We start from the raw sequence: 72,089 nt of genomic DNA, 5'->3' as shown, positions 1-72,089 counted from the left end.
CTGGGAAACCTGCATATGCCACCAGCCTCCTGGGGTGAGATCGTACCTGAAGATCGAAGCCAGGAAAGTCTGCCTCCTCTAAACCCTGATTGGAGAAGGCAGGCAGAGCTGGGGGAAGTGATGGATCACCTTCCTGGGAGGGAGGTTCCTCCCACCGGCCTTGCCTGCTCAGGTCTCCTCTCACCACCTCCCCATCTGCATGTGTAGGCCACAGCCAAATATGTGACGTTACAACGCATGCTATTATATCGCATGCCTTTGCAACGCAAACCTTTACTCCGACTTTCTGTCGTTGGGCGCTGGAAGTTGGAATAGAATAATTTTCTATTCCAACTCCAATGTGTGCAACAGTAGGGAAGGTGTTGGAGTTAAATCCAACACCTTGTACCCACTGCTGCACACCTTTTGTGTTGCAACAACATGCGATGTAAAGGCATGCGTTGTAAAAGTTGCATTGTGAAGGTTGTTTCCCCTGCAACAACCTCCCTCACTGCACCCTCCACAGTGGTTGAATGAGAACCCTGCATGTGCCACCAGCCTCCCTGAGTGATCGGAGGAGAAGACCGAGCCCAGACACAGCTGCCTCCTCTTACCTCCACTGGCAGAGGCAGGCAGAGCTGGGGGAAGTGATGAGAGATGGATGCTCTCACAGAGCTGAACACTCCCAAGTACTGACCCAACACGGACATGCTCTTCACCCGGTGGAAAGGTGCTGTGATGAAACTGGAAATGAAAGGTGTCTGTAAGCCTTAAATGCACACTAACCTCTGTATTTATCAATTTAGGGGTAAAGGTTTAGTAAACACACTTGTAAACTCTGCTCCTCTGGAACTCCGTTCCACGTTGTTGAATTCCACAATAGAAAAGTAGTGCGGAGTTGCAAAATATCTGCGGCCAGAGATATCACTATAATTTGAAAGTTACATTACTCAACAACTACTGAACGGATTTACACCAAATAAGCAAAAGTACTTCCTTGAACCAACATCTACCTCTCTGCCAAATTTAGTGTAAGTCTGTTCAGCCATTTGGGCTGTAGGTGTGGCTAAATGTTCCTATGGGAATTAACATTACAAATGCAACCTTCTTTTGCCCCCCAATTTCTCAGTCCCCACTGCACGGATCACCCCCAAACTTTCCATGACAATAGAACCCATGATGATATTTTTGGGGGAACATTTCATAAAAATTGGTCAAATGACGCCAAAATTATAGCCAAGTCTGCTTTTAGATCCGGAAGCTCAAGATGCAACTGACATCCGTTTGGACCTTATGACTTTGCACAATAGTTCTTTAATGAATCATAACTGTAATGATGTTCCCCTTTATAGTATGTTTTTCTCTTTTATGGATGTGACTACCTCCGAATAATGATGTATTTATTTAGTTATTACTATATCCAAGTCCAAAAATGGTTTTTCTCAAGAAACATGGTCCTTACTATACCTACCTACTCGTGACCACCAGTAGGTGATATATATATATACATATTCACTGAAAAAACCATAGGTTTCACACACGTTATAGTTAGGAATTAGCATTTAAAAAACCTTGCAAATTCACTGAAAAAACCATAGGTTTCACTCATGTTATAGTTAGCTGTACATTTCACTCGTAAAAAACCAATGAAATTCCACGTTATAGTTAGTGCAGGCAACTATAACTCACGCGACCGCAATCCTCTGCTGATGATGTCAGATATTACATCACTGATGACATATGTGTCTTTATGAAAAATAAATATTTGTAATATATGTATAGCTAAAGATACAGTATTAGCATCAACAGAGGATTGCGGTCGCGTGAGTTATAGTTGCCTGCACTAACTATAACGTGGAATTTCATTGGTTTTTTACGAGTGAAATGTACAGCTAACTATAACATGTGTGAAACCTATGGTTTTTTCAGTGAATTTGCAAGGTTTTTTAAATGCTAATTCCTAACTATAATGTGTGTGAAACCTATGGTTTTTTAAGTGAATTTGTACGGTTTTTTAAATGCTAAGTTATGTATTTATTTTTACTTTTTGCGCACAGGGTGCGCTTTGCGCACCGTGCGCGCGCTGTGGGCGCTCGGTGCGCTTCACGCACCGAGCGCCCACATTGCGCATTTCGTACCGTGCACGCCTCGCCATTTTTTTCAAAATATCAATTGTTTTTTTCTCCCTTGGGGGTCCTTAGATTTATATATTAAATGTGATTGTTATTTTTTATTTGTTTTTTTTTTTTTTTACCGTACGCGTACGGTAAGCTTACCGTACGCGCACCGCGCGATTTTTTAAAAAAATTATTACATTTATTTTTCATACTTTTTGGTCCTTCGTGAACCCCCTGACGAACGCTAGGGGGTCTGCAACTCTCTTCGTTGCCCCCTTTTCATGTTATCAACCTTTTTTTTCCTGTGCGACAGACAGAAAATGGCGGCCGATACTTCCTGGTTTCGACCGATTAGAATGTTTACTTTGATCTAACAACCAATCAGAAACGCGCTCGCGCACGGCACCGTACGCGTACGGTAAGCTTACCGTAAGCGCACGGTAAGCGCACGGAGCGCTGCCACAGATATATATATTGATTTAAATGCTATTTTCTCAGGAACTACTGAACAGATTTCCACCAGACCTACAAAAGGCACTTCCTTGACCTGTAGACTACCTCTCTGCCAAATTTCAAGTAACTCTGTTCAGCCGTTCGGGCTGTAGCTGTGTCTAAAGGTCCTATGGAAAAATGCATGGGGAAAACGCGTTTTGGGACCCCCCTTTTTTCTCAGCCCCCGCTTGACGAATCCCCCCGAGACTTTCAGGGTAGGAGCGGAGCGTAGCGCCCCATTAGTTTTGAAAATTTTGCGAGGATTCGTCAACCGGCGCCAAAGTTATTCAAAATAGAATGTTGCGGTTTTCCTATGGAAACAGGGTCCTAACTATAACTACCTACTGGCGACCGCCAGTAGGTAATATATATATATATATATATATATATATATATATATATATATATATATATATATATATCACCTACAGGCGGTCGCCAGTAGATAGTTATAGTTAGGACCACGTTTCCATAGGAAATCCGCAACATTCTATTTTGAATAACTTTGGCGCCGGTTGACGAATCCTCGCGAATTTTTCAAAATAGGTAGGGCGCTACGCTGTGCTCCTACCCGGAAAGTCTCGGGGGGATTCGTCAAGCGGGGGCTGAGATAAAAGGGGTGTCCCAAAACGCATTTTTCCCATGCATTTTTCCATAGGACCATTAGACACAGCTACAGCCCGAACGGCTGAACAGAATTACTTGAAATTTGGCAGAGAGGTAGTCCTCAGGTCATGGAAGTGCCTTTTGTAGGTTTGGTGTAAATCTGTTCAGTAGATCCTGAGAAAATAGCCTTTAAATCAATATATATATCTGTGGCAGCTTACGGTGCGCTTACCGTGCGCTTACGGTAAGCTTACCGTACGCGTACGGTGCCGTGCGCGAGCACGATTCTGATTGGCTGTTAGATCTTAGTAAACATTCGAATCGGTCGAAACCAGGAAATGGCAGCCGCCATTTTCTCTCTCGCACTCTGACAGGGGGTTGAAAAACAAAGTCCAAAAACATGTAAAGGGGCTGTTTAGACAGCTCCCAAGCACCTAGCCATGTTGAGGGAGTCCCCAACGATCCCCCAAGTGAAAAAAGGCAAATTTTATTTTTTCGAAAATTACGCCGATTACGCTTACCGTACGCGTACGGTAAGAAATATTAAAAAAAATAAAAAATATCCACATTCTTCCCTACCCCGTGTACAAAAGGTGCCCGCAGGGCACCTTTTGTGCATGGCTTATACGAGCTCAATCAAACATATATTTTACCTGTCACAACAATGCTCATCATATGTCCTCCATGTGCGCACGGTGCGCGAAGCGCATCGTGCGTTCATGGCCCATGTAGCGTAACGTGGGCACGTGGTGCGCGAAGCGTACCGCGTACTCACTGTGCGAGCACGGTGCGCGAAGCGCACCGTGCGCGCACGGAACTAACTGCGTTAAGTGGGCGCGCACGCCACAAATGGCGTAAAGTAACTTAGCATTTAAAAAACCGTACAAATTCACTGAAAAAACCATAGGTTTCACACACGTTATAGTTAGGAATTAGCATTTAAAAAACCTTGCAAATTCACTGAAAAAACCATAGGTTTCACACATGTTATAGTTAGCTGGACATTTTACTGATAAAAAACCAATGAAATTCCCCCGTTATAGTTACTGTAGGCAACTATAACTCACGCGACCGTAATCCTCTGCTGATGACATATGTGTCTTTATGAAAAAAAAATATTTGTAATATATGTATAGCTAAAATTTAATGGAAGAAGACATGGGCAAATAAGTGTCTAAATACAGTATTAGCATCAGCAGAGGATTACGGTCGCGTGAGTTATAGTTGCCTACAGTAACTATAACGGGGGAATTTCATTGGTTTTTTATCAGTAAAATGTCCAGCTAACTATAACATGTGTGAAACCTATGGTTTTTTCAGTGAATTATATATATATATAGTCAACAGTAGGTAGTTATAATTAGGACCTAGTTTCCTTAGGGATAGTGTTTTTTAACTTGCCAATATCTTTGATGCTATTTGCGAAATCTTCACAATATTTTACAAAAAAGTTTGCCACTGGGTCTTATAGCGCATGGAAACTAGGCGATCTGTTAAGCAGGGGCTGAGAAAAGGGGGGTCAATAAAAGTGTGTTTCCCCTGTTAATTCCCATATGGATTTTAGACATGACTACAGCCTGAACCGCTGGACAGAATTACACCTAATTTGACAGAAATGTAGCTCTTGGTCCAGAACGATCCCATTTCATGTTTTGGTGTAACTATGTTCAGTAGTGTAGTTTTTGAGAAATCTACAGAAAAACAAATTTCCACTTCTAGAAGTGCGAAGACTTAGTAAATACTCCAAATCTCGTGCGAGATCTGATTGGCTGCCAACATTTTAACCAGGAAGTCTTGGCAGCCATTTTGGGGCTCAGCCTCAGATGAGTCCCAAAACAAAACATAAAGAGGTACACTGCACTTCAGGCACTTTGTTTTTTCAATGAATCTTTGTTTTTCCAGACACTTGGAATGACTAGTTTTGATCCAACTAGTCTTTGTCATGGTTGGTGAGTCTCTCATCAGTTTCAGTTTAAATAATACAAAGAAAAAAATGCTTTATATAATTAAGAGGAAATACTCTTCTTTGGTGGAGATTTACCTTTATCTATTCTTGCTGTAGTCCCTATATGAGGATTCATGTTATCACATATTTCTGTATGCAGTCACATGAGGAACAATTCCATTGTCGAAATGCGCACAAGGTCACTGGAGACATTTCCTCATTATCTATCCATTTTTTAGCTGTAGTGTAGTGTGGAAGTACAACTGATTCTGAGAAGTCTACAGATTTTCATAATTCTGATGTTGGTGAATACTGATCCATTCCTATTAAGTGAATCAACAAATAGTTCACCACGTTCTCAATAAATGCTTAAAATTTTGATCAAACAAGCATTGGAGCACTGGAAGGAACTCATGATTTAAATACAAAAATTGCTAGAGGAATTCAAATTAAAGGCAGACACTGATCAAGAACGGGTCACTAACTTACTGAAGATTGTAGTGGAACAAATCCAGGTCTATGAAAAGGAACTCATATGACAGAAGCAAAGTAAGATTCAACAGCATAAGAATGATTACGAATCGGGAAGGATATTGATCTTCGCAAAACAAATTGACAAGGCAAGAGCCCAGTTGTCAAAAAATAATGCTTTAGAACCATGGATAATAGAGCTGAGGAAAGTGCTACAGATGCAAGCTCAAATGATTAAAGGAATACTGATACAAATAAGAACGGCATCTTTTTCCAAAGAATACAGACATTGAAAAGAGGATCATGAACAGTTTTTCCCAAATGCTCAACAGAGAGGAAGGGAGACAAAGGAGACAAAGGCAACATGAACGCTGTGAACAAGAGGGCAAGTTCGAAAGAGGCAGTAATGGAGAACAACCTATCTCCCTGTGAACTTACTATCATTGAATTAGAGGTCCTACTGGTTGGGACTCTCCTTTTATCCTATTTTCTTGAGAGACTATGCCGAAATGAGGGTAGATCCATTCAAATTTGACCACAAATTAAAGCTGCATAAAATGTTCACTTTAAAAAATACACAAGTTTGGGCTAGGGCTCTCCCCAGGGAAGAAACATCTAATTTGATTATCGATGACATTGAAACTTTAAAAATGTTATTTGAGCTGAGTAATAAAACTCCTCGTGAGACTGGCAGTGAGGGAAAGTGTGACTCTTTTGGGATCACTGTAATTGACGATCTCTCGAGGGGTTTAGTATTAGGACTGACTGCACAACACTAACTGGTTTCAAACCAGCTTCTAAGTTCACATTGCAAACAGTTAGAGACAATGTTAATACATTTTGTGATTTACTGTAACATGACATCTTACACCTGTGCAATAGGAAGTTCAAGACACACAATCTGAGCAAAAAACAATGGGATGCAATGTTTGCACTACAGAAGGATGCACATTTGGTTATTAAACCATCTGAGACAGGAGGCAATGTTGTTCTAATCTTGAGGTCTAACTATGAAAAGGAGGAATATAGCAAAGTAAATGATTCATCCTGTTATGTCAACGTGGATAAAGCCTACTATAACGATTTGCAAACAAGATACCTGACCATCTGAAGGATGGCACAATAATTTGCTGCTGTATTGAGATGAAATGTGATATTTAAAGAACAAAAACCCATTGCTCCCACTTTGTACCTATTGTCTAAGATTCACAAGAACAGAACAGACCCCCCCCAAGAGGGCCAATAGTTTAATCTAAATATAGTCTGCTGGAACACACATCGATCTATGTTGATCACATGCTCTCCCCATTTGTAAAAGAGTTGACCTCCTATGTAAGAGGTTTTATAGCTTAGATTTAGAACATTCATTGTGAAAAATCATACATTGTGGTTTGTCTTGATGTTGAAAGTCTGTACATGAGCATTCACCATACTGATGGCTAGAAAACTTGTGAGCACTTTTTGAAAACCAGGAGCCTATACTTACTGGAACATACCTATATGCTACTCCAAATTATCAACATATGTCTAACTGAGAACATTTTTTTATGTGACTACTCAATAGTTCAAACAAGTCCAGTGAATGGTGGAGAACAGGGTCGAGGGAGGTCCTGCCACACTCCTCGACTAGGCGACTAGGGGGTCACTTGCAAGTCTGGCTGAGGTCACTGTGCAGTGCAATGGAGAAATGTGCCTTAGAGTTCCACTCCTGCTTGTAGCTGTCGCGGTTTACGCAGTAGAAGGCCACGGCGAGGCGCGCACCATACATCATCCCCCCGGCGCTTCTCGGATTCAGCGAGCGGTCCGGTATGCAGGGCGCGTAAGGGGAGGCCGTAGTATTCACAAGCACCGGGCACTTCAAATCCCAGCATGCCCACAGACGACGACCCGGAAGTAGTTCCCGGCTGTTCTGCCGGACTACGATAAAGCCCTTCCCTTTTCCAGGGAACAGGGCTTGACAACCTTTTTTTGCACGCACTTGTAGCGGATGGTATTCCCCGCTGGATACGCGCATACAACGAAGCCTAGAGGCGGAAGACCTGTAGCGACCAAACACGGAACGCAGACCGCACCGTTGTGGACGGAGACATCGCTGCATAGAGACCAGGAAGTAAGCAACCTCCGACGCGTCCACGCCGAGACTCCCCTCCGGATTAAGATTTGTGAGTAGTGCACTACCAAGCGATTCCCTGAATCACCCCTGTTCGCTTTGCCATGCGCTAGAACTCTGGTTGGTGCACGGACAAGTGTTGGATTGCTTCACCCCTGTTCATTTTGCCCTGCGCTAGAACACTGGTTAGTACACAGACAAGCGCTGACTTGCTTCACCCCGTTCGCTTCGCTCCTCGAAGACTCCATGCACTTGAGACACTCACCTATGCCCGGAAGCGTGCTGCCCCATGTATTACCAAGTCCTTGTACCCGTTAACAGCTCTGTGCGCCCTGAAGAGGTATAATCAACCCTAACTGTGACGTAACAGTGTGGGGGAGATTGACTACCTCTATTTCTGCCAATTTCTAAAGTGCATTCTCGCGCTCAACCCTTGCGCCATCATTGAAGAACCCTTTTGTTTGACTTTACCGAAGTGCCTTAGTTTGCTGCTACTGTTTCTAGTAAGTATTGTTTGCTGTTGGGGTAAGAAACGTAACCTTGAGAACTTGAGTAGAGAGGGGGTGGGAAGCGCGTATTCACCTCTCTGTCGCTTGTCTCCCCTCTGTAGTTCTTCCCTGGGAGGTTCCTCTGCCGGGCCACAGATCCCATCGTAGACGCAGGACCAGAGATACCTCACCGCCCAGCAGCATTTTATTATTTTCTCCACTTCCCTTTCCCCGGGGGGCTTTCCCGCGCAGCAGTGTGGTTATTGCTCTGTGAGGGTCTGCGCCTCAGGGTCGTGGGAGGATAAGCCACGCTCCATCGCTCCCGACGGCTTCCTTCCGAGGTTAGTGGCAATTTTGTGTTCTTAAGCCACTAACTCCACGACAGTAGCATAGGAACGGGGGCTCCATCCACAGCGTTCGCCAATATTTTTCCAGCAAAGGAGGGCACAAGGGCTGCCATCTCCCCGCTGTAACTGTGGCTTTTTATCTTCAGTCATAGAGCTATGACAAATGTGTGGGCAGACATAGCTGCAGTTGCCGCAGCCATGAGATGCTGGTTGAGATGCACTGAGAGAGACACCATAAGAGACGCATGAAGCTAATATGAACACTCTAAAAATAGCTTAATGATTAATTGAGCTACCGAGCCTATGCCAAAATGGACGGTAGGAGAGGCATCATGGGCAGGGGATCAAGGGGGTAAGGGAGTAAATCATGAGGAAAGCATTAGGCAGCCCTTGAGGGGGCAAAGTGCTCAGGCAGAAGCAGCCTCCCAGGTGTAGGGTGTGGCTTGCTGCTGCCTGTCCTGTCTTGTTCCCCTTCATACCACAAAACACATTAAAAACTGAGAAAGGACTCCAATTTACAGCATTTAGGAGAAAACAAGTTACCTTAAAAAGGTTAAAAAATAATTTTCCAGGCTAGATGAAGCATCTACCAGCAAGAGATGAGACAGTAACGTCCTGCACTTTGCAAAGTTTTACAGAGCTGCTAAAGTGGCTAAAGCTCGTAAAAATCAGGCTCTGCAGGGTGGTCTAGGAAATCAAGAGGAAGATATTGAAGGAAGCAGTTCAAGCAGAAATCTAAGTGGAACCCAAGATAGTTCAACAGATTCGGAGAGAAGCTGTTTTTGTGGAGAGACAACTGAAAATACAAAATGAAATAAATTGACCCTGCCACAGAAGAAGAAAAAAAATCCAGCAGATCAGGTTGAGCGCCCCTCTTTAGAAACAGAATTGCAACAACATTGAATGCTGAACAAACCACAAGATGCCATGCCAGGAGCACAAAAAGATAATTTTCCTGGGTAAAAACCCCCAATCCCACTCTTTGGGAGCAACAACTGGGGAAGATACCAAGGGGCCGATTAGGATCCTGGAAAACATTTCCCCGTACGACTCGTATCTGGTCTTTTTACCGTACGAATCGTACAAGTGCCGTACAAACTGCCAAGTACGATTTGCATGGGAAAAAGTCCATACGAATCGCATTGGGAATAATTCCCCACACGTCCTCGGGTCGGAAAATGTGTCCGACACGTCCCCGGACGATTTACCGTACAAATGTGAAAAGTGAAGTCCGACCGCGCAAGTACGATCCATCCCGTGCGTCCGATGTTACAACCATATGGAAAAAACACCGTCCGCACCGAACTCCCATTGCAACCATGGAGACATGTGCATACATACGCGCCGAACCACCCCCCCAGCCCCCGTATGTACGCGCCGAAACACCCCCCTAGCCCCCGTATGTACGCGCCGACCCCCTTGTGTATGTACACCCGTGTACGTACGCGCCGTACCCCCGTGTATGTACACCCGTGTACGTACGTGCCGTACCCCCGTGTATGTACACCTGTGTACGTACGCGCCGTACCCCCACCCGTGTATGTACACCCGTGTACATATGCGCCGTACCCCCACCTGTGTATGTACACCCATGTACGTACGCGCCGTACCCCCACCCGTGTATGTACACCCGTGTACGTACGAGTCGTACCCCCACCCGTGTATGTATGGTGCGTACCCCCACTTGTGTATGTACACCCGTGTACGTACGCGCCGTACCCCCACCCGTGTACGTGCGAGTCGTACCCCCACCCGTGTATGTACACCCGTGTATGTACGCGCCGTACCCCCACCCGTGTATGTACACCCGTGTACGTACACGCCGTACCCCCGTGTATGTACGCGCCATACCCCCACCCGTGTATGTACACCCGTGTACGTACGCGCTGTACCCCCACCCGTGTATGTACACCCGTGTATGTATGAGTCGTACCCCCACCTGTGTATGTACGGTGCGTACCCCCAGTGCTACGCTCTGGGGTACGCACCATACATACACGGGTGGGGGTACGGCTCGTACGTACACGGGTGTACATACATGGGTGGGGGTACGGCGCGTATGTACACGGGCGTACATACACGGGTGGGGGTACGACTCGTACATACACGGGTGTAAATACACGGGTGGGGGTACGGCACGTACGTACACAGGTGTACATACACGGGGGGGTCGGCGTGTACATACGGGGGCTGGGGGGGGTACGGCGCATACCGGGCACCCTAATCTGGTCGTTTCGTGGCGTACTTCGCTTTTCCGGCACTTTTTGGGTGCCATAAAAATATTGCCGTCCGGACTGCTGTCGGTTCGATTCGTACTTCCTGGTTCGTGACACGCTGCCTGAACGCGTCCCGACGTCACGTCGGCGCTTTCCCGGATCACATTTGTCTGTATATTTTCGTCGGTCGGTGTTTTGTACGACTCTTACGGAAATGGTGTTTCCGTGCGAATCGTACTTGCATGTTTGTAAAGTTTTACAACCGGGTACGAGTCGGACGGAGAAAACGCTCCGACCGACGGTTCGTACCCGGATTTTCCAGGATCGGAATCGGCACCCAAGTGTCCATCAGAGAAGATATCAGAGCCGAGATATGAGGGGCAATCGACAACAGAAATTCCAGCTTCCTTGAAAGATATAAATCCCATCTCTGTACCAGTAGTGATGAACATCTTTAATGGGTTGATAACATCTCAGTTTGCCCTAAGACATTGAAACCTTCAATCGCAAGCGATCACTCGAACTGAGCCAGAATCAGACATTAGGGGAGATATGTTGCAAGTAATTCTGGGTGAAATTAGGGAGCTAAGAAAACGCCCAAGGAAAGGCCTACAGGGAAGTAAAATGCTAGTGTGACACTATCAATGGCACCATCTTACAATTAAATCAAGGGCTAATACTTGCACAGCAGCAAATCTCCGAACTCGAAGATGCTCGGAAAAATTATGAGTTATTTCAAATTAAGTATAGACAGGAGCTGGAAGACACCCGGAGGAAGCTTGACGAGTTTTAGAATCGATCCAGGAGGTGAAATGTATTGTGGGTATCCCGGAAGGGCAGAAAGCGGGTCACGACACCATTCAATTTATCTCGAATCACATTCAGAAATATGTCATCCTGGGGAAGGAGCCCAGTAAAGACTGGCATTTGATTATTAGGGCCCATTGAGTCCCATTCCATCAACAGCCTAACGCAAAAAATCCATGTGCATTTCTTGTAAACTTTGGGGACTTTCAAATCAAGAAATCAATCATTACAGTGGCCATTAAGTCAAGAGGCTTTCAGACATCTGATACATTTCGGTTTAAGATTTGTTCGGACATTTCAGCCATGGCTGCAAGATGGTGTCAAGAGTTGAAGTCAATGTTAGATCAGTTTATGAGTCAGAGAATATAGGAGGCCATAGTACAACAATCTAAACCAGAAGTTTTGGTATAATGAAAGAGATTCTACAGCAGTTGAATAATGGGATCCCAGGTTAAGGAGTGGTATAGTGAATTAGAGGGGACCCAGAAAGGGTAGAGAACCAATCCCCAAGGAAAAGACTTGGGTCTAGTGGTCTCATGGTGGCCAACACTGGAGAGGAGACCTCTAGTGCCATACCAAGGCATCAAAGGGGCAAAAGGGAACAACAATAGGTAAGGGTGTTCCCTTTCCCAGTGGAGGCTTTTTTAGGGGACACAAGGGTTTTTGAGGGAGGGCACTTTTGCAAAATGAAATTAGAGCAGAGCCATGGTGAACAGAAATCAGCATTCAATGTAATTATATGATCATCAACGGTTGGTGTAGGGTGCAAAGAGGGATTCTAAAAAGTACCTCATTTTGTAATTTCCTGTGAAATACAATGTTCAGATCCTTTCGCGTAAAGTTAATGGGCTTACTAACAAAGGTAAATGCAGCAGTTTGCCAGAGGTCATCTTTTTACAAGAAACCCATCTAAAGAGTAATAACCCTACAGCTGTCAGTTCCATGCAGGCACTCCCATGCATTTTTTGCATCAGCACAGACCACTGTAATAACTGTCACAATATTACTAGGTAATAGTTTTGATTGGGAGGTTGGGATGTGACCAGTGATCCACAAGGCAAGTGGATTTGGGTAACAGTAGCAATCAATGGATGAAGTCTAAATTTAATCGATTGTTATGGCCCATAAATGATGATATTGACTCTCTCACCCAGCTTTATGAAATACCCTGGGGGCAGAAGGTCCTTTGAATTTTGGAGGGTATTTTAATTGTTCTCAAGATTTAGTCAAATATACATCAAATCGGAAAATAAAACAGTTAAAACCGAAGACAAAAATAATTTTATAAGCTTTAAAGTCCAGTTATCAGTTGCTAGACCTTGGAGAGAAGATTACCTAAATGTCAAACAATAGACATGTTTCTAACAGAGGTTTGAAATGGCCTCACGTATAGATTTCTTTTAAGTTTCGAAGTCATTGATCAGAGGGCAATCGGATATTTGGGCCAATGCGTTTTTGGACAATTCCTTGGTCACTGTAGTCGTGGATCTAGGTATATATAAAAGGGAAAGACCCAGATTGCACATATATAGATCTTTGCTTTTACATCTTCAATGGGTCACAGAAATGAGCAGTTCATCCCAAAATTCTTTGCCACCAAAAGTACAACGGTCTCTCTGTTCACCATCTGGGAGGTTTTTAATGCAACATTAAGAGGAAAGATTATTGCCTTTAAAGCAACCCGGAATAAGGAACGTTCCCAGCGGGTAGCAAGTCTGCAGGCAGCACTAGATAGTGTGACTGATGTAAGGGAGTGGAATTCTGGAATAGAGGCAGAGGCAGGCTTATTTGCAACAGCAAAACAAAATCTTAGTGATTATTTCATTATGGAAGAGATTAAAAAATGTAACACCTATCAACAAAAAATATATGAAGAAAACCAACTGATTGGCAAGTTTTTGGCCTGGTCTAGCAAAACTAAAAGTGAGGATCTATTTCAAATTCCGTGCCAATTTGTACGGCATTATGATAGTGAGGAATCATGCATTCTTTGTTAGGGTTATAGAATTATTACCACTACATAGGATTGTTGGTGGTCTCTTCGATCTTCCTCATGCTAATTGTTTAACTTCAAATTCGGTATGACTGTGATGATTTGTACGTTTATAGTTCTGATCATTATGGATCTTTTATACATAATCTGATCAATTAGATGTATAGAATGATATATTTTGATTTTGACTAAAAAATAATTTCCTAAATAGTTTTTCTACATTTATATTTATCACATTTCTCTCTTTTGTGTTTCCCTTTTATCTTTTCTCTTTCCCCATTCCTTCACTTCATCACTTCTGTTATTAAGATAATATTTCTGTTTTTACCTGTCTCTTTCTGTGCTTTTCCCTTCTGTCTTCTCATGCCCCTCGCATTGTTACCCCTCTGATTTCAAACATCTAAACCTATTTTATCATACCACATGAACATGAATGTGTGTGGATCCTGAATGTATATGATTATCCTTTCTTTTGCTTTTTTCTTTCGCTTCTATTATATAATTGTATGTCTATATTTAAAAGATGAGCCTTGAAAAAGCCCTTGGCTCATTACCCAACTTATCAGTATAAGTATATACTGTGGACAAACCTGTCTCAAGCCTAGAATTCTTCTTCTTAACTCAGTGGCTCTTGGGTGTAGCCATTTGACGAGTACGTGCCAAACAAAAAATTGGGTCCTGTCTCGAGTGCGTGAGAACCCTGGCATCATCTACCCACCATCTTCGGCCTGATCTGGTTAAGATTAGCCAAGTTACGCAGATGATCGCAGATTTTACCAAAATAGGAGGATATAAGATAAACCACAGCAAAACAGAACCATTGCTTTTTAATCTGACTTTCTGATGTCAGTGCAGCCTCATGCAAGGGCGTAGTCCCCAAAAGAAATCTGGGGGCTAACAATTTCTCTAGTCTGTTCCATCTGAACTATGAAAAAATGCTACGAAAGATAAATAATACAGTAATAGGGCATATTTTAATTATTCAAATGTTGCTGGCACCACTGATAATATTTCTTTTTTCCAGTATTCTAATAAAAATTAAGAACAGTTTTTTGCAGGAACTAAACATGGTATTCAGAATATTTATCTGGAATAAAAATTCATCTTGGGTGAAGATGGGAGTTTGACAACTACAGAAATCGAAAGGAGGACTGGCAGTGCAATATGCAAAGCTAATATTGCGCTGCCTTGAAGTAAATTCTCTCTAGCAATTTAAATGGGTGCAGAGCATTAGATACTTTATTTATCAACCAGATGATTCAGGAATCAGAAATCAGTCTACCAGCTTTTAAAACACGTAGATTACCAAAAAACAGAACAGATATAAGTTTCTACGGGATACTTGACCTCAAAGCAATTTTTGAGGCACCTTTTGATGGTTAATTTTTGCTGTAGTTTCCTGAGGCTCTGTTAAGCAGATGCTAAGGTGAGATTCTAAACTGCAAAGGTTTTAAGACCTATGGTGACTTTATTATTCAAGGTAAATATATCTCCTGGGTAGAACTGATAGCTAGTAGTGGTCCAGAAAGTATGCAACATCTTTTAGGCGTCAGCAAGATCAAGCATTTTCTGCAAGCTACATCAAAAAGTGAAACTCATGAGCCCAATTCAATTAGTAGTGATTTGGTTAAGAGTAGATTGCTAGGAATATGAAATTGGCACAGATTGCTGAAAGATCTCTCCTTGCAGCTTGATCTCACTACTTTTCTTTCTAGGGTTGTAAAAAAAACACACTGTCCTCTATCTGAGAGAGATTGGCACTTTATTGCAGAGATAAGAAATAAATCTCTTCGGGCGGTTAATTTTAAAAGAATGTCATTTTTGTCCAGATGGATGGCATACTCTATCCTGGAAACTACATAAAATGTATTAAACAGTATTAAATAATTGTTTTCGCTGTCAACAACAAGGCAAAGGAGGATGACTCCACATGTTTTATTCATGCCCGCATCTTTTTAATTTCTGGCAGGAGCTGTTTACGGCCATTGTTCAGGCTATAGAGGTAACAGTAGTTCCAGATGCCACCCTTGTACTATTTGGTGTCTCAAAAAAAAGCCTACAACTAGTGAAAGGCCAACAGTACTTTATATCAATAGCTTTGACAAATGCACACTTATTTGTCCTCCAAAACTGGATGACTGCTAAGATCCTGACAGTCCAGGGTTGGAAGAATAAAATGTTTCATACTATGAAGTTTGAAGAGGAATATGCAGAGAGTGTGAGGTCTCAAAAGGTTTAATTCTATTTTGCAATACTTGAAATAAGGTGTAAAGTTATTTTAAAGCTCTGTACCTTACTATGAAGGAATAGTCCACCAGTACCCTCCACCACTACAATAAATTTAGTTCCTAGTGTAGACCATCACTGAACATACAACCGGTGATAGTTTATGGAAATTGGGATATTGTTTGCTCGAAAATGTCCCGAATCAGATGTTATCTTTCTCCGCTCTACAGTCTAGGGTGCACTTTTTCTGCACTAAGACACTTTCCGTTTAGGATAATGTACTCAATGGAGAATGCATTTGGGAATGCAAAATACATTTGAGTAATATTGCTGCAACTCAATATTCGTTGTACTTTTTATACACCTAAGCACTTTCTTTCTTTAGGACAGTGCATTGTATTGAAAATGGGGTTAGTAATTTATAATATCTCCGAGTAGCCCTGTTACACTTTATTTGCTTATTGTACATGTTATGGATGATGAATCATGGCTTTTGCAAAGATTAGATAGTGCTTTACTTCTGAACAGATGCTCTAAATCAGGCCTAAATGAATTTACTACAAACTGCAAAGGTACAAGAGCACTTTTCCAATCAAATGAATGTGGGTTGTGTCAGGCATGTAAGAACCTGTTTAGAGCATCAGAAATGTCTGTTGCACTTTGAATTTATTAAAATTGATAACGTCTATTTTCTATATGTATTACGGCTAATGATCAAGAGCAGATTGATATTCTCTGTTATATATATATTATCTATAAAATGTTTTTGTTTTATTTCAAGCAACTACTCAATGTATTTATTACCTCTGCTCGATTAAAATAAAAAATTGGAAAAAAAAGTCCAGGGAATGGAAATGGGCACCTGCTTCACCTGCGCTATGCCAATCTGCTGATGAGCTGGTGTGGAGAACAGGTCCTCTGGACTGCCGACATGGAACATTGGACAGAGAGAGAAGTCATATGGATATGTTATATAGATTATATTTTTTGTATATGGAATGGCCAAGAAATATTTAGAAATATTTTAGAAGCGAGTGAATTAAGTGCATTTGGGACAGCTTTGAATCACAAGAACCTTAAATTATGGTTAAGGATTAACCATAGTACAGAGATGGTTAAGTTCCTGGATCTTAAATTGATTAAAAAAATCAGTTTTAAGAAACTAAGGGGCTTATTTACAAGTCCTTTCCACTGCTGGTACATCACTTTTACCTATGTATTGAACTGACGCACTGGCGGAGCAAGGGGCTTGTAAATAACTCCCTAAGCTGGTTAGAAAAGCAACTGCAGGAAACTCAACTTTACACTCACGTAGGAATCGCTTTCACTTAAGTACACCATATACCAAATATCTCTGTGCTTAGCGCAACTGTAGTTCTTACGCTAGCTATCAGATGACCAAGAGGAAGATGAAACTGAGATTTAGAAACAGAGGATACTCTGACAAAACTCTTAGGCTGGCAAAGGAGAGAGCAGCCGGGATTGATAGGGTAGGTGCCCTATATAGGCCACCAAAACCAAGATGGTCACTGGCAAAGAACCAGTTAGATTTATTACCTAATAAACACAAAATCCATGTGCTTTTAGATTGATTCTTAAGAAAAGATGGGATATCCTTACACATGACCCACTCCTAAAGGAAAAATTGGCACTAACCTGCCATTGAGCTATCAGAGAAACATATAATTAAAGGACCTTTTACTACACATTTTCCTTCCTCCTCAGCAAAGAAACTGGCTTCAATCAGTCAAAGATTGTATACATTGTAGACAGTGCAAGGCTTGTAAATATAGCACTAACACACTAGGAATGACAACACCACATGCAAGCAAGAAATTGCCCATTAAGAAATGTATTATGTGTAAGACTGAGATTGTGGTCTAGGTTATTGTTTACGCAAGTGGGGAATGGTATAATGGTTCCAACCATTTTCCCTGTAAAAAAACAAAAATTGGTACAATGCAGGCAATACCCCATAATGACACGAGCTACAGCACTGTCCATTATTTTAGTGAGAAACATGAGGGTGACTGGAGGAAGATACAATTGTTTGGCATAGATTCAGTTACTAAGCATCCTAGGTGTGGGAACAGGACACTAACCCTCAGATGATTGGAATCCAGATTCATACTGCAGGCCGGTTGCATTGCACCAACCGGAATGAACATAGATGAGGAACTTTTTGTACATTTGTAAACAGATAATTTTGAGCGCAATGAGGCACCAATGTGTTGACAATTGTAGTATAGCTGTACAGTATTTTAAGGTGGGAAAACTGTGTTACACTCATGTTTGATTTGTAGGAATAAGGAAGAGATTGGTTGAGAACCCTTTTCTTTGTTTTGGATTAATTTTAAGGTTTTTGTTTTAATTTTATCTTTCTAGGTGAGAGCCCCTTGCAAACGAGGGGCATTTCTCATGTCATTACAGAGGGTGGAAAATTAATAGAAGATGATACAGTAGGCTACTACAGCTAGATATAATGCAAATAATTTAGTGAGCCACTAGTGTGGTATGGCACCCCTCCCCAGGCCCAATTTGACCAAAGGGGCCGCATCTCTGAGGCCTGCCTATTTGTTGTGGGTGCCCTCAGGACACCAGCTCTCCACTGGGACCATGGGGTAGCCTGAAGGCCCCGCAGTCTCTATCCTCTTGTTGCCTTCTGTGGGAGCGAGAATAGTTTTCACAGAGATGGACCTGCTGATCATGCAGCTCTCTCTTTGAAAGCAATTCTGCTCCACCTCCAGCAAGTGAGAGCATTCAATGCTCTTGCTTGCTGGAAGAAGATTGTTTCCTTTGGCATGTTGAGAGCGGCAAAGCTCCTGCCAAAACCACAGCAAACAGCTATGTCTTGTGGTGGGCACCCTGGAACCTAGCAAGAGCTGACCATGAGGTGTGGAGGTAGCCAGAGCCATCTATGGGCAGCCTCCTACTTTCTTGATGATGTGCCTGCCCCGGTGAGATGGTGGTCTGTGAGGGGGGCCCCAGGGACTCCATCCCCTGGGGCCTGGCCTTTAAAAAAAAATCAAATTATTACCAGGGGAGGGGGCATACGATTTCAGCCCTGGGAACACCATCTCCCAGGGACTGGCCATTTACAGGTGAGGAGGAGTGGGCAGTGCAGCCCCCCCTCCCCAAGGCCCAATTTGACCCTGGGGATCCTATCCCGGGGCCTGCCCATTTGTTGTAGGTACCCTCAGGACCTGTTGAGTGGTTGTACGCATCAGTGAGTGGGTGTGTGAGTGGCTGTAAGGAGGAATGAGTGGGTGTGTGAGTACTGGTAGGGGTCTGTGAATGAGAATGTGAGTGGTTGAGTGGATGTGTGAGTAGGTATACATGAGGTTGTATCTGGGTATGCATAGGTGTGTGAGTGGTTCTGTGGATGATGTCATTTTAGATGTCATAAGGGATGTAATCAGTGAGGTCACTGACCATGTCACAAGTGAAATAATATGTGAGGTCTTAAGGAGTATATTGCAGGGGGTAAGTTATAGTTAGCTCAGGTAAATATAACTGTTGAATTTCCATGGTGTAGTGCAAGTGAAATCTGAGCCTAACTATAATGTGCCTGAAACCTTTGTTTTTTTCAATGAATTTTTAAGGTTTCTTTTAATTCTATTTCCTAACTATAACGCCCCCTAAATCTTTGTTTTTCAGTGAATGTCTATGTTTTTTACTATTATTTCCTAACTGTAACCTGTAACCTTTGGGAGTGAGTGTGAGTGAGTGCATGAGTGTCTTACTGATGTGTGAGTGGGTGTGTAAGTGGGTATGTGAGTGGGTGCACGAATGTCTGAGTGAGTGTGTTAGTGCCTGAGTTATCTGTGATCAGGGACATGAGTGCCTGAGTGAGTTCTGCTCTTCTACTGATTTTATACCTTTTTCTGTTCACTTATGACATTTATTGTGGCTCTTTCTTTTTTTTGCTGACCTTTATTTTACTTCTTTCTGTTAGGCCTGAGCGGTGCTCCAGAGTTCTGCAAAGTTATTGGAAAACTCCACCAAGTTCCATGGAACTGGCTTATTGCTCTTCCCCCTAATTAAGCCCCTTGGATGCTAAGAGTAGTTATTGGCCATGAATCCGTCCTGCTACCACCAGGAATACCCCCACAGTGATATTGCTAAGACCTCATTGGAGACCTTGCTCCTTTCTGAACAACTCTGCAAACACGCCTCCTGGCACTCTACTGGTTTGGGGATAAAGTTCCTCTCTCTCATGCTGAGGGTCCTTGGAGGACAATAACTTCTACTGTTGCCACCATAGCAGGATTGCTGAGGCCTCAACAGGGGCCCGCTACCTTTCTCAACCATTTTGTAAAGTGTCTCCTGGTGAGCTACTGGTTGGAGGATGAAGTCCCCTTGACTGCTAAGGGTCGTTAGGGGCCTCTTTCTACTTTTTTTCTGATCTCTATTCTGCTGCTTTCTGATCATTTCTGAACTTTTGTGCCTCCTTCTGCTCATGTTCGATATTTATTCTGCCTCTTTCTATGCGTCTCTCATCTTTTTTATTTTGCCTCTTTCTGCTCATTTCTGCTCTTTATTTTGCCTCTTTCGGCTCATTTGTGACCTTTATTTTGCCTCTTACCGCTTGTTTCTGATCTGTATGTTGGCTCCTTCTGCTCATTTATGATCTCTATCTTGCTCTTTCAACTAATTCTCAGTGTTATCAAGCCTCTTTCTGACCTTCATTCTGCATCTTTCTGCTTGTTTCTCACCTTTATTTTGCCTCTTTCTTCTAATTGCTGACCTTTTTTTGCCTCTTTCTGCTAATTGCTGACCTTTATTTTGCCTCTTTCTGCTCATTTCTGACTTATAGTCTGCCTCTTTCTGCTCATTGCTAACCTATATTATGCCTATTTCTGACCTTTATTCTGCCTCTTTCTGCTCGTTTCTGACCTTTATCTTGCCTCTTTCTGAACTTTATTTTGCCTCGTTCTGCTAATTTCCGATCTTTATTCCTGCTCATTCTCTTCTTTTCCCTGGGGACCACAGGGGGAGCCTGAAGGCCCCTGCAGTCTCGGCCAGCTCCCTGCCTTCTGCGGGAGCCAGCTTTGCACTCACAGCCAGGGAACTGCTAAATATGTAGTTCATTGTCTTTGAGATCAATCCTTTCATCTCTTGCCCTGCCCTCTTGAGAGTTGGCAGAGAAATAGATGAAACTCTGATCTCAGCAAGTTGGAGTGGTTTCACAGCTCCGGCTTGATGAGTGCGGAGTTTGTGTTTGCTCTGGCTTGGTGGGAGCTGTCAAAGCTCCCACAAAGTCAAAGCAAACAGCTATGTCCCAGGGGTGGGTACCCCGGGTTATATGAGGAGCAGGCCCTGGAGCTCCCTCCTCTGACCTGCACGGGCCAGCCACTGGAACCACCCCATATGGTGCAGGAGAGGTGCTGCGTGGCCCCCTTCCTAGTTTTAATTATATTATAGTTTTGGGACCGGGGGGCACATGGCCCCCTCTATTACTTCTAGCCCTTTTTGCCCTGCGAAGGTGATGGCCCCTGGGGATTGGACCCACCCAATTAAAAATAAAGCCCCTGGAAGAGGTGGTCCCCAGGCCTCAAAAAAGGAAAAAGATCATGAAGGGGGGTCAGTGTCCCCCCCTCCATTATACTATAAAAGCCCCAGGGAGGTAGTGGTCTGATGGGGTTAAAAGAGCCTCAGGAGAGGTGGCTCATGTGCCCCTCCTTTTGTTTTTAAATCCCACATGTCCTAGGGACCTGACCCACCTGGATGCTAAGTAGTAGACAAACAATGTACCCCATGCCTCTTTTTTGTTGTTATTTATTGGCAGGAGTCAAAGATCTAGTGCAACTCCTGCCAAATATTCAAAATGAGAAATGCTTTTTTGCCCTGCAGGGTCCCTCTTGGACCCCAGTCCCAGAGCTAAGGAATCAGGGTATTTCCACCCTGCCCCTATTTCTTTTCTTTTTTACCTTTTTTTAGGGACTCAGTTGAAGCCTGTTTAAAGTGTTGGCAGCCAATCAGATCTCAGAACAAGATTGGGAGGGTTTGCGGAGCCTTTGAGTCCCTATAAATACACAAATTTGTTTTTTCTTTAATATCTCCCAAACTACTTAACAGAGTTACAACAATTTACAAAAAGGCCAATTTCTGTTCCAGCAGCTACCTTTCTGCCAAATCTGGTGTAATTCAGTTCACAGGTTTGGGCTGTAACTGTACTTAAAACTCCTATGGGAAATTGTATGGGGGAAATGCATTTAGGACCCCCTTTTTCTCAGCACCTACTTGACAGATTACAACAAAACTTTCAAGACAGCAGCTGAAGTGAATGGAAAACTAGTTTTTTAAAACTTCACAAGGAATTGCCAATGGCGTCAAAGTTATTGGCAAAAGAGATCTCTTTCCCTATTTTAACAAGGTACTAACTATAACTACCTACTGGTAACTGCTGTTGGTAGTTTTTAGTAATGCCCACATGGGCTGCTATTCCATAGCATGTCCAAAAGTGCTTCTTTATTATTATGCAAATCTCACCCAAAAGCACGCTCCTTCACTTAGTCTTTCAAACAACAAAATCCTGAACCGATAAGTCAGCTGAGGCCCGCTGTGATCCTGAGGCGGTGTACTCCACTGCCAGGCCAGCCATATTAATGCCCATGTGAGCTACTAAAAACTAGCAATCCCATAAATCTTTGTACTGGCTTGATACTCACCTGAGGACTATGATGTTTTAGAAGGGTATTTATTGGTGGCTAATTGTGTGCATTTTCTTGTGTTAGCCTTTGTAGAAGGAAGATTTTCCGGAAGCGTCAGGCGATGTCATGTTGTGCAACCAACTGAAGCGGCACCTATGGAATAAATGTTTGTTTTAAAGAGTGCACTTTGGGGGCAATTTCTTGGTGTTTCAATAATACGGCTGACCCAGCCTTGGAGTGTACTCCTGCGGGATCACAGCGGGCCGCAGCTGACTAATTGGGGCAGCATTTTGTGGTTTGAAATACTAAGTGAAGGAGCACTTTTTTGGGTAAGATTTGCATAACAATAAAGAAACACTTTTGGGCACGCAATGGAATGGAAGCCCATATAGGCATTACTAAAAACTACGTATCCCACAAAACTTTGCACTGACTTGATACTCGCCTGAGGACTATGATGTTTTACAGGGGTATTTATTGGTGGCTAATTGTGTGCATTTTCTGGGGTGCAGCCTTTAAAGAAGGAGGTTTTTCGGAAATGCTTCAGGCAATATGTTGTGCAACATACCAAAATGGCTCCACTTATCCTGATGGACCAGAGGCCTTCTGTTGGTCATGTATGGAGGGGAGCACAAGGCTCCTCTGGTTCCCCTTCTGGTTGCTCTGTTGTTGGCACACCCTTAGAAAGTGTGGGCATCAACATTGTTGTTCCCCTAGACCCCAGGATAGCACTAGAAATGAGGTTCACCTGTTGAACAAAGGCTTTACCTCTGAGGACTGTGACTGCACCCACAGTGGCACAAGCACAGATATTTACCCAAGTGGGATTCCCCAAGAAGGTAGTATTTTTCGGAAGTACCAACTTCATGGCATGAAGTTCATGTGGGACAAGTATGGGATAACATACAAGTTACTCCACACCCTATCATCTCAGACCAATGGGCCTGTGAAAGATTCAACGAGCCCATGAAATGGATAATAATAGGCACATCAGAGCCCTTGAGGTGGAAATGCGACAACCTCTTGTCATGCCTTTTGTCTGCTTACAGGCTAGTACTGCAGAACGGGGTTGGATTCAGACTCCTTGATCTTCTGTGATGTCACTCTGTCAATTAGCCTCTCAACCTGGTATAGGAGAGTTGAGAGTAAGCTCTCAAGAAAGCCTCTCAGGATGTGGTCAGCTATATGCTGGGCCATCACACCCAAATTAAGTGCTTCTGGAAGAAGGAAAAGGAGAATCTAAAAGCCAGCCAAGAGGTTATTAATCCATTAACGAGCTATTACTGAGTTCAAAATGTCCCCAAAATGTGAGTGATGTGACCCTTGGAGCCCCAGACCCTACCAAACTGATGGTATGGGCCCTATGAGGTGATGAAGCACAAGAGAAAGGTCACCTACCTGCTAGCCCTAAAGAGCCCCAGGAACCCCTTGCCAGTCCGGCTGTCAATTACCTTAAACCTCAATTTGAGAGGTCTGATGTTACCATGCTCCTGGTAACAGATGAAGGAGTGGAATCCTCCACTTCTTTTCTTCCAAGGAGAAGTATGGGTCACTGGAGGGCATCAGCCTCTTCCCCTACCCTGAACATAGAGCAACAAAGAGACTGTTGCCAATTAGATGACAGTTTGTTTCTCTCTTTCACCTAACCCCAGGGCTAACTACGTGGTGTACTTATGATGATATCAACACTAGGGGCAATACACTTAATAACATACTTTTGCCTACTACCCCTCTTGGGATATAGACCCTCAACCAGGAGTCTCCATCCCTCTCTGTCCTTGACTTTTCTTTCAATCTGACTCTAGGTATAACCCTTCTTCATGCAGCCAGCATCAGACGTTAGTGTCAGGTGTTTTTTTTTCCCTTGAGGGTTGCAGGACAGGGTTTGCCTGGTGGTGTTTGATGTGGGCTTGCAGTGGGTGTGACCTGTCCAGCCACAGCATCTTTCAGGATTTCTTCCTGAGCAGGAAGTTGGAAAGTCTGCTTCCATAGGTCATGTTGCTGATGGTCTTTCTCAGACAGTGTCTGGATTTTGTTGGTGGTGGTCACTTTTTTCCTTCAAGTTTCTGCTCCATACCGAAGAACTGATTTTGGGTTGGTATTAAAAAGCCTGATATTGGCTTGCAGTGTTAGGACGTTGGAGCTCCAGATTTTCTTTAGCTGAATGAAGGCACCTCTTGCTATGCCAATTCTTATCTTGGCATCGGCATCTGTGCCACCCTGCTATGACACTACCCATGTAGGTGAAGGCCTCAACCTCTTCCAGTGCATCACCTGCAAGAGTGACTACAGTTGTACTGACATTGTTAGCCTTCAGATGATGAGGCCAAAATGGGCTGATGTGACAACCACTTTTCAGTCTTCTCTTTCATCTGCAGATGGGTATGTGAGAGAAGGGCCAGGTCATCCGCAAAGTCTAGGTATTTGAACTGTATCCAAGGTGTCCATTGGATATCATTTGTTCTCCTTGTTGTGGATTTCTTCATGATCAAGTCTATGGCTAACAGGAAAAGAAAAGGCAAGCACATAACCCTGGTGGACTCAGGTTCTCACTTGGAATGCTTCAGTGAATTGTCCTCTATGGACTATCTAGCATGTCATTCCCTCGTGAGAGTTCTTGATAACTCTTATGAGTTTATCTGCCAAAACCATATTGGCAGAGGAGTTTCTAAATGGTCTATCTGTCCACACATTTCATAGTCAATGAAGTTAACTAGAGAGGGGCAGTATATCTGTGAAGAATTAGATCTATAGGCTGTCTGACAAGGATGAAAACTAGGTAACATGAAAAAGGAAGTCTCTAAAATGCTGGCACTGGGGATAAATTAGTCCTAAAGCAGCCCTAGGTCCAGCCCTGTGAATCTGGTCCCCAAAGCTACTCTTCCAGGTACTACCCCAGAACTCTGGTTCTGTGAGGATTAGCAGGGTCTAATTTCAGTCACTAAGACTGACTCTCACCCCATTCCCTGAGCTGATGAGCTCATTGATTGGTTGGGGACTGCAATCTTCCTCGGCAAGTTTGATATATTGTCTGGTTCCTGGCACTGTGGCTGACCGAGGCAGGTCTGGTTCTCTACCACTGAGGGCCACGTCTAGTTTTAGGTGATGCCTTTCGGTTTTGTAGAATGCCTCTGCCACCTTCCGTACGTTGGACAACCAGGTCTTGGCAGGGTTGGAGAACTTCATTGCTGCTACCTAGGCGACATTGCAGTCTTCAGATCCAGCTGTGAGGACCACTCGTGCCAACTTAGAAAAATGCTTAAGACTCTGCAAAGGGCAGGCCTTACTATCAATGCCAGTAAGTTTCAGATAGGGAAGGGCTCAATGGTCAACTTGGGTCACAAAGTTGAGGAGGCAAGGCACAGCACCCCATGTCAAAATTCAGACAATTGGGGGCGTGGCTGGCTGCCGACGGGAATGGCCGCTCAGTAGCGAAGCTCTGTAGCGCCACTCCCGTATTATCCTGACTATCTGTGCCCTGAGGCCCTGACCCGTGCTGCAAGCGGTCCCGAGTGGTGCTGGGGCTCCCGCCAACCGGACAGTGAAGTTTGGGGCTGATCGGAGGTGGGGCTGAGCCGAGGCTCCACTCTCCGGGTGCTGGACGAGTGCCGGGCGGAGAAAGGTACTACCCTGAAGGGCACGCCGCCTACGAGAGGCTGCGGCTGTGGCATGGAAGGTCCGGAGAAAAGCGAGCTGATCCTCGGAGCCTCTGGCCCTACGGAAGCGTGTCCTGCGGGATCCTCTGACCTCCCCGACGCCTCGGAGACTCCAGTGGCGACAGGAGGTGATTTGTGGCGAAAGTAAGGGACGGCGTGGCGGAGCCCGGGGCCTGGTGGTGTGGCCGAAACACAATCTGTGGTGGAAGCGTCCCACCAGGGGTTCGGAAGGAGTGAAGCTGTGGTGGTTGGACGCCCGTTTCTAGAGGCGGATACGGGGGGCTGGGTGACCCTAATCCCCACATGCTGGACACTTGCTGGGCAAAGAGAAGCACGGCCTGGGAGGGCACAGGACCACGTGCGTCCGCGGCGGCAGCCGGGACTCTCTGGAAGGTGCCGAGCTGAGGCACGTGGCCTCCAACGGTACGGAAGCTCACTTGGCGGGACCCTGGGGCCTCCCCTGTACTGCTGCGATCCTGACGGTGCCGGGGAGTGCTTTGGGGCGCAACCAGACGACAGAGGCGCCAGAGCTCCGGACCGGGCGATCTAGAAGGTACATTGTCGGTGCTGGATACGCCCCAACGGGGGTGTGAAAGAAGTGAGGCAGTAGAAGAGATCGGCCGCATCTTAGAGGTGGAGTCGGGGGGCTCGGTGCGTTCATTGATACCGTGGGGTGGACCGGTGAGTGCGATTGGGTGCTCCACTAGCCCAAAGCTTATAAGTGTGGTGACAGAACCTAGGGCCCAGCGGGGAGTGACAAGGCAGGACTGTGGCCTTATAGCGGCGCGGCCGCTGCGTGGTAGAGGTCCCCCCTCTGGCGGCCCCACGAAAAACGTTGACGACAGCGGTGCCGACGGGGTCGGCGCGCTTGCCCCGAGAGGTTAGGGCTACCGGCTAGGGAGCGACAGCGCCACAGAGGGGACTCGGGTGCACGGAGGATGGAGGCCCAGCATCGCAGTGTTCCATTGCAGGATATAGAGACCTAGTGGGGCGTCCCGGTGGCTGGGGTGTAGCCATTGAAAGCCGACAGGCCAGGTGGCGTTTTTCCACCGCAGGCGGCGGGGATTAGCGGCTGCACCTTATAGCTGGGGAGTACCCCCTGACAAGTGCTCATGCCACCCGGACGGAACAGCAAAACGGCGACACAGACCAAACTAGAGATATTCGCGTGGCACCAACCGCCGGGCGGTGATCGGGCTGAGATGCCGGCCCCGGACAGTAAGGCAGGCCCGACAAACAAGGACCTCCTGGACACCATCACTGCAGTCAAGACGTCCCTTGAAAATCGGATCGACACAGTGGCCACCGAGGTGGGTCTGATTCGGGAGGATGTGAGAAAGATCGCGTGGGGGCTGTGGAAAGTGTCACAAAGGAGCTGTCAGGTGACACCGGCCTACTAAAACGCGAAGTTGCTGACCTGCGTGCTTCCCATGAGGCACTCGCCCGGCAACTGGATGACTATGAAGGCAGGATGCGTCGGAATAATGTTCGAATTATTGACGTTCTGGAGCGGGCGGAGGGACAGGCAGTGGACCTCTTTGTCGAAGATTTGGTCCTCACACACCTACAGCCCCGGGGGCTCTCCAAGTGTTTCTCCATTGAAAGAGCCCATCGGGTGCCGGGGGGGTCGTCCCAGGCCGGGGGCTCCTCCTCGTCCAATTCTTGCCCGAGTGTTTAATTTCCGGGACCGAGACATTATACTTCAAACGGCGAGAGCGGCTCCGCCCGTCACTGTTGAGAACAACAAAATCACGTTCTTCCCGGACTTTACCCTCAGAGTTCAGAAACAAAGATGTAGCTTCCTGGAGGTGAAAAAAGCTCTCCGTGACCAGGATGTCAAGTACGCAATGATGTTCCCGGCCAAGCTGCGGGTGGAGGCAGATGGCAAAACGTGGTTCTTTATGCGCCCGGAGGAGGCCTGGGACTGGTTGGAGGGCTGGCGCACTGTTGACAAACGAAGGAAAAAGGGACCATCGGCGGCGGATGCGGCTGATGATTGGCACCAACACAGGCACTCTCCCTCATGTTCGGACTCTGGGGCCCAGGACCCTTCGGGGGAACCCTAACTTTGGATGCTGGTAAGATGGTATAGGGGCCGGCGTGCCCACGCCGGAACTCACCAGCTGAAGTCAGGAGGTGGATTACTACCCTCAAGCTGGTATACTGCTTAGAATGGGAGAGACATGTGAGGGGGGCAAATTTATCCATGTGTTACGCTGCCAACAGGGTCCTCCACTGTAGATATCTGAGGGCAATAGCCAGGCCTCCATGCAAATAGACAAACTTTCCTCAAATATATGCTTGTCCGGTTGAACTGTTTTCTAACTCGTTTCGAGGGGGTCTCATTCCGGCAAGTTGGGACTGGCTTGGTGGGGCTCCGGCAATCCAGCAGTGCTAAATCAGACTCCTCGGCCCTGGTGGGAATAGGGTTGGGGGAGGGGGACTGATCTTATGAGCTGTCAGTTGCTATGATGGGAGTGGGGCGGCGCACGTTCCCTCAAAGTGGTTAGGGGGGGCGACAGGCACTCTGCATGTTGGGGGAGGCGGGCGGTTCTAGTTCCGTTTCAGAGGGAGGCAGGGAGGGGGGGTATTTTCATGGGTATTGCATGATTTGGTTCAGTTTGTTGGGGGGTGGTTTCTTATTGTTTTTTGGCAGCAGTCCAGCAGGGCATTCTTTGTCGATATGTGACACAAACTATTCACTTCCAGGCTCCTGGTCTCCTCTCCTTAGTCTTCAGAAAGGGCATGGTGGCGGCTGATGCTGTTTTCGGGGGTGAAGGCTGCAGAACCTCTCTGCAACGGTTACTCCGACCATTTATACATGTTGCTATTGTGATCTGGTGGCTATGGCTCAAAGACTTAGCCTCATGACGTGGAACGTCAATGGGCTGGGCGACAAAATTAAACGGGGTATAGTACAACAATATATTCATCGGTACCGCGTAGATGCGGTGTTGCTACAAGAAATGCATCTAATAGGCAACTCCTGTCAGGCCCTAAACCGGAAGGGGTATCGTATGGTAGCGCACTCGGGCTTTACCTCGGGATCCAGGGGGGTGGGGATCCTCATGCAGAAGGGCTGCCCCTATGTGATTCATTCCACTCATACTGAGCCCCAGGGTAGGTTTGTTGCTTGCTCCGGTAGCTGGGAGGGGAAGATCCTCAGTCTGCTCTCAGTAAATGCACCGCTGGACCTTCAGCGACAGACTCTAGCAGATGTAGGGACACTCTTAATGACCTTGCCGGAGGGAGCCATCGTTCTAGGTGGTGACTTTAACCTGACGATGGACGGGACCGTAGATCGCTCTCCTCCCCGACGGGACGATCCGCGGGGCTCGCAACTGCGCAATTTTGCAGATGCATTCGGCCTGGTTGATGTCTGGAGATGGTCACACCCCGGAGATATGTGCTATACTTTTCAATCTGGGGTGCACGGCAGTCACTCGTGGCTTGACTACCTGTTCACGCAGGCGCAACATATCCAACACTTCAATGATTCCTCGACCTTAGCGTGGGGGATTTCTGACCACTCCCCGGTAAGATCTTTCTTTGGCGCCAGTACAACACGCCAACCTGGTCCCATCCTGATTCAGCCATGGTTGCTGAAAATCCCGCACATTAGGGACTCCCTGAGGCAAGATACGGATTACTATTGCTTACAGGGCAGTTATTAAGGGACGGGCGCTGTCCCTGCTTGTGGGACACAGGACTGAATGTAGGCGGCGGGTTAGTGAGTTGGAGGCGGAGATATTACAGCTCGAGCAGGGGACCTCACACGCCCCTACCAATGAGACCCAGCACCGGCTTGAGGTTAAGAGACAGGATTATAAGCAACTGCTCTTTGAAGAGGCCAATCGACGCGCTCTCGCTACTCGGCATAGAATTTATGAGCTAGGGGAGCGCACTGGTAAGTTGCTGGCATGGCTGGAACGTAAGGAATTGGTTGCGCGGTGGGTGGGTGCGGTCAAAGGGCCAGACGGAGTGCTGATTACTGACCCTCAAAACATTGCCGAAACGTTTGCACAGTACTATGAGCAGATATATACTCCGCCGCAGGACTCCCCGGAGCGTTGGGCAGCAGACCTCCTTGCCACAATTGAAATGCCATCCGTCTCCCAGCAAGATAAGGAGGCTTTGGAGGCAGATATCTCAATTGAGGAGATTCAAAAAGCCATCAGAGATATCCGTTCCGGAAAGGCCATGGGCCCCAACGGAATACCGATAGAATTCATGAAATCTATGGCTCTGACACTGGCACCACACCTATTAAACTTATATAAGGAGTGCTATGAGACTGGGGTCCTCCCAGCCGATATACGCACCGCTACCATCATGGTCATCCGTAAGCCCGGCAAACCGGCGGATGAGTGTGCATCGTACCGACCCATTTCCCTGATCACAGTAGAAGCCAAAATCCTGGCAAAGCTACTGGCCAATCGGTTACTTCCCTATCTCACGGCCTTAATCCACCCGGACCAGTCGGGTTTCATGCCAGGCCGCAATCCGGCACGTAATTTGCGCCGAGTCCACGGGGCACTGGGCCGTGCTGCCACACTCCAAGAGGAAGTGCTACTACTCGCGCTTGATGCCAAAATGGCATTCGATACGGTGGCATGGGAGTATCTCTTTGCGGTCTTGGTCCGGGTGGGGCTGGGTCCTCGACTGATGGGGTGGATCCGACTGCTATACAGCTTGCCCACGGCTCATGTATCAGTCAACAACCACCGCTCGAATTCCTTCTCCCTTGGCCGTGGCACGCGACAGGGCTGTCCGTTGTCGCCGCTCCATTTTGCCCTGGCACTTGAGCCACTTGCGGTCTGGATTCGAGGTGACCCAGAAATCAGGGGCCTTAAATGGACAGCAGTTCATGAAGACCGTATCTCTCTATATGCGGATGATATTTTGTTGTATCTGGCCTCCCCGGCGCGCTCGGTCCGTCGGGTATTGCATATTTTTCATATCTTTGGGGCCCACTCTGGGTACCAGATCAACTGGTCCAAATCCCAGATGTATCCCCTTTGGGCCGATCTGCCGCATAGCCCTAGGGGATATGATATCCCGGTGACATTACAGGGCTTGCAATATCTCTGCATCTTCATAACATCGGACGCATCCCTGTTCTATGAGCGTAACCTAGTGTGCCCGCTGCAGCGGTTCAGCGCCGATGTGGTCCATTGGAAGACATTGCCCCTTACACTCCTGGGCCGGGCGGCACTTTTTAAGATGCTAGCTCTCCCCCGTTTTCTCTATGCCCTTCAGAATACGCCCATTCCGATTCCAGAAGCCTATTTTATGAAGATTGAGGCGACGCTGCGTGGACTGTTATGGGATACCGGGCCGCCGCGTATCGCGATGCAAAAACTGACTATGGGCTGGTACGACAGTGGGATAGGGCTACCAGACCTACGCCTCTACTACCAGGCAAAATACAATCTATGTAATGGATAACCCAATATACCCTTGAGGGCTTGGGCAGATAGTATGTATGGGTAGGGTGTGCCTTCAAGGGGTTTATTAAAGACTTAGTTGTGTAACTTGTTTATAGGATAAATATATACCTATAACTGAGATCAATCTTATCTTTTGGTTTCCAGAAGGTTATACACCATGCAATAGTCAAATGTGTATACGGATCTCAATTTACATTAATTTCGGAATATTTATACAGTCAGAATACAGAGAAATGAAAAATAGACAAAAGGTGTGTGAGGAACAAAATTCATTTATATCAGTGAATGGTAGTAAGGGTACATAAAAATAAGACAGTTGTATATCACAAGGGAGGCATGATTATACATCCAGTTATTACTCCACTGTACAATATATCAAACACTTTTTCAAAGATATATGATCAATTATCTAGAAAGAAGTGTGACAGTCGACGTTTCGGTCTTCATACGTGAATTTGTGAGACCATCTTCAGGACAAGAAGTTTAAAAGTTGACCCCTATAAGTTAAAAAGTATATAATGAATATATAAACTATACAAAACACACACCTAAGACAAAAAATAATAACAATTTGAATAATCATTGAATAAAGGAAAGTCAATTCTGACATTTCAGAAATGTTGTATCAGTCAATTAAACATCCAATGATTGTTGAACAAGCTAAAATGATGAAACACTTTAGTCAAAGTCAAATGGTCACTTGTATTAGGGCTCCATCTTACTAAATTATACTGTACTTTAACAATAATCGTTTAAACCATCTCGTTTCATTTCATGGTTAGACAAGGCTAACTGTTTATTCTATGTCATCACTCATAATGACACATTCAAATGACATAATCAACGAATAAAGGAAAATCAATTCTGACATTTCGCAAATGTTGTATCAGTCAATTAAGCATCTAATGATTGTTAAACAAGCTAAAATGATGAAACACTTTAGTCAAAGTCAGATGGTCACTTGTATTAGGGCTCCATCTTACTAAATAATACTGCACTTTAACAATGATCGTTTAAGCCATAAATTCATCTCGTTTCATTTCGTGGTTGGACAAAACTAACTATTTATTCTGTATCTTCACTCATAATGACAAATTCAGATGACATATTTCTAGGGAGAGAATTTGATTCGTCCTTTCCTCAAAACTTAATAGATTGTGGGTTGTTGTGAATGCCTGAGGCCCTGTTTGGATCGAATCGCGACAAAGTTTTGTAATAAGGGGGAAGTTAGTCATGGTTGCACTTAAAGCTATGAAATTGAACACATAATAATGTGAAAGACTGTTATTGAATCACCGTGATAATCCAAAAAGGTTCAATATGTATTTTAAACAAGAGAAACATCATTTAACTAATGCAAGTAATTTTACCTCGTAGTGTTTTGAATTGATTATGGAATTCGTGGATATCTTCCTTTCTTTGTATCGAGATTTAAATTAAAACCTCTCGCTTAACGCTATGTAAAGAGAAATCATATCGTAAGTCTTAAATGCTTTAGAGCGACTGAAAATGTATCTAAGCCAAAAAGGTAAAAGTATATCGAGGTACCTTTTAAATTTGGCGGTTTTTGAGAGGCAAACTGTCGAAGTCTTAAGGGTACTGTGTAGTTACACCGGCAGAAAACGTCATTCGTGTATTTAAAAACTGCAAGAGGAAAATGAGAGCATTTAGTGTGTTGTGGTTACAGTTGTTAATAACCTCACACATAGTAAGTGAAAGAAATATCAACCAACCTCGTAGTGGTCTTACTGTTGGTTCAGACAGAGTTAAGCCCAATATGAATGGCGCTGTGATCGCTTGCTGCGTAAATCGAGCAATGGGAATTGTTGTCACCGTTACGGGGCGTTTTACTTAAATCCCACGAAAATTACTGCAAAAGGAAATTGGGTAGTATTAGGTTAAGTTGTACTACTTTAGGGGCATTGAAAGCAAAGGCCAGGCGAAAACTAACAACTAACCTGGCGTGAGCACAGCAGTCATCTACGTTGAATCGCGGCATCGAGCATTGGAACTGCCGAGATCGGTTGGTCTTAAATATACATATTGTGGCGGTATAGAGATAGGACTTGTAAGTAGGTCACATGGTATGTCGGTACAGAAATCCGTGTCGGCCATGTTGGAATGGGATATTTGCATCAACAACGCTAGAATATAGTATGTTTGTCAAATTCTTTTAGTGTATCGATGATATATTGATTATATTCTGTTTTAAACTAATTGATCCCTATAGTCGAAGTATGTAGGATAAATTATTGAGATAAACTCTTAATAGTTCTTAGACGTACTTATATCACGGAACACACACTCCAACAGTGTACCTCCAGTTAAACCTATGTGACCAAAAGTTGAAGGTAGGACAGTCATTGTATGCACAAGACGAGGTTGATTTAACCCTTAGTGACAAGGGTTGTGTATATATAAACACATATTTTATATACTATGTCACATCTTTATGATTACTGCGTCATCAAGAATTGAAATTAGGGTATTCATTATGCATACAGGACGGAGTTGGTTCGTCACATGGTAGCAAAGATTGTGTATACAGATACCTATTTGGTTCTCTATGTCCCACCTTTATGACTACTATGCCATCAATAGAATCAAAGATCGGATATTATACATTTTAGTTACAGGGTGATTGCAAGTATTTAAATTACATATATTGAAGGGCTGTTACAAGCAGAGTGTCCTTATTATCATCAGTGGTATTTAGGTTAGCAGCTGTAACATCAACAGTTTAATACACATAGATATAGATCTCAACATCGTATAAACCTGTATAGTGTTCAAAAATAGCTCACAGGTAGTTTGATCAAGTATAAAACAGTAATTATACATAAGACTAGAGCTATTTATAGATTATACGTTATAGACCAGTATCTATTACAGATAAAAGATTACATGTCGTTGGATTGTAGCTGAAGTCTAGAGACAAGCTAAAGTGTGCCATTCGGATGTTGAATTGAGACCACGGTTGATCAAATCTGTCATGCAGATCAATTTACCTTCCTTTAAGGTCAAAAGTCGGTCTACATTACTTTGTCTCTTTGAGGGTTTGATCACATCTAGTACCCACCATTTCATATCTTTATCTGAATGACCCTGTCTCTGATAATGCTCCACGAGTGGTGCATTTTCTGTGTGACATCTTATCCGAGATTGATGTTGTAGAATCCTTTTTTTGATTGGTTGAACTGTTTTGCCAATATAATGTAATTTACACGGACATTGTATGCAATAAATTACATTACAAGTATTACAATTGGAGAATGATTTAAGGGTGAGTGTAATACCGTTGATGGTACATTTTTTGATTGTTTGCGAGGTGTTACATGCTAAGCACATATTACACTTAAAATGTCCAACAATGGGGACCAGCTGTCTCATGTTGTCTACTGTGTTGTTAGGACGGTCTTCATATGCTCTAACCAGACGGTCTCTAAGGTTGGTTCCCCTTTTGAAAGAGAATAGGGGTTTTGACTGGAATTCAGGGAGATTTTTTAATAAATTCCAGTGTCGATTAATAATCTTCTTTATAGCATTAGCATGAGTTCCGAAAGTCGAGACACAAACCAGATGAGGTTGTTGTGGACGATCTTTCACAGTCAACAACATTTCTCTGTTGTTATACCATGCACGTTTCATGGATTTTTTTAAAAGTTTGGATGGGTAACCCCTGGCTTTTAATTTTTCTGTAAGTTTTTTAGCCTCAATGAAGTAGTCATTTTTAAAGGTACAGTTTCTGCGTAAACGCAAGAACTGCCCAAAAGGGAGGCCATCTTTAAGGGCTTGAGGGTGGTGACTTTGATATTCAAGCAGGGTATTTCTGGACGTTGGTTTTGTAAACAAGGTGGTATATAAATGGTTAGAAATATCATTCTTGATAGTTATATCCAGAAAGTTAATCTCCGCATTGTCAAATTCCATGGTGAATTTCAAGTGTGCATTTCTATGGTTAAGCCAGACATGGAAGGTGTTGAGTTCTTCCTTTGTGCCATGCCAAACTAAGAAGACATCATCTATATAGCGAAGCCACTTCATGATGTTAGCGGAAAAAGGGTTCGTTACATTGAATATAAATTCGTTTTCAAATACAGAGACATAGATGTTCGCAATGTCTGGGGCGTAAACAGCTCCCATCGCTACTCCTTTTCGTTGTTGATAAAAAGTATTCTGAAAAAGGAAAAAATTCTCACACAGAGAGATACGAACACATTCAATAATGAATTCTGTAGGCACTTGATGTGGTCTGGCTCTGGTGTCTAGAAGGTTGCATAGAATCTGTAGAACTTCCTCTTGAGGGATATTCGTATAGAGGCTCTCTATATCCATGGTGACCAGGTATTCATTCAAGGGATCAAATTCAAAATTTTCAACTATGTTAATCACAGCCATAGTGTCTCGGATATATGCAGGATGGTTAACAGCAAATGGTCTGATAAAGAAATCTGCATATTGGGCCAATGGCTTCAGGATGGAGTTACAACCCGAAACTATCGGGCGACCAGGTGGATTTAGAGGGTCTTTGTGCACCTTTGGGAGCAAATATATAGCAGGAACGGTCGGTGTTTTATTGACGAGGAAGGCAGATTCTTTCTCTGAGAGCCAACCACCATCAAAACCTAACTTGCTCAGTTTTGATATTTCTGTAGTAAGTCTGTTTGTGGGATTAGTTGCAAGTTTCTTGTAGTGTAGAGGGTTGGATAATTGTTTAAGAGCCTCTTCAGTATATTTGTCCTTGTCCCAGAGGACTATCCCACCGCCCTTGTCCGCGGGTTTTATCAGGACATTAGGGAGTGATTGAAGATTTTGCAATGCAACTTGTTTTTCTTTTGAAAAATTAGATTTATATTGTATCTTCTGTTTGAAGAGATTATCAATCTCAATGAGAATTGCATTCTCAAATGTTAGTATTTCCTTTTTTACCATACAGTTACTGGGGTAAAACGTTGATTTGTTTTTTAGACCTGTGACATCGTTGTCAGAACAATTTTCCTTTCCTGTGAAGAAGTTTTTTAATCTCACAGTGCGGAAGAATTTGTGGATTTCTAATTTAGTGTTGAATAGGTCATTTTTATAGGTAGGCACAAAGCTCAACCCTGAGGAAAGAACCGCAATTTCTTGTTCAGATAGGGTATGAGCCGATAGGTTGAAAATCGGTATTGTTTGGTCAGGTGCTACCATTCGTAATACTGGTTGCGTGTCTGACGGAACCCTGGTGTATATTGGTTGCGGTACCATCCTCGTTTGGAACCCCGTTGTCTCCGAGGGGGACCTGTCCCTCGGCGGTCCTGCCCTAAAAAATTCTGCCTAGAGGTAGAAGGTTGTTGATCGTAATGGCGGTAGGTTGTGTCTATAGACTGATCGCTACCAGTATCCGAATTGGTATCTGAGAAGGTAATTCTCTTCTTTGGTATTTGGGCAGAATTTTGAGGATTATAGAAATCCTTCTGTAGGTATGGATACGTTTTTTCTTTATTGTATCTTTTGATATCGTTTTGTAGTTTCTCAGTTTTTTTATGAGCGTTGAATTCCTCGAATTCTTTGATTGTTTGCTGTACCTTATCAAGGAGGAATTTACCGTTAGTAATAGCAGAGTCACCTAATATCTTTTTTTCTAGAGTTTCAATTTCTTTAGCTAGGATCTTCAGTTGTCTGATGGCAGTTTCTATACTTAAAACCATCCAAGTGCGAGAGCATTTGTTGGCAGAAAAGCTAAAGCCTGTTTTAAATTCCTCGTCGTCAGTAAAAATTATTGGAACATTTCGGATCTGGAGACCCGTTGGGATGATATTTGCATTCAAACAGTCCGTCAGAAACTTAGCATGGAGTTCTGTTCGTACTAGTTTCTTTTTAAGACGCTCGAGTTGATTAAGATCAGACTCATAAGGAAAAGAGGCGGTGAGGCCTTTATTGCCCAATAGTGAGGGGCCGCTAGCGATTTTCAATATATAATCATCAGTATAGGATAATGTCTCTGCTTCAGACATCTACGTTATTATTTTTAGAGGCAATCAAAAAAATAATAAAAAACCACTTAAAAGTGATCCACAACAGACAATTGTCTGCGCTTAAACACAATCTATGTAATGGATAACCCAATATACCCTTGAGGGCTTGGGCAGATAGTATGTATGGGTAGGGTGTGCCTTCAAGGGGTTTATTAAAGACTTAGTTGTGTAACTTGTTTATAGGATAAATATATACCTATAACTGAGATCAATCTTATCTTTTGGTTTCCAGAAGGTTATACACCATGCAATAGTCAAATGTGTATACGGATCTCAATTTACATTAATTTCGGAATATTTATACAGTCAGAATACAGAGAAATGAAAAATAGACAAAAGGTGTGTGAGGAACAAAATTCATTTATATCAGTGAATGGTAGTAAGGGTACATAAAAATAAGACAGTTGTATATCACAAGGGAGGCATGATTATACATCCAGTTATTACTCCACTGTACAATATATCAAACACTTTTTCAAAGATATATGATCAATTATCTAGAAAGAAGTGTGACAGTCGACGTTTCGGTCTTCATACGTGAATTTGTGAGACCATCTTCAGGACAAGAAGTTTAAAAGTTGACCCCTATAAGTTAAAAAGTATATAATGAATATATAAACTATACAAAACACACACCTAAGACAAAAAATAATAACAATTTGAATAATCATTGAATAAAGGAAAGTCATTTCTGACATTTCAGAAATGTTGTATCAGTCAATTAAACATCCAATGATTGTTGAACAAGCTAAAATGATGAAACACTTTAGTCAAAGTCAAATGGTCACTTGTATTAGGGCTCCATCTTACTAAATTATACTGTACTTTAACAATAATCGTTTAAACCATCTCGTTTCATTTCATGGTTAGACAAGGCTAACTGTTTATTCTATGTCATCACTCATAATGACACATTCAAATGACATAATCAACGAATAAAGGAAAATCAATTCTGACATTTCGCAAATGTTGTATCAGTCAATTAAGCATCTAATGATTGTTAAACAAGCTAAAATGATGAAACACTTTAGTCAAAGTCAGATGGTCACTTGTATTAGGGCTCCATCTTACTAAATAATACTGCACTTTAACAATGATCGTTTAAGCCATAAATTCATCTCGTTTCATTTCGTGGTTGGACAAAACTAACTATTTATTCTGTATCTTCACTCATAATGACAAATTCAGATGACATATTTATAGGGAGAGAATTTGATTCGTCCTTTCCTCAAAACTTAATAGATTGTGGGTTGTTGTGAATGCCTGAGGCCCTGTTTGGATCGAATCGCGACAAAGTTTTGTAATAAGGGGGAAGTTAGTCATGGTTGCACTTAAAGCTATGAAATTGAACACATAATAATGTGAAAGACTGTTATTGAATCACCGTGATAATCCAAAAAGGTTCAATATGTATTTTAAACAAGAGAAACATCATTTAACTAATGCAAGTAATTTTACCTCGTAGTGTTTTGAATTGATTATGGAATTCGTGGATATCTTCCTTTCTTTGTATCGAGATTTAAATTAAAACCTCTCGCTTAACGCTATGTAAAGAGAAATCATATCGTAAGTCTTAAATGCTTTAGAGCGACTGAAAATGTATCTAAGCCAAAAAGGTAAAAGTATATCGAGGTACCTTTTAAATTTGGCGGTTTTTGAGAGGCAAACTGTCGAAGTCTTAAGGGTACTGTGTAGTTACACCGGCAGAAAACGTCATTCGTGTATTTAAAAACTGCAAGAGGAAAATGAGAGCATTTAGTGTGTTGTGGTTACAGTTGTTAATAACCTCACACATAGTAAGTGAAAGAAATATCAACCAACCTCGTAGTGGTCTTACTGTTGGTTCAGACAGAGTTAAGCCCAATATGAATGGCGCTGTGACTGTTTGAATGCAAATATCATCCCAACGGGTCTCCAGATCCGAAATGTTCCAATAATTTTTACTGACGACGAGGAATTTAAAACAGGCTTTAGCTTTTCTGCCAACAAATGCTCTCGCACTTGGATGGTTTTAAGTATAGAAACTGCCATCAGACAACTGAAGATCCTAGCTAAAGAAATTGAAACTCTAGAAAAAAAGATATTAGGTGACTCTGCTATTACTAACGGTAAATTCCTCCTTGATAAGGTACAGCAAACAATCAAAGAATTCGAGGAATTCAACGCTCATAAAAAAACTGAGAAACTACAAAACGATATCAAAAGATACAATAAAGAAAAAACGTATCCATACCTACAGAAGGATTTCTATAATCCTCAAAATTCTGCCCAAATACCAAAGAAGAGAATTACCTTCTCAGATACCAATTCGGATACTGGTAGCGATCAGTCTATAGACACAACCTACCGCCATTACGATCAACAACCTTCTACCTCTAGGCAGAATTTTTTAGGGCAGGACCGCCGAGGGACAGGTCCCCCTCGGAGACAACGGGGTTCCAAACGAGGATGGTACCGCAACCAATATACACCAGGGTTCCGTCAGACACGCAACCAGTATTACGAATGGTAGCACCTGACCAAACAATACCGATTTTCAACCTATCGGCTCATACCCTATCTGAACAAGAAATTGCGGTTCTTTCCTCAGGGTTGAGCTTTGTGCCTACCTATAAAAATGACCTATTCAACACTAAATTAGAAATCCACAAATTCTTCCGCACTGTGAGATTAAAAAACTTCTTCACAGGAAAGGAAAATTGTTCTGACAACGATGTCACAGGTCTAAAAAACAAATCAACGTTTTACCCCAGTAACTGTATGGTAAAAAAGGAAATACTAACATTTGAGAATGCAATTCTCATTGAGATTGATAATCTCTTCAAACAGAAGATACAATATAAATCTAATTTTTCAAAAGAAAAACAAGTTGCATTGCAAAATCTTCAATCACTCCCTAATGTCCTGATAAAACCCGCGGACAAGGGCGGTGGGATAGTCCTCTGGGACAAGGACAAATATACTGAAGAGGCTCTTAAACAATTATCCAACCCTCTACACTACAAGAAACTTGCAACTAATCCCACAAACAGACTTACTACAGAAATATCAAAACTGAGCAAGTTAGGTTTTGATGGTGGTTGGCTCTCAGAGAAAGAATCTGCCTTCCTCGTCAATAAAACACCGACCGTTCCTGCTATATATTTGCTCCCAAAGGTGCACAAAGACCCTCTAAATCCACCTGGTCGCCCGATAGTTTCGGGTTGTAACTCCATCCTGAAGCCATTGGCCCAATATGCAGATTTCTTTATCAGACCATTTGCTGTTAACCATCCTGCATATATCCGAGACACTATGGCTGTGATTAACATAGTTGAAAATTTTGAATTTGATCCCTTGAATGAATACCTGGTCACCATGGATATAGAGAGCCTCTATACGAATATCCCTCAAGAGGAAGTTCTACAGATTCTATGCAACCTTCTAGACACCAGAGCCAGACCACATCAAGTGCCTACAGAATTCATTATTGAATGTGTTCGTATCTCTCTGTGTGAGAATTTTTTCCTTTTTCAGAATACTTTTTATCAACAACGAAAAGGAGTAGCGATGGGAGCTGTTTACGCCCCAGACATTGCGAACATCTATGTCTCTGTATTTGAAAACGAATTTATATTCAATGTAACGAACCCTTTTTCCGCTAACATCATGAAGTGGCTTCGCTATATAGATGATGTCTTCTTAGTTTGGCATGGCACAAAGGAAGAACTCAACACCTTCCATGTCTGGCTTAACCATAGAAATGCACACTTGAAATTCACCATGGAATTTGACAATGCGGAGATTAACTTTCTGGATATAACTATCAAGAATGATATTTCTAACCATTTATATACCACCTTGTTTACAAAACCAACGTCCAGAAATACCCTGCTTGAATATCAAAGTCACCACCCTCAAGCCCTTAAAGATGGCCTCCCTTTTGGGCAGTTCTTGCGTTTACGCAGAAACTGTACCTTTAAAAATGACTACTTCATTGAGGCTAAAAAACTTACAGAAAAATTAAAAGCCAGGGGTTACCCATCCAAACTTTTAAAAAAATCCATGAAACGTGCATGGTATAACAACAGAGAAATGTTGTTGACTGTGAAAGATCGTCCACAACAACCTCATCTGGTTTGTGTCTCGACTTTCGGAACTCATGCTAATGCTATAAAGAAGATTATTAATCGACACTGGAATTTATTAAAAAATCTCCCTGAATTCCAGTCAAAACCCCTATTCTCTTTCAAAAGGGGAACCAACCTTAGAGACCGTCTGGTTAGAGCATATGAAGACCGTCCTAACAACACAGTAGACAACATGAGACAGCTGGTCCCCATTGTTGGACATTTTAAGTGTAATATGTGCTTAGCATGTAACACCTCGCAAACAATCAAAAAATGTACCATCAACGGTATTACACTCACCCTTAAATCATTCTCCAATTGTAATACTTGTAATGTAATTTATTGCATACAATGTCCGTGTAAATTACATTATATTGGCAAAACAGTTCAACCAATCAAAAAAAGGATTCTACAACATCAATCTCGGATAAGATGTCACACAGAAAATGCACCACTCGTGGAGCATTATCAGAGACAGGGTCATTCAGATAAAGATATGAAATGGTGGGTACTAGATGTGATCAAACCCTCAAAGAGACAAAGTAATGTAGACCGACTTTTGACCTTAAAGGAAGGTAAATTGATCTGCATGACAGATTTGATCAACCGTGGTCTCAATTCAACATCCGAATGGCACACTTTAGCTTGTCTCTAGACTTCAGCTACAATCCAACGACATGTAATCTTTTATCTGTAATAGATACTGGTCTATAACGTATAATCTATAAATAGCTCTAGTCTTATGTATAATTACTGTTTTATACTTGATCAAACTACCTGTGAGCTATTTTTGAACACTATACAGGTTTATACGATGTTGAGATCTATATCTATGTGTATTAAACTGTTGATGTTACAGCTGCTAACCTAAATACCACTGATGATAATAAGGACACTCTGCTTGTAACAGCCCTTCAATATATGTAATTTAAATACTTGCAATCACCCTGTAACTAAAATGTATAATATCCGATCTTTGATTCTATTGATGGCATAGTAGTCATAAAGGTGGGACATAGAGAACCAAATAGGTATCTGTATACACAATCTTTGCTACCATGTGACGAACCAACTCCGTCCTGTATGCATAATGAATACCCTAATTTCAATTCTTGATGACGCAGTAATCATAAAGATGTGACATAGTATATAAAATATGTGTTTATATATACACAACCCTTGTCACTAAGGGTTAAATCAACCTCGTCTTGTGCATACAATGACTGTCCTACCTTCAACTTTTGGTCACATAGGTTTAACTGGAGGTACACTGTTGGAGTGTGTGTTCCGTGATATAAGTACGTCTAAGAACTATTAAGAGTTTATCTCAATAATTTATCCTACATACTTCGACTATAGGGATCAATTAGTTTAAAACAGAATATAATCAATATATCATCGATACACTAAAAGAATTTGACAAACATACTATATTCTAGCGTTGTTGATGCTATTATCCCATTCCAACATGGCCGACACGGATTTCTGTACCGACATACCATGTGACCTACTTACAAGTCCTATCTCTATACCGCCACAATATGTATATTTAAGACCAACCGATCTCGGCAGTTCCAATGCTCGATGCCGCGATTCAACGTAGATGACTGCTGTGCTCACGCCAGGTTAGTTGTTAGTTTTCGCCTGGCCTTTGCTTTCAATGCCCCTAAAGTAGTACAACTTAACCTAATACTACCCAATTTCCTTTTGCAGTAATTTTCGTGGGATTTAAGTAAAACGCCCCGTAACGGTGACAACAATTCCCATTGCTCGATTTACGCAGCAAGCGATCACAGCGCCATTCATATTGGGCTTAACTCTGTCTGAACCAACAGTAAGACCACTACGAGGTTGGTTGATATTTCTTTCACTTACTATGTGTGAGGTTATTAACAACTGTAACCACAACACACTAAATGCTCTCATTTTCCTCTTGCAGTTTTTAAATACACGAATGACGTTTTCTGCCGGTGTAACTACACAGTACCCTTAAGACTTCGACAGTTTGCCTCTCAAAAACCGCCAAATTTAAAAGGTACCTCGATATACTTTTACCTTTTTGGCTTAGATACATTTTCAGTCGCTCTAAAGCATTTAAGACTTACGATATGATTTCTCTTTACATAGCGTTAAGCGAGAGGTTTTAATTTAAATCTCGATACAAAGAAAGGAAGATATCCACGAATTCCATAATCAATTCAAAACACTACGAGGTAAAATTACTTGCATTAGTTAAATGATGTTTCTCTTGTTTAAAATACATATTGAACCTTTTTGGATTATCACGGTGATTCAATAACAGTCTTTCACATTATTATGTGTTCAATTTCATAGCTTTAAGTGCAACCATGACTAACTTCCCCCTTATTACAAAACTTTGTCGCGATTCGATCCAAACAGGGCCTCAGGCATTCACAACAACCCACAATCTATTAAGTTTTGAGGAAAGGACGAATCAAATTCTCTCCCTATAAATATGTCATCTGAATTTGTCATTATGAGTGAAGATACAGAATAAATAGTTAGTTTTGTCCAACCACGAAATGAAACGAGATGAATTTATGGCTTAAACGATCATTGTTAAAGTGCAGTATTATTTAGTAAGATGGAGCCCTAATACAAGTGACCATCTGACTTTGACTAAAGTGTTTCATCATTTTAGCTTGTTTAACAATCATTAGATGCTTAATTGACTGATACAACATTTGCGAAATGTCAGAATTGATTTTCCTTTATTCGTTGATTATGTCATTTGAATGTGTCATTATGAGTGATGACATAGAATAAACAGTTAGCCTTGTCTAACCATGAAATGAAACGAGATGGTTTAAACGATTATTGTTAAAGTACAGTATAATTTAGTAAGATGGAGCCCTAATACAAGTGACCATTTGACTTTGACTAAAGTGTTTCATCATTTTAGCTTGTTCAACAATCATTGGATGTTTAATTGACTGATACAACATTTCTGAAATGTCAGAATTGACTTTCCTTTATTCAATGATTATTCAAATTGTTATTATTTTTTGTCTTAGGTGTGTGTTTTGTATAGTTTATATATTCATTATATACTTTTTAACTTATAGGGGTCAACTTTTAAACTTCTTGTCCTGAAGATGGTCTCACAAATTCACGTATGAAGACCGAAACGTCGACTGTCACACTTCTTTCTAGATAATTGATCATATATCTTTGAAAAAGTGTTTGATATATTGTACAGTGGAGTAATAACTGGATGTATAATCATGCCTCCCTTGTGATATACAACTGTCTTATTTTTATGTACCCTTACTACCATTCACTGATATAAATGAATTTTGTTCCTCACACACCTTTTGTCTATTTTTCATTTCTCTGTATTCTGACTGTATAAATATTCCGAAATTAATGTAAATTGAGATCCGTATACACATTTGACTATTGCATGGTGTATAACCTTCTGGAAACCAAAAGATAAGATTGATCTCAGTTATAGGTATATATTTATCCTATCTACTACCAGGCAGCACAACTGATCACAATCAACCAGTGGGTATTCAGGTCTCACGATGATCCTAGTTTCCGAACGGACAGCTGGCTTTTGGGGAAGGGAGGATACAGCAGGGCATTGTACTCAAACCCGAAACAACTGGACTTGACAGGCCCTACGGCCCGAACGGTGGAAATCTGGCACCGGCTCCAGCGGCGCATGGGGTGGTCTGGGCGGTTGACTAAGGCCACCCCACTCTGGGAACTTGAATGTCTGGGACGGTTGAGAACTTGCGCTGGTTTGATAAATGGGATCTTATAGGTATCTCTTTGGTGGGGGATATATGGGTTAAAGGCAGGATGGCGTCCTTCCCTGAGCTTCAACTTAAATACCAGCTCGCGCCCTCAGAACATTATCGATATTTACAAATTAGACATGCTATCGACAGCGCCCTGCCTACGGGGACGCACCTCCAAAACTACTCCCCCTTGGAAGACAGACTGGTGCTGGATCCAATGGACCGCAGGGCTATCTCCTTAACATATAAGAAGTTAATTAATAATCGCGCCGACACAATGCAGAAAACACGTGCCAGGTGGGAGACGGAGGTGGGTGACATGACTGACGAGGACTGGAGGGATGCGCTAGCTTTCCCTAGGGAAGTGGCCATACCAATGCGGCTACGCCTGGTGCAGCTCAAAGTGCTACACCGTGTGTATTTTGATGCAACCTTGCTGTGTAAATTGGGAAGACGCCCAGACGAGCTCTGCCTGCGAAACTGTCATCAGATAGGTACATTTATACATATCCTGTGGGCTTGCCCCCTGGTACAACATTATTGGACAGCAGTCACCCGACAGATGGCGAGGTCCATAGGTAAACCAGTCGCCCCCTCTCCTTAGCTCTGCCTCTTAAATGTGTGGGAAGCTTCGGGCCTCACCCAAGCGGAGCAGGAGTGGGCTGCGTTGGGTTGGGCCATCGCTAAAAGGAATATTGCCCAGAAGTGGGGGGTGGCCGCCGTGCCACAGCTGCGTGTCTGGTTCAAGGATATGGATCTAGCTATGGTAGAGGAGAAAACGGTCTATAAGGGTCGAGGTTGGCCTAGGAAGTGGGACCACAAGTGGGGAGGCTATCTTCGACAAATTGGGGGCCAGTGCGGTGACCTGAACTCTTAAGGCCACCTAGCTAGGATCGGGTGGAGAGGGCCCAGGGGTCCTCAAATGTACAGTGACCCACCTTGTAATGTTTCAATGCCTGAATGGTTTCGGCGCCGATTGCCTTGATCTACTGCTTGTTGTCTCCAATGCCCATACATGTATTCCGCCTGGGTAGGTGCCCATTAAGTGTCATGACTGCTGCTTTGTTGTGAATTTTGATTTCAATAAAATGTTATTTAAAAAAAAAGAAATTCAGACCATTCTGGCTTGGGTTCCTCCCAAGTCCCAGAAAGAGGTAAACCCTTCCTGGGCCCCATGGGGCACTACAGGAGGTTTGTCAAGGGGTATGGCTGCTCCCTTGACAGAGCTGACTTCTAGGATATAGCCCAGACAGGTGATCTGGATGGAGGCCTGCCAGAGTGCTTTTGACACCCTCAAAAACGCTATGTGCATGGCACCAATTCTCAAGGCCCCTGACGTCTGCCATGAGTTCATTGTGGTGAAGGATGCCTCAGTACATGAGATATTAGCCAGTTTCACACAGCAAAAGGAAGATGGCCTAGATCAACCAGTAGCCTTCATCAACAGGAAGTTACATCCCGGGGAAAAGAGGTGAAGTGCAATAGAGAGGAAGCATTTGCTGTGGTCTGGACAGTGAAGAAGCTGAGACCAGACTTGTTTTGGGCATCACTTACAGGTTTGGACAGGCCGTAGACCCCTCAGATGGCTAATGTAGATGAGGGCTGAGAAATCCCAACTGTTGAGATGGTCCATCTCCCTAGAGGGAATTTACTTTATAGTAGAGCATCGCCGCTGAACTGAATACACCAATGCAGATGGTCTGTGGAAGAATCAGAAGAAGGACTGCTGTGCCGCTGTGCTACAAAACGGACTGGTCTGCTGGCCTGCTACTCTGCTGTCCTGCTGTGCTCCTGCCTGAGTGAGAAGAGCTGACCCTGCATCACGATGCTAGGACCACCAGAGTAACTTCAATAGCTAGTTGGCTGGGTTCCTAATCAGAGCCTCTGGGTCAGAAATATTCCATCCATCTTGACTCCTGATCCTAGACTCTGCCTGCTGTGAATCCTACCTCCACATAGTGGTGCACCTCCAAGTGTTGACTCTTGGGGGTGAGACTAAAGGTGCTCTATCAGCCCACCTATATTCTCTATCAGAATCAGCGTAGTACAAACCAAACCTGATGTAACTCTTCACAGCAGATCATTGGACCTGATGCTGCACAAAACAACCATGACACAAGCTGTCATCACATCCCTTTCAGCTTACTGGAACCAATGCTGCTTGACATACCCTTGATACAGACCTCACATTACTCCTCAGGATGGCTGCTGCATGGCGCAGTGGTTTGCAACCAAGATTTAAGGTACTTTCTCAGAGGGACTAACTTGGTCCCTGTATCCGGCCCGTGATCCATCGTGGTCGGCCTGAACCTGTGACTTTAACCTTTAACCTTAACAACCAGATAGCCGCAGCTAGTGTGTTGTGCTTATAAGCAATATTTTTACTTATAACTTTAAAATTGCATATCTCCATTTCTACTGATTGGATTTGTGTCTTTTTTATGTCAAATAATTGATTACATATTACTACATTTTCTAAATTGTTAAGGTATCGTTCTTGTGTTGTATTTTCACTTTGTAACTGTGTGCTAAATAAATACTTTACATGTTGCCTGACTACATGTGTGCCACTCTACCAGAGGGTTAAGCACAGGTTAAGTTAGGGTTTGCTTGTGTTTCACACTGACAAGGTTTATGGTTGTTGCTTGAGTAGGGTTTCACCCCCCTCAACCAGTAACCCAATTTCCTACAAGTATGTATTTTGCATTGCAAGAAATTGATTTAGATTATCTCTACCATTGGTTAAGGTTGATTTTCAACTGACAAGGGGGACCATGTCCTATATTTAAACTAATTCACTGATAAAAATAAGAAGAGATGGGTTTTGTTTTGTCTGGGCATAAGTAAATATATTATTTATTTGCCACCAGAGTAGATCTATGCATGATGAACTGCAACTACTTGACCTTAGTGGCCAGTGTTGCAGAAAAATACGCTCAGAGATTAGATTATGATTATTTAAACTATAGTTGAGATCAGACACTTCCTGGCAACTATTGGTGGCAGTAACTGTGGTCTGCTAGACAGCTTGGGTTACAGGAAGAAAAATAATTCTTCATACTCACTGCTGCATTGTTTTTGGCACTGTAAGTTCAGCGGAAAGCTTGGTCTTGTACTATGCTTTTTATCCAAGCTTCTAGAAAGTGGAGTTAGGTAGGTCCTATAAATAGTTGGTCTCAATTTTTGAAAATAATATGCTACAATGAATTAATGTTTATTTTGTTCGACTCTGCTTTCTGTGGGGAAGTGAATGAAACCTCAGATTTGTGTTGCTTTTTATATCTAGATTCTTTGCAGAAGTGGCAAAGCTTGATTTTTGTTTTATGGATCATTACATTTGCTGATCATTCTAGAGTGCAAAACATGTGCTGGTCAGTTTATATATATGTACCTGGAATTATTTTGGTTGCACCAGCCAGACATTAAGGAGGAAAATCTATGAATGACTGCTCCTACAACTCCAGAGGGTGCTGGAAATAGGTCTAAGGGGAATATTCACAAGGAGCTATCGCTGAGTTAATGGCACTTTATCACAGCCAAAGTTGTGATAAACCGATTGCCCAATTCACAAGCAGGTGTTAACAGCCCAGAGCACCAGTTTACCTCCGATAGCAGCCGCAAAAAACATCACCACAGAAGACCCCCGCAACTATCACTAATGAGATGCAGAGTAGGCGTTCCCGTGCCCAAAGCCGCGACAACACCACTCCACAACATTCACAATGACCAGATAGAACTGTGATAAGAACACAAAACAGGCGATAAGGCGCGTTAGCAGCAGAAAACTAACACCTGCTCAGGCCTGGAGCTAAGTCGGACCACAGCCTGCACCACAAAAGGGAGACAAGCCCAGAGCCACACCTGAAGAAAAACAGATGCACCTGAGCAAATGAACATGTATCCCAGAGGGCCGAAAGGGAAACAACACCCGCCGCAACCACCCCCAGGATCCCTCCTTCCCAGCACCCCCCCGACCAAAGACATGCCACATCAGCTACACCTAATCACGCACAAAATTATCCGCATGATGTCGCAGAATCACAACTGGTGACATGTGTCGTCACAAAAATGAGAATCACACATTAATTTCCGAAGCAACAAATCAAACTTTATTAAAATGAACACCGAAATGAAATGAGAACACATTGCGGCTCCCCTCGGGGCAATCCGTAGGTCAAAGCCTGCAAGACAAAAATCATGATGAGAATGTGTGTCCTGCGCGCATAAAAGGTCAGAGAGAGAGCGAAGAGGAGAGAGAGGAAGAGAGGGAGAGAGAGAGAGAGAGAGAGAAGAAGAGAGGGGAGAGAGAGGGAGAAGAAGAAGAGAGGGAGAGAGAGAGAGAGAGAGAGAAGAAGAGAGGGGGAGAGACAGAAGAAGAGGGGGAGAGAGAGAGGAAGAAAGTGGGAGAGAAAGAAGAAGAGAGGGAGAGATAGAAGAAGAGAGGGGGAGAGAGAGAGCGAGGAAGAGAGGGGGAGAGAGAGAAGTAGAGATGGGAGAGAGAGAGAGGAGAAGAAGAGAGGGGGAGAGAGAGATAGAGAGAAGAAGAGAGGGGGGAGAGAGAGAAGAAGAGAGGGGGGAGGGAGAGAGAGAGCGACGCCCCTACACACCCAGGCCACACTCCTTACCTGCTGCCACCGGTGTGTCTCCAACCACTTGCCGGCATGTAGTGCAGTCCATTAGGTCACACATCTGAGACAGACCGGTCATCTGAAACAGAGTCCAGATACATGTGTGGCACAGTGCACACAATTTCACAAGACAACATCACCTTCCCACCCATGCACACCCAGACAGAGGCACCCCAGCCCCTCCCGCCACCCATCGTAGCATGCCTGCCCATGCACACCCAGGCCGCACTGCTCACCTTCTTCCACCGGTGTAGAGACAGGAGATCCCACCACATGCCGCTGCAGGCCACAAGCCTGGGGCCCGTGGACATGGCACACTCCACACGAAGCCGCCCTGCTCCGCAGGCCACCAGGTCTCACGTTTGGTGATGGGTCTTGATTACTCCATGGCAGAGGACATACCAGGACACCAGGCCTCATCGCAGGCTGCACACCCGCTCAGACCAATAGGTGCCACCAACTCTGTGATCCCGGAAACGATGCGACATGGCGGTAGGCCTGCGCTGCCCACTGACTCTGGCCTACACTGCGGTCCAGCAGGGCACACAAAACCTGAGCTGTCTGGACCGCCAGGACAGGGCATCATCGCAGGCTGCACACCCGCTCAGCAGCTCCAGGTGCTCCTAACTCAGTGCACCCAAAGTCATCGTCCCGTGGCAGGGTTCCTGTGCCGGCCACAGTGATCCAGGTGCCACTAACCCTGTGCAACCCCAGTCTTGCCACGTGGCGGCAAGCCCGTGCCGGCCGCAAGGCCTTGGGTGCCACTAACCCTGTGCAACCCCAGTCAGCGTCATATGGCAGCAGGCCCGTGACGGCCGGAAGGCCTCCGGTGCCACTAACCCTGTGCGCAACAACACATGGGCCATTTATGATTGTGAACCGTGGAGCGTCCGTCATCCAGTCACCGCCTGCAGAGTGGAATGTGATGTTGTCGGCCCCTTATGTTAGCGGAGTCACATGGCCTGTGATGCCTGTGCCAGATGGGTGTGGTGTGCATGCAGGCCTGCCCTCAGGGAGTGACTGTGACATGCTGACAACTAAACCAGTGACCTGCCCACCACCAGCGAGTACGCCTGCAATGGGTAGCAATGAGGGCCCCCCCTCGGAGCGTAAGAGGAGTGCTCTGCCCTGCCGCACACTGGACCAGCGCAGGACTTGCAACAATGACTCGTGGGATCTGGGAGTGGTTCAGTCCATGTCCGGGCATGGAAGTGACTAATGCGTGTGTCCCTGTTGTAGTGTTCATGGGACCCGGTACACAATATGCAATGTAGCACCCTCTGACTGGCATCCCACAGGATGAACATCATTGATGCACGGGACATCACTGTCCCTACATTCACCCACACATTCATACATGGATGATGAACAACATAACACAGCAGTGCATCACTGGATGTTTATTGCACATCCAGTGCAGTCCTGCAGCTGGAGCGGTACAGGGCAAAGCCAAGCACACTACACAATGTGGGCCCGTGGAGGGCCAGCCAGAGTCCATCCGGGGATGACAAGTACTGCGCAAGAGGTAGGGTACAGTCCGCAGTCTGGTCACCGTGTCATTGGTCATCAAACAAGATATGGCAGTCCATGTCGCTGCCCAAGGTGAGTGCATTGGAGTGTATTGGGGGTCAGTGGAAGGTCATGGGGCCATGTTCAGCATCAAGCAGGAACAGGCCAGGTGGCGAAAATGAATGCTAGTGCCTCCTGATCACAAACCCATCCATGTCCTCGTCCCCGGATGTGTGCTCTGCCCCACCTGTGGGTGTTGCAGTACCGGCTGGGGCAGTGTGTGCCACTGACACATCAGGGGCTGGAGGAGGGTTGTCGGCCACACTGTGTGGCAGTGACACATCAGGTGCCGGAGTGGATATGACTGCCACACTGTGGGATACTGACATACCAGGAGCCGGAGATGTGGATGGTGTGGGGTCAGCAGCATTCATCAGCGCCACGCCTTGTGGCAGCAATGCTATGATGATGGTCTGCAGGGCATGGTAGATCCCAGCTACATTTCACTGATGTACAGCGGTGGCTGCCATCCTTTCCGCCTCCATCCGCACCATGTCCCCCATGAGCCTCTGCCTGTGTGGCAGCTCACGGCTGCTATCGCTAGAGCCCCACTGAGCGGACAGGTGTTTTTCTCTCCTTGTCAGGACTCCAGCGATGTCAGTCAGGGCTCGTTGGAGGCAATGGAGCGGGTCAAGACACCTATTGATGGCGTCCAGTTTGGTAGCCATGAGGCTGAACCCCTCCCGCACCTGCTCAGCCGTCTCCCTCTGGGCCTCCAGCACACGGCATTGGAAGGTCATATGTTGTTTCTGGGGGTCTTGGGAGACTGGTGGGGCCGTAGATGCCTCCTGCTAGCTGGTTTGGGTGGTGAGTGGGGTCTCCTTGATGCAGCTGGTCAGCCCTTATCCTGGAGGTGAGTCGCAGATGATGTCAATGATGTCTAGGAGGGCTTGGGTGACGATGCAGGGGTTGTCCTCCTCATCATCAGTGAAGAGTGGCTGGGACTGCTCTGCAGGGGGTGTTGACGGTGGCCCTGCAATGTGAAGGGGAGATGGTGTATTACAATGTGTCCACATGTATATAGCGGCATGGTACATGTTGACATTCAGACAGCATGGCATTGTGCATTGTGACAGTCTGTGGATCTTGGCAATGACCCAGAGTCATTGAGGGTGTGCACTGTGCTCTGCTTGATTGTGCATGTGTGCCATTGTGGCAATCTCTACCCGTCCCTCCAGTACCTGGTGGTCACTCACCCTGTTGCGGTTGTGTTGTACCCTTTCGAGCAGTGTCCGGTCCACCGACTCTGGCCACAGTATCCACACTGATGACTGTCGACACCAGCTCCTTCATGTCATCCAGCTCGAACTGTGGCGCTGGACCCCCACCTCCAGTCTGCATTGCTGCCTTCTAGTTGGCTGCGAGTTTCTCCTTGGTCTTCCGCTTGATGTCATTCCATCGCCTCTTGACCTCGTCCATTGTCCTCTTGTGCTCTCCGACAGCATTCACCTTGTCCACGATGTACCACCATATTCCACTTTTGGTGCCCAATGACACGTTGGAGGTGACGAACATTGTTGATGGTGTTCCATCACCTCCGTAACTACGATCCTGTTCTCCTGCGGGCTGAACTTCGTCTTCCTCTTCTTCTTGTCCTTGTCCTTCCCTGTCCCCGATGTCCCGGGCTGGCTGTCTGGGGTGCTTGTGGAGTTGCGCTTGTCCTCTGCGCCTGCTCCGGCTACCTCCATGGTGCTTGGGAGTTTATCAGTTTGTGTTTTTTCTACTTTTATGGTGATTTTTCCCGCCGGCCAGGTGTGTGTTGCAGGCCTTGCGCTGCTTATCGCTGATCTCCTCATCGCGCTTTGGCCCATCGCAGGTTTTTTGGAGTTGTGATTTGTGTTTTTATCTCCATCAAAGTGGTTGTATCACGGATATTGTCTGTGGTTTCAGTAGACTATTGCATGGTACCGCCTTGTTGTGGATTCCGTGTTGATACAGGGTTATTTTCCCGCGATGGGCTGCGATGTTGAGAGTTGGGTTAGGCTACTCTTGCCGTCGTTATCACACGTTCTTGTGAATATGCCCCAAAGAGTATTTTGGGGTTGATAGTGTTAAGCACTGCTCAGAAGTGGAGGAGGAGAATTTACATAATATGGGACTGAGGCAATGAGCATTACATTTGTAGAATTCAATCGGGAAATTGTCTTCTACAGGGGCTTTCCCCTTCGACATAACTTAAAAAGCTAGAAGGTATTAATTCCTCTTAGCTTTATGCAACTCCACTATCCAACTCTCTCATGCAAAGGAGACGCAAGTGGTTATGGAACTATTTTTCTTTTAGTTGGTAGTCGGCATTTGCTTTTCAAGTGTGTAGTTTTTTTAAAAACAATTAAAAAATTCATCCAAAATTACAAGAGAAATTGATGGTGTCTGTTCCCGAACTGATGGCTGAGATTGAATGAGTGGGTTATAGCTGCTTAACCTCTTCCGTGCCCATGACGAGATAGTCTCGTCATGGAGCACGGTTGCGCTGTGCCCATGACGAGACTATCTCGTCATGAACCCCACCCACTAGTGCAACGCCCGGCACAGGAGGGGGAAAGGGCGTGGCACTGAAGGGGTTAAGTTGCAGGGCGAAAAGCCTACTAGCTATTTTGCCTTGTTAGTATTGTTTGTGTTGTGAATAGCACTCTTTCAGCATTAGAAGTAAAAAGAGCGTTTATATCGACTTTAGCAAATATTAAATATCAAAGCATTTTTGTTGTGTGACCTTAATGAAGTTTTTCTAACATGTTCATCAGAGTAATATTCATGTCTTTCAAAGGCGGGACCTAGATGTGAAGTCACCGAGGAGGTTGTTCTGTTCTAAGAATGCTACATTGCCTCTCACATTTCCAGTTTGTTGGCTAATCAGGAAAGAGAAGATGATGTTCTTGTACTTTCCTGAAAGCCATCCAACTATTATTAGATTTCTCAGGCAATGTATTTATCAGGTTGTGATTGAGGTTCATAGGAACATGCCTTAGTAAGTTGAAGCACTGAGTAATTTCATACAGAGATACATGACCATGGTGCAGCAGGATTTTAAAGGTGAGTGGGAATGCAGTGACACGGGGAACCAATTGTACATGGATTATTGTTTGTGGGTTGTTGATGGGGGTATTGGCAGCCTAAATAATTTCTGGCATGGAATTGCTAACTAAACTCACGGAATAGTTGTATTTTCAGGGTCATCTTGTGCAATGCAAACGTAATCCTCAACAACTGAATGATAATGTGGCGAAAATACGGCTTTTGATATGCACATTTTTTAGTCTTGTTTTTTCCTGTTGAGAATATTCATACAACAGAACTAGGGTGAAAGACAGGTCATGAGGTCCTTGAGAAATGTGATATCCTCTGTTAATTTGTTAGTGCTCTTTAGAAGCACTTCAGGAGGAGCAATTATTCAGCTAACCGAAATTCCATTTTTAAAATATTAGGTAATTGGGCATGTTTTAAAGCACAGTGTCACTTGGTGAAAGTCTGTGGACACATTTGTAAATCCCAGCACTATATTCTCTGATGGGGAGAAGTCACTGAGGGCATTATTCCTAGGAAGGGCTTAGGACATGGTAATAATGATGATTTTGCTTGGCATCAACACCAGGAGATTTGAGGCTTGATGTTAAAGGTATTCTTGGAGTTGAGGAAGTCATAGAGGAAATAACTGATGAGTGTTTGGTTAGACCAAGATAAGATTTCATTTTTCAATTTGAACAAGTTTTGAGGTCTGTAACAAGATGAGGTGCACACCACATAATACAAATATATATGTGCAAGACCGTAAAAGGATACTACCAGTCTCTTATCTTTGATTTTTTCAACTATACTCAGGAAGTTTTCAACATGTTCAAGGAATTGGTATCTACCACTGTCCACAACTATTCACTGCTACCTCCCTTGACCTCTGTGATAATCAACTGTCACTTTTCATCTAAATAGTCGACTCCTGGAGTGACATAATTACTGATTCAATAGAGTGTCCCTCAGTGCATGCTCCTCGAGCTTCCATCCAGCCTTATAATTACACTCACCAGAAGTTTGTGTCAGCCTCTGAAGTTAAGAACATGTTAATCTCCTTCAAGAAATCCTTTCTTTCCGGAGACTTTGCCATCATCAAAGCCATTGATCATTGCCTAACAACACTCTTATGAATCATCACTAACCATATAAACAACTCGAAAGCCAGTGGAGAAATCTACAGCTTGTTATGCATGCAATCATCACATGGATCCTAAAAAAACCTGAGGTGGATCATGTTATACTTGCTAATGTTGGCCCTATTTTGAGCTTCAATTGTGCTGCTAAGGTACTTGAAACTGTCATTTCCTGTGAGTCTCCTCCAATATGGGCTTCAACTATGCCTCAGAAAATTCTAGTCTTGTATTCAGGCCACAAAGAAAAATAGAATATGCCTATTAAAAATTATGGAAGAGCTTATTTAACCGTGACCGGAAAATACTTGTTCTTTACCACTACCTCACCTCCCTGTTACGTTTGACACCATCAACCACCAGATGTCCCTTGATATAGCGCTTTCACAGGCATTAGCTGCACTGCTCTGGTATGGGTCATCTACTTCCAGCACAGCCGTAACCATTAGTTAAAAGTGGGCCATTTCCAGGACATTTCAAGAGTGCCAAGAATATCTCAGCTAACAGTATTCTTTCAAGCTAATGGCTACCAAACACAGCCATAGGCATCATAGGCACTGTAGCACACCAGGACAAAGTCACTATCACAGTTGTCTAAATGTGTTAATCCTGATCAATAGATCAACATTTGATTCAATATAATTATGTCCATTCCACTGTGCCAAATATCACAGAAAGCTTGAAATATTGGTCCAATTCCATGTCGAGTTGTCAATAATTAAACTTTATTCCGAATTCACATAGCAACTGACGCGTGTTTCGCCCAACAGGGCTTCGTCAAGGCTGCAAGAATTACATATGACAATCAGCAACTTATTCCTTATCATTATTAATACATATTAAAAAATCTCCTATATCCTATTTACATATTTACATGGATAGTATTGCTCTAGGGACACCCGTGTCAAGAACCATCACCACGAGGAACAACACAAACAGGGCACGTGGAATTGGACCAATATTTCAAGCTTTCTGTGATAGTAACTTTGTTCTGCTGTGCTACAGTGCCTATGATGTGGAGTTAATTTTGGGATTACATTGTGATCTCAAAAAGTATAATACTTTAGGTGGATAAGTATTTAGCATTGTATTAGCACCCAATATTGAATGTTTAGAAATTGATATATCAGAATCGTTATGACATATGTACATGTGATGATGTGCAGATCGATATAGCATATCCACCCATTCTATGTAACAGCCACAGGCACTGAGCTTGGGTTGGAGCACTAATTATTATCTGTAGAATGCATTTAAAAAATGTACAGTACAAAACAAAGTCTTAGGCTACTCAGTTTGTTGGATTACAGCTCATTTTCTGAGGTATAACAGAATAGGATGTGAATTACTTTTATATTTACTTTTTACTCCAGTTGACTGCAGCCTCCAACAGTGACTGCTGCATGGCTTGTCAAACAAACACAATGCTTACTCCAAATTAAGGGCCTTATTTAGAGCTGGCAGAAACTCATTCCTCCCAGTCTTTAGAGTTTACTCCAGAAATTGGGGATCAGCTCATGACAAACCCTAAAGTGACATGAACTTAATAATCAAACTACCTTCATTAGATTTCATATGAATTCATGTCTAACAGTTTGTGGTCTAGGATGTTATTGCAGAAAAGTCATCAGCAGATGTTTTCAACTGGATCTACAACCAACAGATTTATGTTATCTGCAAACCTGAAAGAGTGGTCAATTTTGACATCCCGCTTTGCTGGAATATCTCCTCCTCTTTTGAGTGCATTGAAGGAGATGCTTCAAAAATTAAACAGGAAGGCCTTCCTTACTCCCATATCTATCAACTGCCTGTTACGTCTATAAAGTTAAACCGTAAAAATTCAGTGGGAATCCTAATATTCCATGGAACATCCACTATGTCCATTGTCCTGTACTTCTGAGAGGTGATTTCAATACATCCGTTGTGTTGGCATTTGGAAAGTTACACCATGGTTATTGTGACTCTCATGGGTCATTATACATTTTCTAAGGGTCAAAATCATTTTACATTATAAAGATGTGCCATACATTATGTCTTACGTGAGTGCCAATGGGGGTATTCATCTAGTTAAGATATATCTTAACTATGCTAAACAACAATTAAAAACTGCAAAATCTTCCTGATAATGGTCCCTCATGGTTCTACTTGACTAGGAGTAGTCCAGCCCCTACTGCCATGCCAGGTCAGGTCCTCTCCAGACAAGAACACATGCCATCACAGAGTGGTTTTGGTCTACTCAGGCCTTGCCAGTGAGGTATAGCTTCAGTCTTGTAGAGCATTGAGCATGGAACCCATATATGGGCATACTTGTTGTACTTAAGGTGTCAAAATCAACAAACATCAGTGTGTATTCACAACCATTCAGAGCAATCGAGAGGAAAAGATTACTAAGCAAAAACAACTTATTTTCAGGTATGTTATTCAAAATACATAAGCTAAACATTAAGCAATACTTTATCTATCTTGCATGTGCATTGGCCCAACTGAATCAACTTCACAACCCCTGCAATCCACATGAACAGCACACCAAGCAATGTTATGAATATGTGTACTATCTACTTATCGCAGCTCAATGTTCACTCTTTAGAAAATTGTCATAACTGTTTGCAATATATGCATTTGGTAATATGAACCCATGCGCAGACATTGTTGTAGCATTGCACAAGCCTTAACTGCCTCGCACAGTCCGTTATCCGACATGTGGACTTATTTGTGGGATAGTGAAGTGTGGGGTGCTTCTCAAATGATAAGTCAATTCATTAAAGGTCAATAGAGCACCATAGAAGAATGATGGTGATCATGCCACTCAGGAGGCTTTTTGTCTCTTTTTTTTTGATAGTCAAATTTATTGATTTTGCAAAGAGATAATGATAAAAACATAAGTACAAACAGTACAGCATGATCAGTAGCACCACAACGTGCAACATTCGACGAATAACACAGACTTGCGACAATATGCATTGTTGTTTCTCCTTCTTCAGAGGGGCACATAGAATTAGACCTGGGAAGACAAGGAAGTTAATCAATCTAGCATTCCCAACCATTTACCCCAGACCTTCTGATGTTTGGTCACACAACCCCTCGCCTCATATAGGGGTAGCTCCTGTGCAGAGCACCAGTCCACTCCTCTGCACCATTTAGTTATAGTGGGCGGCGTAGAAGATTTCCATGCCACCATGATGTTGCGTTTGGCCACTACAAGGGTTGTCCCCAGTAACATTTTATCTGCTCTTGACCCATCTAGCCCATCAGTGACACCCAGTAATATGTTCAGGGGGTTTTGTGGGACCTCCTATCCCAGTACTTCTGCGAGTTCTGCCTCCAGTGCCGCCCAATAAGAAGTTATATGTGGGCAGGACCATACCATTTGGAAGAAATCTGCGGGTGCAGCATCACATCTTGTGCATGTTGGGTATGAAATTAGGCCTGCTCTGAGCAGGCTGGCAGAGTTAAGATAGGAGGCGTGCAGGTAGTAAAGCTGGACCAGGCAAAGTCTCGCTGAGACAGTGATAGTCTTGGCGGCCATCAGAGCATCCCTCCAATCCTCCTCCTCCAGAGGGCCCAACCATGTCTCCCACCTAGCTCTCAATTGGTCAACGGAAGTAAGACCATTGTTAGTTAGGAAACAGTACATATGTGAAATTCCTCCCTTTCTGAGGTTACCCATTGTGATCTGAGCTTCAAGGGGGCTGTGTTCTGGCAGTGATGTGCCAGGCTTTATATGAATGTCTAGGGAATGGCGGAGTTGTAAATATCTGTAGAACTGGGATGGGTGAAGCGAATGTCTGGTTTGCAAGTCAGCAAAGAAGCGAATATGGTCACTGATCCACAAGTCTCCAAGCTGTGAGATGCCAATGAGGTACCAGCTATTAAAACCTTCTAAACTCCCCAACTCCCGCAACCATGTGCCCTGCCAAAGTTTTTTTGTTTTCTTAAATTGAAATTGGCCAATCAGGAGCTCAACCATTCGATTCTGCATCCTTCCTCGTCTCATGAGTCTTTACTACGTCGCACAGTATTTCAAGCAACAAGCAGACTTGTCTGTAGGAGAGGGGATCTCGGGGCGTTCCTCAAGAACGTAGTAAATAAGCAAATTTAGTAATGTGCAAACAAAATGTCAAATTGCTGATTAAGTGCTCTTGCGATACAGGAATTACCTTTAACAGAATTACATCAGAACATAGACATCATGTTGAGCACATAGTTTTTGTCACACAAGCAATCAGAAATTAACATTATTTCAGCATATATGTACCCGCTAATAACTTTTTATTTCCCAAGGCTAGGTCTCTGAGGCCATGGAACACCAACAGTGTCCTTTCAGATACTCTGTTGTAAACATTTTGTGGGATAAGCCTGTAAAAACCAAATTAATCAAATATCTAATGTCCTCACTAGAACTCGTGCGCTTCATGACAAATATGTTCTTTTTTAAAGTCTAGAAAGTTATTTTTAAAGTTTTCTTTTTAAAGAGTTTATTTTAAAATAACATCTTGATGCTGCAATTGAAAAGCCTGTTTCATTTTGGCCTGAAGGTTATTCTCTTCTTGGACCTGGCTTCTGTTAAATGCAGAATTTGAGAAGACAGAAAGAGCTACGTAGGTTGCATATCATATTTTTAAACCATCTCTAATTCGCTGATTTACAAGAATCTTTATTTTATCAAATTAATGACATTTCTTAGAGACATTAGGAGTAAATATTTATCCCCGTTATTCATACTCACAATTTGGACTACATCATTTCCTGTCATTGTTCAAAACACTTCACCACACTAACACAATAGAATCCAATTTGTGTCCCATCCTACTGTACTCCACCACCCCCACCTTACATTGTTCGCAAGACTCTACCATGCTCCAGACTACACCAGGGGTGGCAACACTTCACAGCTCTCCATACACCCCCTTGCTCATCACTTGCTGTCACACATCACATTTTCCTATTCTCCATTAGCTACACATAGTCTACCATACCATAACCAAATGCGCTAATTAGCATTATAATGCACTCTATGCTCTGCCAAACTTCACACTTCAAACTAGTGTAGTTATATTTCCCACAATCTGTCACATTTCATTGCTCTTCTCCATATGCCATAACACTCTACTGCGTCAGACAATCTGCAGCAATTAACTACCATGTGAATTTCGCAGCACATCTCATTAGTCCGATCTTCACCATACTCCACCACAACGCGCAATTCTAACACTATTGACAACATAATTCCCTGATTAAAGTTTCCCAACTTTGGTAGCTTCCTTCCTGACTCAACATTATATATTTTCACTTCTGCCTCCATACCTCACAATCCACATTTGTTACTTCACACAGCCTGTTTATTTGATTAACCTGATGCTGCAAAATGGTTTCTACAATTTATTCTGAAAGTTGTAACTTTGATCATTTCTGCTCATACTCAGAGTTTAATTATTATGTTTTATGACCACCCCTTTGGGTGTGTGGCTTAGAAGAAAATCACTTTGCTCTGTATATTCCACCCATTCCATATATTTAGGATTCCGGTTTAGTCCCGCTATTTTCCAGGATGTAAATCGTATTGCTTTCTGAATGTTTACTCCTGGATTTGTTGTGTTTAGCCTACGAGGACTATTCACTATATCAGAAGAAACCTTTATGTCCATGGGAAATGGCCATTGCTGCTCCTCCTCCCCAGCAACTGTGTGTAGCTTATATGCGTTATAAGGGGCTATCTCCCCCTGCAACTCCTCTGGGTAATGCATATTTCTTAAGCGCATTTGTTCTGTACATCTGTTTACCTCATTAGTTGCAGGAGTGAGTATTTCACCGACTATAGGAGTTGGTTGTCAATCCACGGCATCCAAGACAGATAGTGCCTGGAACCTATTCGGGGATAATATTAGAACATCATCATGGACTGATAGCCCAGGATGTGGTTTGTAAAAATACCCCAATGGGAGAGCACAAATACAAGTGTTTAGGGCTGAGGTTTCCTCTCTGGTATTTAATAGTGATCGAACCATCTGCGGGCGATGAAAATTAGCTATTATACAATCGCCGTCTAGGTTCTTGAGGGAGTTGCCAACCCGCCCTACTCTGCGGACCATCAAAATTTCGTTAGTGTTTCGTGGTCTAAAATATTTGTGTTTTGTCAGCCAATCGACTGTCTTGTTTCGGAGAGTTGTCCAGGATTCACTCTGTCCTTTTTTTAGTGCCTGAACCCCTGCTAAAATTACTACGTAACGACATGAGGCAGGTGGTAATCCTAGAATATCTGAACTTGGGTTCAAACTTGGATCTTGTGAGTTTTTACTGTCTCAGGGCCTGACCTTTTTATGGGTAGGTGTTGGGTTTCACGTTTATCATCCGTTTCATGCGTTCCCCTCGTTGTATCATCCCTATTCTACACTTTTTACCTTGTGCCTCTTTCTCTGCTGTCTCTTTGAGTCGGTGATTTAGCCAAAAGTGTGTCCTTTGTCCTACTGCTTGTTCCAACAGTGCTCGGAAACCGAGATTCCTCTAAATGCCTTAGACCACCCCCCTTTCTATAATACCAAGATTATTACGGTCTATTTTATCTCTCAGATTACCCACAGTGGTATTTAACTGGTCAAATTTTAGGTCCAGTAAGCCAAATGTATTATCTATTAGACCATTTATCTGTGTTAATATAGATCTAAAGACTGTTTCCAGTATCACGCTAATTACACGCTCAGGAGCCTCAGGACTTTCTTTCGCTATCTCAGAGGTAGGAACAACATCAGCTTCCGTCTGTGTACTAGAAGTTTTTGTCGATACTACAGTTTGTTCCCTTGCTCGATGGTTTATCTGGGTATTTGACCTTGGGCCCCTTATTTTCTTGGGTACTGATCCCCCGTAGCATGCTTCCGCCTTGTTCTAGGTCCTTTCCCTTTGGCTTTTTCTATTTGTTTTAAGGCTCGGGATCTGGTTCCTATGCTTGGGCTATTATCATCATCTAGTGCTAGGCAGTATTTGGCAGGGCGGGTGTTTTAGGTCCACTTTGAACTATTATTCTAGGTGTTAATGGCATATTTGCGTCTTTATGCATAGGAGATTGCGTGGGATCTAGTGACAGTCGCCTTTCTGTCATTTGGATCTCGTGTGTCAACAGAGATTCTGCTCTGGTTAAAAAGGCATCTAAGGTGCCTGCTGCACCTTTACGTTTATTCATACTCTTTATCTGTGTAACCGTCTATGGGTCAACAATACGAGAAGGATAAACTAGAGAGGCTAGGCAGCGCTACAGGGGCTAGGCTCCTAAAAGGAATTAGAAGAACCAGCAGACTATTATTACAATCCTTCCAAACAGTTAAATCACAACCCCAGCTGCACTTATTTTTTTACCTATGGGCTATTCCGGCTACGTAAGGGCTCAAGTAACACAAGGCTAAGAGGTGACACCAGCCACCCCAAGATCACCTCCACCTTAATGTGACCCGCCCAGTATCCGTTTTGTATAAATAACAATACAGTCCACAGTTCATCAGTTCATAGTTCACAGTACGGGTGCTTTCAAATAATAGTAAAGTCGCAAAAGAGGGCACAATGAAATTGGCGTAGATCTTACACGCTAGCACTTCAACGTTAGGGATACAACAGCCAAGGGGGATGGCTCTGCCCTGCCTCTTCCGGCCCCTGCCGGGCACAGATGGGCGCGACCCGCGCACGTCCCGAGCCGCGGGGGTCGAGGCAGCGCTTTAAAGTGCGATGACCACGCCTCCCCCAGCGCCAGCTGATTCCAATGTGGGCGCTGTAGTGTACCCTGGGACAGTGAGTCCCACCAGGGTATGGTGTCGATGGCCGGAGCTCGAGGGTCTCCTCAGAGGCAGGAGGGGCATGAGCAGCAGCCCGGAACCCAGCAGGCAGAGGTAAGTGATGGCAAAATCAGAAGAAAAACGGGCAGAAGTCCCCTAAAGCTGTAATGTCTTATTTACCCCTTTCCACTCCCTTCTACAGCCAACACGCTTACCGACTGAGGCAGATGAAGAGGAGAAAGAGAAAAAAAAATCCTTTAAAGTCCTACTCCCTCCTGCCCCCTCCAGCCTTCACCTTACACTTTTAATCCAAGCGCCTGGCATCTGTAACACCAGACGCTGCTCAATCCGTTCTGTTTGCTGAAGAATGCACGAGCTCAGCACCACCTCCAATACAGGACCTGGGGAAGTCGGAACCTTTTCAAATAAGGAAACCGGTTTTCAAAAACAGACTCTCGATCCCAGGCTCTCTGCTTCAAACACAGCCCTCCCTCCAAGCCCACAGAGGCTGCTTCAAGAAGTAAAGAAAAGTTCAACACTGCAGGTACAGCAAAAGCCCCGAGCCCAGAACTAAAACAGGAGCGGGCGTACGTTTTTTCTCCTTTTCCAAGCCGCACAGATAGCACAAAAACCAGCAGCAGCGGCAGCCGAAATTGCCTGACTCTCTTTCGCTCGTTTTCCGAGAGCCTGACGCTGCCCCTGACTCTCGCCATCAGTCCAGTAGTGGTACTCACTTTTCTGACCACAATGATTGAGTTGAATAGTTCCTGTCTGAGGGAGATGCAGGTTTAGCACAGATCTTTAAAGCAGGTGTATTAAGAAATTGATATTATTGGAATTTTTGTAGGCAACCTTTTAGAATAATAGCATTCATGCAATCTATCATTTTAAATTGCACTGTTGTACCCTTCCCTCTCCAGTGCCATCAGCGGATTCGCTCCCACAGCTCCCTGTACAGCTTAATTAAGAACTGTTTTTTATTTGAAAATATCATGACCACTGGAATAAGTACTTGCACAATCTTTCTAATTTTTTCTAAATTAAATATCATAGTTGCTTACGTTGATATGGTTATCAAAATAAAAATCCTAATTGGAATTGTCTACTGTTAAGTATTCTTTACTTGCTGCCATTGTGCTATACATTAGACACAATAAAACAGTTACATGAAACATATCTTAGAATTTAACGAAATAGGTGTCAGATGAATGACATTTTAGTTGTGTAAAAAGTTTGTCTGTGCAAAGTTTTTAACTCAACCTTTGGAGAAAAAAGAAACCTTAGAACAGTTAATCCAAGAAAGACTTACTATATAGCTGTGGAAATTAGGCACTCTGGTGTGATCAGTATTATACAACAATATTCTAAGTAAAAACAGGGATGCATTTCCTATATTTAATTAGGCATGCGGGCGTCAGCTAGACAAGTAGGTATTAAACACAGAACACAGTGACACCTTATAAATCTCACCACGTCTGATCTTTGAATCACAGATAGGTGCTCCATTCAACCATGTGACTCACACAAGCAGCTGTTGCAGAGATAAAGCCTGTTCTTTCAGGTTTCAGGACAAGAGTATTAGCTTTGATTAAGAACAGTTCTCCTTCCTAAAGCCAGCAGACAATCTCATCTTTTACTGAAAGGCATGAAAAGATGTCCTCCTGGTCACGGTGCCTTGTATGGCCTGAGATTCTGAAACAGGTTGCGGAAAACTTTGTTTAATAACATTTAGGGCCAGGTGTATCAAAGGGTTTTACTCATTCTGTGTCTATGGCAAAATGTTTCAGTACATATGGCTCTTAAACACTGTGCATCAAACGTTTTTCTCTTTTAGATTGAATGGATAACGTTTAAACATGACTGTTTCTGACTGAATTGTTTCATGTAGTGGTAAATGCAAGGTACTAAAATGTTATGTTTTTGTTTCCAACATAAATAATAACCATGCAAAGAACCAATTATCAACGTATGAGTATATGATCAAAGCATATAGGGATGCACAAAGCTATACAAAGCAAGTCCAACCAGAAAGAAAGGCACCATTGTGGGCAGAAGTAACATAAATTTAAATTGGTTGGGCCCATGCAAGTAAACATGTTATTGTACAGTCAATTAAAACTTAAAATATATCACAATTGAATTACCAAATAGAACAGCAACAATAAATAATATCATACAATCCATCTTCAATAAATTAGAACCCCCAAGGTTTAATGCATGAGTGAGAAATCGCTAACCTAAACCAAGTGTCCTGTAATACTGGTCCACAGCAGTAGCCCCCCAACTATGAAATATAATCCAAATACCACTGGCCAAATAAACGATAGTAGGGGGACTTCAATATTCAATATTACAAAGCATAGACCTTATTGCACCATCTTAGTATGATTGCATTTTAAGAGTTCCTACAAACTGTTATAACACTGAGTGACAAATTTGTGTAAAGCAGTTGAAACAACGTGCTTCATGCTTTTAATAAATCACCTATTTCATTTTAAAACTATCTTATGACAACAATAAAAAGGCAACCTGGTTTAGCAAGATCAATCATACGTTCGGTGTAAAACCATTAAAATTCAATCTAATTAACACCACTTTATATCATTATTTTTTTCTTTTTTCTTTATTTTCCCATTTTTTCCTACCATAATTCAAATGGGCATCCTGTGCACTATTTATGCCACTAACATTAACCATAGGGTCTATGTTTGACTTAAAAAACCACTACCGCTAAAGGCTTGTCTTTAGAGGAGAAAAACAAAATGTAATAAGACATAACAAAACATTTAAAATTCTGAGATGCAGTAAAATTATGAACTATGAAAATTCAAGTACTCTACCCCTTAAGTCCTCATTTATTTTATGTATGATTTCTTGTTGAAAACACAGATAAAGAGCATTTAACCACGTGTGGTAAATAACTCATCCTGGGATAATCATATTTACTATGTATGGTAAATATCCTACTTGGAGCAGGTTAGTTCCACCCATTTAGACCCAAAGATGTTTTGCTTTTGACTACCATGTTTTTGGACTTTTACTGAGAGTGAGTCTCACACACTGAAAATTTACTGTAATTGGACTGAGCATGCTAACCACCAGTGTCCAACTTTTAAGATAAGGCTGCTGTGGCACAGCTAGGGGAAGATGTTCTGGGTTATTTACACATAAACACATGAGTACATGCATGTGTGCAAATGTGCAACCTCCACGTGTAAGACTACCATCTTGTGTAGCCCAGTATCTGCATACATGTAGCCTGTCACAGAAGGGGCTTTGCAGGCATTAGTGCTGGCCTTGGTTAGGCCTTATAATGTGAATAGCATTCAAGGTGTAAGTTTAAGATGCTTACTGATCATCGGTGGTGCTTACACTGTGACAGTATAAGCAAAATCAGCCATAAAGTACAGCTTCATGCTACTCAGGCCGAAAGGCAACAGGGGGTATCAATCTGGAGATAAACATGCCTGAGTGTAAATTTACATACCCCAATATCCCACATACCCACCTTATTACACTGTAAGATTTGCTATATTTCTTGGCTCAGCTCATAATCCGATTCCAGGTCTATGTCCCCCTCCCCGCTAGGCCAGATAATTACTCTGCTCGACAGCAGAGGTATCAACAACTTACCCACACAATAAAGCAATTAACAGTGCTTAACCCACTTCCTGGGAATGGAAGGGATGGGAAGCAATTCTGAATCTGTCAATTAGTTTGTCACATTGCATTTGTACTGGGACAGCCCAATCCCACAAATGAGGCAGGTCAGACCTCTGGAGACAACTCAGGAGGGGCTCATCTTTGATGTCTTGGTGAGAAGGAATCGGGCAGTTGTGGCATCTGGGAGTCGAGCTGAGGATCTCAGAGGAGTTATTGCCTGAGAAAACTTGAAGTTTCCATTTTGGATTGTCCCAGAATGCTTTGCTGGATGGTTTGGATAAGGGTGGAGGGATGATGTGGCATCATAAGGTTAGTAAGAATCAATTATCCCTTGACTGAGCGAATTATTTTCATTAGTCCACTAATACCAAACACCTATTGTGATTTTTAAACATCCTAATGCTCGATCATATCATCAATTTTAGGCTACTACATTCAGTTCGTACATTACTATATTTATTTTGTTAAAAAGCATATACTATATAAGGTTAAAAGCATGTTATACCACAATCATACATAAAAACAATTGATACAGTGCAAAAAGATTTCTCGGCACAAATTTCCACAACCGTTATGAACCAGCATAACAGAGAAAACAGCAACTATGAGACAATACACTTTGTCATATGCTATTGCACATCAGATAGGACTATAACTTAAAAAACATGGCTTGCGATACATTCCAACACACTTGCATATGCAAGTTTATGTAGATCCTCAAGATTGTGCCTACAACTGCGTCGACGCGTTTCGATGGATTTTGCTTATGCTTTCATCTTTCTCAAGACACATAATATTGGTTTTCTCAGACGTAATCTCTGGTATCCTTAATCCTAGGATGTTCGCCTTTCTATAATATTGAAAGTCTGTGAAGCCTCTGTTGTATGCGGTAGACTTTTTATGCAGTCTGTATTCGGGAAGATATTCATAAATGCTGCATGCCCATCTGGTCTGGTTGCTGCGTTCTAATTACCACCGTGTTTTTCCGTTGAATATATTCACTATGGCGGGCATGGGAGGTCCAGAAAAATCCTCCATTTTACATACGCCGCCTCTAAAAGTGTGGCGTTGTATCGTAGATTTGAACGTTTTTGTATGGAGTCTATGCCCGCCATAGTGAATATATATAAAATGCACCCACAAGAATCTCCAAGCTTGCGCCTCTATATGCGCCTCTATATGGATGCACCTTTAACCTGCAGCTCATGCAAGAGGGAACCAAACGAAAATACCACTGGTAATAAGAAGTACTAAACAAATGGTAAGAAGTGCTATACAAATGTAATAAGTGCTATACAAAGGGTAGTAATCGCGATACATATATATGTACATAACCTAACCTATGCATAGAATTCTACCACTGACTCCCTGCACTCTAATCTAAGCACAGCCTTGATCATGCAACCAGCACTTGCCTTAAAAAGAAATCACAAAATCACTAGAGAATGTTAACATATGGTAATCAGAAAGGTTGCTATGCTTTCCTTTGCACAAAGACATCGTATTACACCCAGCCTAAGGCTGAGGTTTATTTGGAGCAGATGCTTCTGACATGTTAACAAACGCATGCACGTCTTTTCACGGTTCCATGTGCAGTGAGTACTGAGAAGCCAAATTAAGACGGCTTTGGGCCGAGGCTCCTCTCAAAAGGCATCAAACACACAACAGGCCTTCTGGTGTAGCTGTCATTTTCCAAGCCTTAATGATCAATATTAAGGCAAGAGTCAGAGACTCCCTTCAAAAAAGCACTTAAAAATCGAGACAATCTACGTGTGTCCCGGTGAAGTATCCCAGCCTCAGGTTCTGTGTGTTTATAAATCATCTTATATTTTGTCTTCCACGTTCCTCTCAAGGCCACACTTCACCGGCAAAGCGCAATTCCATCACTTTAGTCTTTTTTCAAATGTCTAGAGGAATATTAACTTGCAGACAAATATTCCCAGGAAGGGAGTTGGCCTTGGCGGTGAACTTCGCTCCGTTCGCGGAGTTTGCGGAGTTTTCTGCACTCCGCGGAGCTCATGAAGTGCAGCAGAGATTTTTCCCAGCTCGCGGTCGCATACGGTAAGTTTCAATCGCGAACGGTAAATTCGTAAGCTCGTGCTGCCGCTCAGGTAGAATTTCTACCCAAGCGTCAGGAATACCAGCACAAACTGCAGTTCGCACTGCACTCCACCAACTTCATGGAGTTCCACGTAGCAAAACACCGCAAACTACGCCCAGGCCTAGAAGGGAGTTAGAATAAGTTAGAATAAACAAGTTTTCAGTCTCCACCAAGTTTACTGCTGTTCAATCTCGGCAGGTCAAATCTTCTAGAATTTACTGGGGGCAGAAGTGTCTGGTAGTACTAGCGCATGCTGAATTTGGAGCAGTAAGCACATAAATCTGTGTATTATTCCACATTAAAGTAAAAAAACATGGAACAGTTGCTATTTATCACAACCAATAAGTACCAAAACCCGGATAGTTGGATTTATTGGTGTGGGATAAATACCAACAATGGTGTGAGGAGTAGACAGTTCCCGCTTCTGTGCATACATCTGTCTTTGCGCCATTGAATGAATGAAACCAGTGGCTGAAGAAAAGTGCAAATCGAGTGACCATGTCTAGGTGTAAAATGTGACTTTTTTGGTGGTTGTACACAGACAACCGACATCCAATGAACTACTTGCTGTCACATGCTCCGGTTTTCTGGGAGGCTGCGTAGGCTTTGCTGGGCTGTGCAAAGTAACAAAACAAGGCATGCATAAAACAAACCTGCACAGTCTCTCCTGCCCCTTCACATGGTTGTTCTGCCTTGCGCAAGTCAGAAGGGCGACCGACAGAAGTTCCCTCAGGGCTGCACTGTTGTGGGAGACAGTGGAACAGTCCACGTCTCCCGTAGTGGTAGGGGGTGGTCCTGTTAGATCACCACCCCCCTGTAACAGTGTAAGAAAGGTTGGGCTCGGCGTATGCCGAGACCACGTGGACATGTTAATAAAAAGCCCAGGGCTCTGGGCGTGGCTCAGTTCAGAGCTGACCACTAACTAAATTACATTTCATAGCGCCGTGATTAACTTAGGCCTGGACCCCGGACCGCGACTCTACATTGGCGACAAGGTGGTGTCAGCTTGCTGCTGTCCTGCATCTCACCCACCGTGCTGTCCCCGGCTGTCTCCGAGAGCCCGCTCCTGCCGCGCGGCTCCTGCCTGTGGCCTGGGTGCCCCTGCTGCGTGCCTGAGTCAATCTCCGCGACTCCATCAGCGGCAGCGGCTCTGCGGGTGTCCCGCTGGCCTGCTGATGCTTCACCCAGGATGCGAAGCCCGGAAGAGTGTGCGCGCACGTGCACCCGATGAGTCAGCCTGCGCACACGTGCACCCGATGAGTCAGCCTGCGCACGTCAGAAGCGCTCTTTGCTGAAGCAGGCGCGTGTGAGATCTGGATGCTGTCTGCAGTGAATGCACCGGTAAGCAACACAGCGCCACCCTACGGCCCCCTCTGGCCATCCTGCTGTACTGCACCAGCCCTAAAATTCAGCAAGCGCATTGTGTTGCCCTGCCCCAGTGAAGGCTCCCAGCAACTGCAACACAGTGCCACCCTTCTGCCCCCTCTGGCCGTCCTGCTGCACTGCACCAGCCCTAGAATACAGCAGGCATATTGTGTGGCCCTGCCCCAAGGAAGGCTCCCAGCAACTGACTCTGCATGCCCAATAGGTCTGCTGCCCCTCCTGGTGCCTCCACTTTCCTCCTCCTGCCCCTGGGACTATAGTTTGAGCCAGCCACGCTATTCCTGCAGCAAGGGGATCCTGGCCATCAGCTGCCCGCACTCCTATCTCTCGCTCCTGATTGGGCCCCAGTCTCCTATCCTGATCCGCCAGCGCTAGCCTGCGCCCCACCAACCTACTATGTGGCTCAGCACAGTGTGACGCCCGGCACCGTCCTCCGCTGGACCAGCATGACCTCCATCCCACCGTTGGAACCCTTTACCATCACCGGCCACCGCCCTCCCAGGCTGCGCGGTGGAAGGAGTGGGTTGAGCGTTTTGTGATGTTCTTTGATGCTGGGGACTTTCCTGCCCCATATCAAAGACCCATGCTCCTCCTCCTTGGCTGTGCGTTCATCCACAAAATTGCTAAGACTGTCCACGAAGCTGGACCCCCACAGAACTATGCCACGATGCGTGACGCCATCACGGTGCATTTTGAGCCATACGCCAATCCGGATTACGAGCATTTCCTCCTCCGCCAGGCAAAACAGCTCCCTGTTGAATCAGTTGATGTATTCTACGTCCACCTCAAGGAGTTAGCCAGCACGTGCACCCTGCCTGATGAGGATGATGAGATCTGGGCGCAATTCATTCAAGGCTGCTCCTCCTCTAAGCAACGCGAGCGCGTCCTAGAGGAACACAACATGCCGATGAGGGACATCCTGACCCTGGGACGCTCCAAGGAACTGTTCAAAGCCAGAGCTGCCCATATGGAGCTCAAAGCTACGGCGGCCATCAAAGAGGAACCAGTCTGCGCCGTCTGTTCTGAGACCCGTGAGCCATGACAAAGACCCAGAAGGCCCTCGACCCAAAGCTCTAGACAGAACTCCAAAGTTTGCATCTGTGGATGGTGTGGAGGCCCACTCCCACACGACGGCGCCTGTCCAGCCCAAGGAAAAACCTGCAGTGCGTGTGGAAAGATCAATCATTTTTCCAAAGTCTGCAGCTCGAAGCCTCAGTGGCAACCACAAGGCCCACCTCGACAGGTACGGGCGCTAGAGCCTCTTCCAAATGACTCCTCAATCGGCAACATGGACGAATATGAGGCCACAACAGTTCATGTAGTACAAATGCTACACGCTCTCTCCGCCTCCCCACAGTCAGCGCCCATGTGCACTATCAACGTGCAGGATCATCCAGTGGCAGCAC

At 43.9% G+C, this 72,089-nt stretch overlaps 2 long non-coding RNA genes across 2 annotated transcripts; one reads left to right on the top strand and one right to left on the bottom strand.

The window, feature by feature from the left end:
• Positions 1 to 32,931: 32,931 nt before the first annotated feature.
• On the bottom strand, positions 32,932 to 33,323 carry LOC146802508 (uncharacterized). The gene is made up of 3 exons (XR_014967404.1): positions 33,290 to 33,323; positions 33,105 to 33,200; positions 32,932 to 33,012 (listed from the first exon to the last, which is right to left on the bottom strand). It is a non-coding gene; the product is annotated as an uncharacterized LOC146802508 (long non-coding RNA).
• A 10,172-nt stretch (positions 33,324 to 43,495) lies between these two features.
• On the top strand, positions 43,496 to 43,887 carry LOC146802507 (uncharacterized). Its single transcript, XR_014967403.1, has 3 exons — positions 43,496 to 43,529; positions 43,619 to 43,714; positions 43,807 to 43,887. It is a non-coding gene; the product is annotated as an uncharacterized LOC146802507 (long non-coding RNA).
• The last annotated feature ends 28,202 nt before the right edge of the window (positions 43,888 to 72,089 follow it).

The sequence above is a fragment of the Triturus cristatus genome, chromosome 8 (genome assembly GCF_964204655.1).
Source record: "Triturus cristatus chromosome 8, aTriCri1.1, whole genome shotgun sequence".
Lineage (NCBI taxonomy): Eukaryota > Metazoa > Chordata > Amphibia > Caudata > Salamandridae > Triturus > Triturus cristatus.
Note: the sequence above shows the minus strand (reverse complement) of the source record. Positions and strands in the feature narration are given on the sequence as shown.